Genomic DNA, 62004 nt, shown 5'->3' with positions numbered 1-62004 from the left:
GCATTGCATTTTCGACTTCCACTTTTCTTTGGATGTTTACATAAGGATGTGCATTTCTGGCTATAGCTTTTAGTTCTGAAAGTTGAATCTCTTATGACAACATTCTGCCTGCTCATAGCTCAGTGTCATTTCCAAGTTTCCTCTTTCTGTCTACTTGAATAAAGAAAGGAGTAAGACCATCCTTGAAAGAGAATTTTGCCTCCACTGTTATGAAACTTTGCCTTTTGATCATAAATCTTTGTTTATGGTTTATCAGCCAGGTTATAGCCCTTGTGACTGCAGCTGCAGCCAAGCTGATTAGCGTTAGATTTAGAGAATGGCTTTTATAAGGCACTGAATCAAAAGCTTAACTGAAGTAAAATACAATATATCTACCACTTCCCCATCTCCTACAACTCTGATTGAATCAGGGAGATGTGTCAGATTTGTCTGGGCGGATCTGTCTTCTGGAAAGCCATTTTGCTTATCTTTGATGCTTTTGAAATCTCCTAGATGTTAGGTGATTTTTCTTCCTCAGTATTTGAGAAGAGGAGATTACATGCTTCTGATATTTTGTAAAAGCAAGTTTTTCCCCCCTCACTTTCATTCTTGTTGTTAAAACGATGTGCTTTTCTCTATTTTTCTAATATAACTTGCTCATATCCCACCTCAAATCTTTCTCCCAGTTCTTTCTGACAAACTTGTTATTTTGATGGTGGCTCTGTTTCCCTCCAGCAAGCAGGAGTTGAACATTTTTAAAAATTATTATGTCATGCTAATTTGTTCAAATAAAAGTTCGTATCAATTTGCTAAATTACCCACCTGGATCAGATGTACATCAGGCTTTTAAAGCCATGCATTAGGAATGACACAACTACTGTCAAGGGAGAAAACCAGTTCATGTGATAAAGACATGGGCCAGGGCAGGGTTGGCTTGCTGCCACATCCCAGCTTTAGGTATTTTCAATGCCTACTTTATAAGTATTTAGCCCAACTTGTGTTCTTAGTGGGTCATGCTCCTATCATGGCTAGTTAGACCAGGGCTGGGAAGCCTGCCACCTTCCAGATGTCATACTACATCTCCCATCTTTCCCAATTACTGTTGATGTTGGCTGGGGCTGATAGACATTGCAGTACAACAACATAGGAAGCTGCCTTATACTGAGGGTGTTCAGATGATCATGGTGGTGAAAGAAGCCATGCCCCTATGTGCGGCTGCCAAATACATAATTACCTGCAATGCAGTGCAGGTTGCTGTGTTGTCCAAACCTAGCCTGTGGCATGGCAGGGGTGGCTTCATACCCACTCTACACTCCCTATTCTCACTGTACTGCAGGCAGGGTTTGGATCGTGGGTTATTATGCAAACAGCTGCTGCAGGGGCAAGGAGAGAAGCCATCATGGCATCTTTTACCTCTGTGATCAGCCAAAGCTGACCACTGAGTGAGACCATTGGTCCATCTAGCCCAGTGTTGTCAAACCCTGACTGTCCAGGGTTTCAGGGTGGATTCTTCATGACCCTACTTGGAAATGCTGGGGATTGAACCTGGGACGTTCTGCATGCGAGGCAGGTGCTCTGCCACTGAGCCGCAGTCCCTCCCATAACATATGAAGGGCCACAATTTGCCTACCCTGTGAGACTGTGACACTACTGCTATACTTGCTAATACTGGTCAGAAGGGAGAAACAGTACAAGGCTATTTCTTCCTCTAAAAATGTAATGTCCCACCATTCACCGTTTACTTTGCTCTCTCACTCCCCCACCCACCCACCCACCCCAGCACACTGTAGGGATGAAATTGTGTGGGCCAGGAGCTCCATGTAACCCATCTTAGTCAATTTCATCATTCCTTTGACTTGTTCTGATATTGAGGAAATGGGGTGGCTCTATCTCAGTTGGCCATCACATTTATATAGTTGTTAAGCTACCCATGCAAGTTCAGGGCTAATGCCACTGTAATATGCAAAGGAGCAGGGAGCCCACAGAAAAACTCTGCTGCGGACACTACTCAGCCTGGTAGGTGTTGAGCGTGCATGAAGGAAATTATTGTATGAATAATGCTTTGTGTCTTTGGCATCATGTTACTGAGAGAAATTGTGCCATAGCAGCACAGTCCAAAGTCAAAGGCTGTGCTCTCATTAGACTGTGCTGTCTCAGAAGCAGGGTGTTATGAAAATGGGAAAAGTTATATTCCTCCAAAATGTTGATTTCAGAAAATGACCCTGGGGCACTTCTTCCCTGGACCCTATACTCCTGATGAACAATGATTAAGAATCATTTTAAAACTCAGTTTCCAGACTGTTTCCTGAGAGCCTTCAGAATAGAACTAGGAACTAGAAATGGCTGGTTAAAGAACTGTTTTGCAAGAGCAGCAAAAGTCAGAAAGCTAGCCAAGTTTCCATTTTTTCACATGGATTGACCTGGACAAGTAGTGGTAATATCCTTAAGTGGGTAGTTAGCAAAGATTAACAAATGAACCAAGAACAGCTCTCATAGGTTTTTATCTCTTAGTGCTTTTCTGCCTCTACTAAAGTGTTTTCTGAGAAGTAGAAGAGTTGGCCACTTGGAGAAATTCAGAACTTTACATAAGCTGTCAAGTTGTTAGCAACATTGACTAGTCTGTTCCAGGTTGCAAGATCTGTGTCTGCTTCAAGGGACAGGAAAATTTGAGAAAAAATTAAATTGAAGTTTCAGTGTCCTAATGTGTACGCCTTAAAAAAGAAGGAAAAAAAGAAATGTTTATTTTTGTTTGGAATTTTTTATTCCCAACATTTTTTTCTTTTTAATTAGAAAAGAGGATAGAGTTTGACATGGGGGTAGGGCAGAAGACACTTTAAAACATTCCTCTCTCCCTTGAATATTCCCTGAAGATAAACACTGCAAACTTGAGGCTGCAGCTCATGCTCAGCAAGGACTACCCCAGGACTTCCTCTTCCTCTTCACCATTGCAACATGCATGTTCACCTGCCTCTCGCTCTGGCCCAGGCAATGCTGGTGTCGAGAAGGATCAGCAGTAAATACCACTCCCTACTTACTCTAGGGTGACCATATGGAAAGAAGAAGAGGCCTCCTGTCTCTTTAACAGTTGTATAGAAAAGGGAATTCCAGCAGGTGTCATTTGTATGCATGCAGCACCTGGTGAAATTCCCTCTTCCATCACAACGGTTAAAGCTGCAGTGGCCATTAACATTCTCCAAAGTCGGTGGTAGGTCATTCAGAAAGAGATTAAAAAGTAAAGGAGCCAAAACACAGCCCTGCTTAACCCCTCTATTAATAGAGCATTTTTGAGATAGTACCCCGATGCAGGACAGCGTACCCTACATGATGTATTAGAGTAAAGAGATTTTATCAGTAGAAGTCTCCTGTCAATTCCTTGTCGGGTAAGTTTATACCACAACAGTTCTCTATTAACTGAATCAAAAGCCCCTTTTAAATCAATGAAGGCAATGTACAGTCTAGCCTTGGCTATCATCACCTATTTATGAATGAGACAGGAGAGGATCAGGCAGTTTTCAATTGTAGATTTCCCTTTCCGGAAACCCATCTGTTCAGGACCAAGAATGAATTGAGAATTTGTCCAGGTCTCCAACTTATCATTTAGATATCTTGCATAGATTTTGCCAATAACTGACAGTAAACTAATGAGGCGATAGTTAACTGGAAGATCAGGATCACCCTTTTTAAATATAGGCACAATTATTGCAGAAATCCAATCTTTAGGGAGATAGCCAGAGTTATTAACCTTTGTGAAGAGAGGTGCCAGATGCTCAGCCCACCAGTCCTGATTACACTTAAGAAAACTTTGAATTATTTCTTCCTCAACAACTCAGGGTTCTGGGTTTGCATATTAGGAGAACAACCAAGGAAGCACATCCCTGTGTTGCTTAGTACAGCAGAAGTGGGCAAGCGGTCGTGAGTTAGCATTTCCAAACAAGTCACATTTTTTAAACTGTGGATTGTTCATTGTGTGCGAACTGGGTCATACTGTACAACATCAGAAACACATTTGCTTCCCAAACCTTTTCTGATTTCAGCTGTACAATTGGATGTGGTTTTCAATTATTCTGATTCTTTGAAACCCATGTTACAACCCAAGTTTCTCTAAAAAAATAATAATACATTGCCTTATCTTTCTGTTTGTTTTCTCTCTGTGTGGCAAAATGCAGAAATTACATGCGACTCATGAGCTGGAACATTTATTTAGTACTGTAACCCTATCATGAGTCATAAGCAGGAAGAAGGCAGCCAATTCTGCTTTTTTATTTGATTTTAACAAAGTGGACCTAGTTCCTGCATAGCAGTTTCATGTCTCACTTGTTACAGTAGTGCCATTTGGACATGAGCCAGTTTTCCTAAGCGCACATAATTGAAAATCAGAGCTGAAATGAGTATAAATGGGTAGGATGCAACAGGCTGTAAAAGTGACAGTTCATGGTATATTTTAAAAGGATTATTGTTTAAATGGTTTCTCATATTGCCCTCTTTATTTCATCAGTGAAAACGTTTTCATAAAAAGTGTACGTGCTGCCTAAAAGAAAGTTTTGTTCTAGGTCTGCTTCATATTGGGATTCCATTTTACATTCGCGCAGCAAAGTTTGTCTTTCTAGTTCAGTTGGAGCCCATTGCTTCCGCATTACGTAGTGTGCCAGAGTGCACACCCACGAGCTCAGTGTTTTTTCCAGCATATGAGATTTGCACATTCTATCTTGGTTTGTTCTTAATAAGATAAAGATCCTATCTGTCATATTTATAAAGAAAATTGATGATGTAGTTTATCCAAAAAAAGCTCAGGAAGCAGATAGCCCAAATGTATTATTTTATAATTCTCAGTTTTTCTAAGCCAACTCATGACCTGAGAAACTGATTCATTGATTTTGAACTTTGATAGCAATACTAGAACTCCTCCCCAACCCGAAGAGTAACTCACCTTGTTTCTGCAAGAAAGAAAACTATCATTGTCTATATTTTTGTTGTAATTAGTATGCTCTGGATTTTGTAATCTTATTTACTAAAGTTAGCACCACGCATTCCTCAAAAGTAAAACTCAGTGCATAAAGGGTTCCACCCACCCCCACCTTTCGGTAGACCATCAAATATTTGCCCTTTGATGCAGAGATACCCAAAACAAACCTTGTTGGCTTGAATAATATAACACATAAGGTACAATGGCATCTTAGCTGTACATTTTGAAAAGACCTTTCCCTTATGAGCTTAGGGCTTTAAAATATATATATATCCGCCAAATGCGTTTGTACTCTGAGAAGAGCAAATATAAAAAATTCAACAGCAGCAGCATTTTTGTTCTTTGCTCTCAACACACAGTCTTTAAATGGCTTCTCGGAGTGGGCGAGTGCCCTGAAAGCTCATCCTAATGAAGTCTCCAGAGGAGATGGGCGTTCTTTGCTAATCTGCTATTAGGATTTATTTAAGGCTGCCTGAAAGATGGATTGTGTCTATTACTGATCTGGCCACACTTATATAAACAGGTGGAAAGCTCTTCCCTGTTTTAAAGTTGTAGGATGCAGCTAGGTGTTTTTCAAAATGTATTTGCAGGAACATGTGTTCTCTGAGATGTATAGTTTTTAAAATCCACATTTAAGAAGCAGGTTATTTTCCCATCCATAGCTATTTGCCTTGGAGGAGTTTAAAAGCTTAAAAGGATTCATAGAGTGCGAATGTATCTTGAATAAATTGTGATTTTCTCTGCCTTGCTTTGGTGAAATGTTGTGAATGACTTATATCAATTCTCCCTACGAAACCTAGAACATTTCTGATGTACACATTTCATTTTGTGTGTTGGTTTAGGGTTATTAATCCAAACAAAGCAGCCAAAAAGGTTGCTGATGGATATTTGCCACAGAATATACTGTGGCTGTGAATAGGATGTCTTCAGTGAGAAACAGGTGGCTTCTCTCTTCTTTATTTGTTTTCTTTTGAAGCTCCATTCATATCTAATCCTTCATGAAATAAAAGACTGATTCAGATTCCATTTTCGATATAAATTAATGGCTTATAAATCAATCACACTGACTATGATGTATTTAAACGATAGCGACGGAGGGGGGTTGTTAAGGGAACCAATGTTTGGCCACCTTGAGGCCCAGTATTGGGCAAAAGATGGGATACAAATAAATATAACAACAACAACAACTATGGCATATCTGTCCACTTTATTTTATTTATTATTTATTTATTTATTACATTTCTATACCGCCCAATAGCCGGAGCTCTCTGGGCGGTTCACAAAAATTAAAACCATTCATAATATAAAACAACAGTATAAAACCATAATATAAAATACAATAAAAATCTCAACCAGATAAAAACAGCAGCAATGCAAAATTACAAATTTAAAACACCATGTTTAAATGTATTTATAGATTGTTAAAATGTTGGGAGAATAAAAAGATCTTCACCTGGCGTCTTAAAAGCATATAATGTAGGTGCCAAGCGAACCTCCTTAGGGAGCTCATTCCACAGCTGGGGTGCCACAGCAGAGAAGGCCCTTTATGTTTTATGGTGATGTTATTTGTATTTTATTTTGCAATAAAGAAGAACACTTTGAATAAAGTTGTAAAAAGCGTCTCTAGGATTTTTACAAAGTAGCAGAGAAATTCACCTCACCCAAGCTTCCCCTAGCTTGCTGTCTTTGCATATTCCAAGGAGCTGTGAAACCTTTTGGCCAGAAGGCCAGGTGCATGGTGTAGTAGTTAAGAGTTAAGGTGGAGAAATGTCTCCCACCCCAATCACATTTAGCTATATTATTACCCACATGTAGTAGAGATTCTATTTTGGGAAAAAATATATATTTGGGAATTGGAACAGTCTTCCCTCCTCACCCCCGGCTCCAGGAAACACCTGCCGAAGGAAGGTAGTGCACGTGAGCTTTCCTCAAGTGGCGGATGAGTCCTGCTAGTCAAGGGTAGTTTGCAGGTGCTTTTAGCTACAGGGAATTGTGTGGCCTAAGATGAGCAAGCGGCCTGTAAGAAAATGCCAACCCTATAATTCAGTTCAAGAGTCCAGTCCCAAACTCAGCTGCTAGGACTTTAGTTAGTTGTTCAGGGGGAGCACACCTATCCATATTTATTGATTTAAATTGGTATCCTGCTTGAGGAGCCGAGGGCAGCTAACAACCCATATAAAAACAATACAATACATGAGCACTGTTAAAGAAGGGTGTGCACTCTGCCCCAGAATTATCTGGTAACGGTGAACATCTGTGGAGCATTCGATCTTCCAGAGCAGAGATTGGTTGCTTCTAAACCCATCAAATACTCTCAGAGCAGAGATGTGCCCAATCGGTGATTCTAATGTCTCCGTAATTATTTGACCATTGTGTGTGTTGTGTCTAATTGAAAAACTCCCAATAAGGAACATGAGGTGATGGGGTGGGGCCGTTTTGATAATTGATATATTATTGACATCTGTGACTATGTAATTAGGAATTGCCACAGCGCTGTCCATGACTGTGTTCTGTTCTTCCCCAATTGCAGTGTTCCGGGGAGGGAATTTTCTCAAGGTCCTTGATTCCATGCGCTCATTGCTGTTCTTGGTCTTGTGGCACCCATTAGGGTCAGAGAGAGAGATTCTTTAATCTTTGCACACACAGTGCAGATGGGGGTGTTTGTTTGCAAAGAGAGATGGGGGTGTTTGTTTGCAAAGTGAGAGGTGCCTGATTTGTGGGATGCTGCTTCCGAAGAACTGTCTTATAATGCTGTGTATAAAGTATATTAAGTTAGAGATTTCGTTATAGTCATAAAATCTACCGATTGTGTTCTTCTTCTACCCATTGAGTCTAAACAATGAAACCATCTTGGGTCCTTGTTGTTGACTCAGGCTGTCAACTTATCACAGTGGCTCTTGGGTCAGAACCATTAAAAAGGAATGGAAACAAAGTAGCTAAGAGATGTTCGGGTCTTTCATCTCTCTTGAGTCTAAGAGCTTCTCTATAAGAGTGATTTCAGAAAAGATTTTCTATCTCCTGTCTGACACTGACTCTAGGGTAACGCACAAAGTATCTCTTTTTGCCCTGGCAGCAATGAAAATTCAGGCAAGATTTATTACTGAGATTGCAGTTGACTGTGCTGGAGATGCTCTTATTTAACTACAAATTTTATATTCAAATTATGCTTTTAATTGTACTGAATTTTATTCTTTTATTATGTATGATCTGTTTGTGATTATATGTAGTATTTTTATATTGTTGTTTCTTCATAGTGTATCTATTCTGTACGCGAATGGCCTATGGCCTAAGCATTAATAAATTACTATAAGAGTGATTTATTGCATGCTCGTGGTTGGTCACTCAGGGAAGTTTGTGGGTCCTTTTCATAATTTCATCAACCTACAATGCATCTTTTGCCATTTTCAAGTGGGAATCTGCCATTTTATAAAATCCTGAAAATGCTATAATAAATTGAAATCACGCAATAAAGCAGTGCTTTCTGCTGGTGGTATAAATTTATATTTATTTATTTATTATTTATTTCATTTCTATACCACCCAATAGCCAAAGCTCTCTGGGCGGTTCACAAAAATTAAAACCATGAAGAGCATATTAAAAAACCAACAATGTAAAAACACAAATACAATATACAATATAAAAAGCACAACTAGGATAAAACCACACAGCAAAAATTGATATAGGTTAAAATATGAAATTAAAACAGCAGAGTTTAAATTTAAGTTAAATTAGGTGTTAAAATACTGAGAAAATAAAAAGGTCTCCAGATGGCGATGAAAGGAAAACAATGTAGGCGCCAAGCGAACCTTTCTGGGGAGCTCGTTCCACAGCTGGGGTGCCACAGCAGAGAAAGCCCTCCTCCTAGTAGCCACCTGCATCACTTCCTTCGGCAGGAGCTCACGGAGAGGGACCGTGAAGACTCTGGAAAATAAAGCCCAGATAAAGCTGCAGGATTTTTTGCTAAATGTGAAAAGGCCTTATAGACTGGACACAAGAATTCACACTTACATCCTGTTAATTTGAATGTGAGAGATAAGTAGGTGCTTAACTCGCTCTATTAAAATGGATGGGACAGGCTGGATTCTATTGTATGTAATTTGCTGCACAATTTCCATATCTTCCAATTTACCTCATTGCTTATACTGCCATCTAAAACTATAAGATGTCAGAGTCTTCTTTGTAAGTTTTCCTCTGCCCCACAACCTCTGCTCTCGTTTTCTTTTCATCATAGTTGTCTTTAGTTGATGGGCTCATATAGCCTGTTACAGTCAGGAATCAAGATAGAGCACAGTTGAAGTGGTAAGCTAGTTGCAGGTCAGTTGATAAATCTGTCTGTTGTGTATTTAGCTGGGGGTTGATTGATTTGTGAAGCATTTATCCTTAAGAATATTAGTAGCGAATGCTGAAAGAATAATACTCAACAGAGAACTTATGCAGTGAAAGAGTAGGGAAATAATCTTTTAGCTGCAGCCATGAGTGACTCTTCTCCATGTATGGCATTTTTCTTTCACTGAGTGAATAAAAGTCAAGCATCCATGTGGCTGCAAACTCAGAGCCCTCTTTAGATGGGACATAAGAAACACTTGAACAAAAATGTCTCCCACAAAGAGGAAGCTGGATCTCAGGTTTTTCAGGAGCCTTTGTGGTAACTGAAGAGTGTTAACACAACAATAGGAAGGGGAAAAGAGGTTTATGAATTCTCTGTTGTTGTTGTTTTTAAAAAGTCCTATCTTCCCATTGTATCTCAAAGTCTGTGGTTTCACATTCCCCTTCACTTTTGTGAGTTGTTGGCTAGATTGTAAATGGTTGGCAGAGACTTGTATTTAAGGGCATAAGAAGAGCCTTTGCTGAATCAGACCAAAGGCCTTAAATCTAGTCCAACATCCTGTTTCCCACACTTACCAAACTCAGAATATAAAAGAGGCTGGGGCAGGTGGAGGGTGAAGGGTGGGGGTGGAGGACCCTGCAAATTTTATTTAAAAAAAAACTTTTTTAAAAAAGCACAATAATAAAATGGAATATATATATATATATATATATATATATATATATATATACATACATACATACATATATATACACATACACACACACACACACCACCACCAACAACAACAACAACAAAATGCAACCAAGGCCGTTTCTACACCAGCCCGAAAAAGCGGGCTGGTCATGGCCAAGTCCCTGTGTGTCCAAATGACACACAGGGACTCCCGGAGGCAGGGGGGACTAGCACGCATTCCCGATTCCTGATTCTGCCGTGGTCTTGGGATCATCTCGAAACCGTGGGAGGTGTGTGGCTGCCCGTCCTGGCTTCTTGCCTCCTTCCCATGACTAGCAGAGATCAGTAGAGGGAAGGAGCCTGGCTGGGAGGAATTGGGGGTGGGTGGGGAAGCATGTTTTTTCCCCCACTTACGTTTTGCTGGAGCGTGAGTGCACTCTAGCTACTGTAACTTTTTAAAAAATGGCTGCCTCCACTCGCGTGATATCCCGGACGTCATGCTCGCCATTTGGACATGGGGGACGTTCCTGGAAGGAGATACGTCTGGGATTGCCCCCCCTCCCTCTACACCTGTATGGTGTTAAACATAGCAATAGAACTACTTTTGGACTGAGGGGTCAGGAAAACATTCCTCTCGGTTTGACTCGGGTCCCACAGTGGCCAGCCGGATGCCTATGGGGACCCCACAAGGAGGACTCTCCCGCTGTTGTTCACCACCAACTGGTGTTCAGAGGGATTAAAAAAAAATGTATATAACATTAGGTGCTTTGTCCAAATGCATACTGTGGTTTCATAAATAAGCAGATTGGCACTCAGTCAGCTGAAATAGAAGTGTATTTGCAGCCTTGATTGTATTTGCAATCAAGGAAGTATTTTTGAAGCCTATTCTAACAAAGAGATACTGCTGTGGATGAGCAAAGACAGGATTCACTGAGCAGTCATTACTCCACTGAAAGATTTGTCATGACATCAGGGATGTAACCCTGTCACAGTGAACTTCCTGAGAGAAGCCAAAAGCAAGTGGCTTGCTTACTAGTGCTGACTCAGCCTTTCAGGGGCAAGGGCGGTGAATGGAAGTGGATCATGTGAACACCAGACAAGGTTTAATCTCTCTCGTTTGTAAAATGAACTTTGTTAATTGATATAAAATATAACTTTCAAGTAGAGGGACCTTAGAAAAGTTCTTTAAAAAAGCTTATGGAAACAGAGTTTGCTTCATTCTGGCTACCAAGATAAAGTATGGGTAAATGCTGTATTGCATATATTTGGAGGGGGAGTAGCTTTAATTTCCTGGCCTAAGCAAGACAGAAATTGGGGAAAACTGAGGTAGCAGCTGGTGACACATTCACTGGCTCCTTGTTTGTCGCTGAACTACATTTAGAGAATGATTGGAGTGCCGCAGAGTTCTTGGCTAGTCAACAGAGACTTTCATCAAGATGGTTTTACAGTGGTTCTCTTTTAGCTTTACCTTGCTACAGCAATCCCCATGGGTCTTTTACTGGTATTGGGAACAAACATTGCTAAGAAAATATTATGAGAGAACTGTGGGACAGATTTAACTTTTCTTTTCTTTTTTACAGTTTACTGCCGAATATGAAGTGAGAGGTTTCACTTAAAGTCCTAAAAGCTACCAATGTTGGTGTGGTACCCACTGAATGTACACAATGCAACTCTTTGGGGACCTTGTTCAGGGTGCATTCTTGTTGACAGGTTCTCCACTTTTCACAGGGACTCTTGAGTCAAACCAGATACCTTCCTTATACCCATTCCCAACCTGCAGATCGCACACTGTTCATAAACTCCATTCCCCTGCATTGTTCATATGTATGTGCAGGTGGAAGGCAGTGGAAGGCAGCCATGTGATTTAGATGAATCAAGCACTCACACCATTTAACCGTTGCTACTGGGATAAGTGCAGCTTTCTTAATTACATGCCAAGTAGAAGGCTGTCACTTAGCAGGCAACCACACTTACAAAAAGACGTTCAAAAGCTAGAACTTTAAACAAAAGACATTATAATGCATTAAGGTGTGGAGAGTAAGAAAGTAGTCTTCAAAAGGATGTGTCAATTGTGAGCAAAGTCATGAAGTTAAGTGGTAATGGAGACTGGTATTTAAATATCTATCATTTGGAAGCAGGTTAATTAAATGGAATGCCTTGTATGGTTTTTTAAAGGCTTTTAAAATAAGAATGAATGTTAAATAAATAATTGCCATATTTATTTATTTGCTTTCAGAGAAAAATAGAGAGGGGGACCAATTGCACTGTAAAGTATGTACAGGTGGCTTAAGAGGGCTTGTAAGAAAAACAAGATGCTGCTTTCCTGTAGGTTACATTTCCTTCTGTGCCTTTGCAATATGTACATTTGTAGTGACATCTCTAGCCCTATTCAAGCACTAGGGCAAATATGAATAGGGCAAACATGCAAGGATAGAGAGAATACATCCTCTCTCATGGAGAATAACTGTCTGAAGAGGAGAGCCTCTTCCATCCATGAAAGCTTGCCACATGAGCCAGAACACTGGGAAATCAATAAACATGCCAAAGTGGTGTTATCCTCTTTAAGGTGCATTCCTATGCATGTTTAGACAGAAGAATCACCTCCAACTCCCAGCATGCCCCAGGGATGCATCTTTAATCTTGTTTTTGAGTGTAGATTTTTTGGGAATTGCCTTCTTAGCTATAGATGCTCTATTTGCCCATGGTAAGAGGTCTCTTTTAACAAATGTGTATCTCGTGACAACATGCACAGTTTTGTTCATGCACCTCGACAGCAGCATATTCAGGAACACATAGTAATAATAGTGTTAACCTCTCAAGTAACAGTAGTAGACAACAATTAGGACTCTCAGGACTCAAGGCTAATTTATTTATTTATTTATTTATTTATTTATTTATTACATTTCTATATCGCCCAATAGCCGGAGCTCTCTGGGAGGTTCACAAAAATTAAAAACATTCAAAGTATAAAACAACAGTATAAAACCATACTATAAAATACAATATAAAAGCTCAACGAGATAAAAACAGCAGCAATGCAAAATTACAAATTTAAAACACCAAGTTAAAATTTATTTATAGACTGTTAAAATGCTGGGAGAATAAAAAGATCTTCACCTGGCGTCTAAAAGCATATAATGTAGGTGCCAAGCAAACCTCCTTAGGGAACTCATTCCACAGCCGGGGTGCCACAGCAGAGAAGGCCCTCCTCCTGGTAGCCACGTGCCTCACTTCCTTTGGCAGGGGCTCGCGGAGAAGGACCCCTGAGGATGACCTTAGGTACATACGGGAGGAGGCGTTCCTTCAGATAACCTGGCCCCAAGCCGTTTAGGGCTTTAAATGTTAATACCAGCACTTTGAATCGGGCCCAGACCTGGACTGGCAGCCAATGAAGCTGGAAAAGGACTGGCGTGATGTGGTCTCGTCGGCCAGTCCCTGTTAGTAAGCGTGCTGCCCCGTTTTGTACCAGTTGAAGTTTCCGGACCATTTTCAAAGGCAGCCCCACGTATAATGCATTGCAGTAATCCAAACAAGAGGTTATCAGAGCATGGATAACTGTAGCTAGGCTATTTCTGTCCAGATAAGGGCATTATTATTATTATTATTATTATTATTATTATTATTATTATTATTATTATTATTATTCCTATTTCTATTCTGCCCTGTAGCTGAAGTTCTCTGGGCACTTGACAAAGATTAAAAACCATTTAAAATATATTATACAAAGTATAAAACCATAAACATAAAAATATATAAGCAGACAGCACACACAGACAACATATATCTAAAAAAAATTAAATAACCATAAGACAAATCCAGGACCTGATTAAAACTCATCATATGCTGCTGAATGCCTGAGTGAAGAGAAAGGTCTTAACCTGGTGCCGAAAAGATAACAATTTAGGAGCAAGGCGGGCCTTGTCAGGGAGATCATTCCATAATTAGGGGGCTACCACTGAGAAGGTCCTCTCCCTTGTTGCTGCCTTCCGAGCCTCCGTTGGAGGAGGCACTTGGAGGAGGGCCTTAACTAATTAATGTAGTGTACAGGAGACAAGCTCATGTCAGCAGGGGCACTCCATCAAGTATTGTGGTCTCAAGCCATGGAAGGCTTTATAGGTTAAAACTAGCACCATAGCATGAATCTGGAGCTAATTTTAGCTCCCAGTGCTCCATACGCATAATTTAAAAGATTATGTATTTCTATCTCAGCTGTTTTACATCCTAATCTTGTAAGATGTGATGGAGCCCTGAATCTCCTTGAGCCAAGGAGAGGAAAAACACCTCTAGTATTGTGCCGCTATCAAGCCCACCTCTAATTCTCAAAGCTTTGGCTGTGTATATCTGTTTCTGAATATACTGTGATCCCTGTACAGAATTTTTCCTTGCATTCCTTGAGCCTTGTGTGTAGTTCTGTGGCGACAGTACATATGCACTTCATCCTGTGTGCATTATGACGCATTGGTTTGCAGTATTGATGAATGTATGTAAACACAGGAGTGACTCACAGGAGCGATTTGATGTCTGCCGAGTGTGATGTATGAATAAGCATGCTTGTTAGTGCCATAATGTATTCACAGTGCCAGGCTTTACAAAAATCAAAGCCCTCTCCAAGACTCATTTCCCTCTTTCCCACATTTCTTTAATGAGGCTGAAGAACACATTCTGCATGATTCTTCACGTTTTATTCCCTCACCCCAGGTCATTTCAGATTTAATTTCCCTGTTTAGTGAAATCATGTTCTTCAGTAACAATGGACTGGTTATGTATGTTTGTGGGCGTATTTACAGATAAGTAGATCCTTATTGAATAATCTGGGAACTAGTACCATCATTATCAGTTAGTCAATTTAAGTGTTAGGTTGACATCGTTTGTACTAATGTTTGCAGAGTTCATCTGCAACTGTGGCAGAGCTCCTGCATGTCTTGTTTGCTCTGAGCAAACAGCAATCTGGGTTCAATAAAGTAGCAGCTATGTTTTCATCATTTATATGAATTAGCCATATGGCAGAATGTGCACCTTACAGTCTGGACACACTAATTCTTGTCAAAGAGGAGCATTCAATCATGTGATCTTTTTAACTGCATTTTGAAGTGCTCCCATTCCAAATGGATGGTATTATGTGCCTTCTCCGAATGTGATGATTTGCTCTCTGTTGAATGGAGTTCAGTAATTTAGGGCATTATCCTATACATGGGAGCTGGAGTTGTAGGACTTTTTTCCCTGTCTAAACATGCAAAGGATTGCATTTTACTGAGTTATCCCCAGGTCAGTATTTTCATGCTGCTGACAGAAGACTTCTTTTAGGAAATGCTTCATATAACAATGTATATTATTATTATTATTATTATTATTATTATTATTATTATAATATCCCACCTTTTGTCCAATGCTGGGCCTCAAGGCGGTATTACAAAATTTAAAACATATACATGTAAAACATATAAATAGAAATATACAAAGTTAAAATATATTAAATATATTCCAATATTTAACCGTTTAAACATTTAAAACAACAGTTTTAAAAGTCCTTGGCACAGACAGAGGTCCCAATTATTCGCCAAAGGCCTGCCAGAACAAAAAAGTATTTGCCTGCCTCCTTAAGCACATCAAGGAGGGAGCCAGTCCAGCTTCCCTGGGAAGAGAGTTCCAGAGCACTGGAGCAGCCACCGAGAAGGCCCTCCGTTCCCACCAGGCGCGCCTCTGATGCTGGTGGGACTGAGAGAAGGGCTTCCCCTGAAGATCTTAAAGCATAGGCAGTCTTGTAACGGAGAATATGATCTTTCGGATAAGCTGGACCCAAACCATATAGGGCTTTATAGGTCGTAATCAGCACTTTGAATTGTACCTGGAAACAAACTGGAAGGCAGTGGAGCTGTTTTAACAGGGGAGTTGTATGCTCCCTGTAACAAGCCCTGCTCAACACTCTGGCTGCAGCTCTTTGAACCAGCTGAAGTTTCAGAACACTCTTTAAAGGCAGCCCCACATAGAGTGCATTACAGTAATCCAATCAGGATGTAACTAAGGCATGTGTCACCGTGGCCAGGTCCGACATCTCTAGGAACGGGCGCAGCTGCCACACTAATTTTAACTGTGCAAATCCGCTCCTGGCCACTGCTGAAACCTGGGCATCCAGGCTCAGGGCTGAATCCAGGAGTACACCCAAGCTGCGGACCTGTGTAATCCCATCCAACACAAGCTGAATTCTTATTCCCTGATTTGCCTTTCAACCAGGAGCACCTCTGTCTTGTCTGGATTAAGCTTCATTTGCCCTCATCCAGTCCATTATTGCGGACAGACACCAGTTTAGCACAGAAACAGCTTCCTTGGAATTGGATGGAAAGGTGTAGTAGAGTTGGGTGTCATCAGTGTACTGTTGTTGTTATCAGTTATAACAGAGACACAAGTGGCTCTGTCTCGGTGATACTATATATCTCCTCCCCCACACCACCAGCCTGGAAATGTGGGGGTGGGGGAAGTGAGAGACAAAACTGACCTTTTTTTGTTTTGTTTCTGAAGAAGAATGGATCAGTCATAGTGCCAAATTGCACAAACGCCGTCATATTAGATTGTAAGCCTATGCGGCAGGGTCTTGCTATTTACTGTGTAATCTGTACAGCACCATGTACATTGATGGTGCTATATAAATAAATAATAAAAAAATAATAATTTCTGAAACCGCTTGTAAGAGATGAAGAAGGTTGCTTTTAAAGGCTCTGAGATGCAAACGTACCTGAAGGAGTGAAGTGCCCTAAATTCATTTGCACCAGATTTGTGTTGCTAAATATATTGCAGTACCTGGGAGTTTTTGGAGTGCATTAATAATATATTATCTAGAAAGCAAAATACTGCCATGCAGTGCCTGTTTTTCCTTACTTGATGTATGGCAAAATATTGTCATCTGTCTTGATGTATTTCATCCTTCCTAATGAGGGAACTAACATTGAAGGCTCATAAACATACCTCTCCCAAGCAGGCAACTCTTTTTATGGTGTGAAACCCCGGGAAATCAATACCTTCTTGTTTACTACCTAGGTATACTTTTTGTTAGCTTTCTTTCTTCTTTATATAATAACAAGTAGTCTTCCAATTCTAAACCTTTGCCAGAATAGTTCATTCTCACCTGGCTAAAGTAGTCTCGTCTGCAGTAACTCAATGGTTGGGATAGGAATGCTATACTGACCATTTTTAATTGCTCAGATTCTATATAACACCTTTTCTCTACACACTTGAAGACATTTGATAGGATCCAACGGTGACCTACTGCCAGTTCCCAGCATGTGTGTGACTCCTATCTCCAGTGGGAGTGAGGTAGCACTTCTAGGGGCAAGCCCCCAAACAACCAAAAAGCACGGGTTTCTGGAAGGCGCAACCTACCCATTTCTGGTCATTTGGGGGCTTGGCCCCAGAAGCCCTATATTGCCACCACTAGTCATAGGGGCCACTGCTGAGGTCAGCCATTCACACACTGGGAACCAGGAGTGTTCACCACCAGCAGTAGGTCACCATTGGACCCAACCTGTGTATCCTATATTTTACCAAATATGCAAAAGGCCTGTTTAATTTGATCAGTTGCAATAATAGTTGGTTGTTACCATGGCAAGAGTATCACTTGTTGATTTTGCTTCTATTAGTAGGCAGCATGTTTAGACAATAATACCATTTTTGCCTGTGATCGCTGTTTTTGAAAACCATGTTATTTTATAACAGTTGCAATTATCAAATGATAGAAGGTGTCTCCCCCATAATTTTATTTATATTTTTTGTCACTATGGCCCATTTCACTATAATTATATTTAGAACATGGACTACCGAAAATATAAAAATGTTATGAAAAGCATGCATATATTAATTATCGTACAAAATTCAACAATGCATGTCTGAATATGAAACATGCTATTAATTGCAAATTACCCTCTCTATGCATCATACAATAAGAATTCAATCTTATGCATTCCTTCTCAGAAGTAAGCCCCATTGAGCTCACTGATACATCCATGGAGGTGTGTATAGGGTTGCAATCTACTCTAATTTCAATGAATCAGTCATCAACCAGGACTTTTAACCATTGCTGAACAATAAATCTTCTAACTTTCATTAATCTTGCTGCTTTCACTAGATGAAAATGGACTTACCTCCACTCTTTCATCCAGCTTCTTTCAAATGAGCCCACATTTCAGTTTACGTACCCACATACCATGACTGCATGGATTCTTACAATTGACCTATAGTAGGAATTCAAAAGATGTAGGTTGTCTGAAGTGTCTTGGTGTGCAATGAACTTTGCTGCCACTTTACTTTCTGCAAACTAGATGTTTTAGTTACTGCATTTTTATCCAGCTTTCTAGACAATGACTGTCTCCCAAAGCAGCACACATCAATAAAAGACAGAGAGAGAGGCCCTGCCATCAGGCTTCCAAACCAAAAATGATGGAACACACAAGGGAAGGGGAGTGGAGGGCAAAGAAAGAGGCAGGAGATCAGTTTTCCAATGCCAGAACAAGGTGGGGAGCTATAAGCAGCCATTTCAATGCATTTCCAGCCAGGCTGATCTTCCCTTATTGGTCTTCTTGCATGAATGAGGCTTGAAGGGTATTCTTTCCCCTTGCTTCTGCAGTCCTAGGGCAACTTGTCAGTTTGAACAGAGTGTTCTGACAGGAGGGGGCAAGTGAGCCCTCTGCAACTGCACCTCCTCTGACCGATAGATGGGCTAGGTTGGCCCACCATTGTTTTTACGTTATTCTTTGGAAGCAGCAGATGCAGCCTCCCAGTAGCCACCTGGCTGATAGCAGTTTGTTTCAACAAGATAGCCACAAAGGCCACCATTTCTTGGACAACTTGGACAACTATTTCTGTTAGTTTTTGATTCCATAATTACTTCAAGAGTTACCATTTACCCAGGTTCCCTTGTCCCAAAGATACACATTAATAGTTTCCCTCAACTTTACAAGTGAGGCATGAATGAAAAAGGGGAACATTTAGGACAAAAATAACCACATGCTGTCCTTTGGATAAAGTGGAAGCATCTAAGGAGCAGAGGAAGAAAGTCACCATGAACCTTGTGACAACATGCAGAAAGGGAGACTGTTAATCAGGGATAATAAGGATTAACTGTTACTGAAGAAGCAAGATTGTGAGGAGGCAAATGACTAAGCTCATCATATCAGATCTCCCAGTTATACTTGATAACAGGTTGCTTTATAAAGTAGGACTAAACAGGTACCCCAATCCTCTGGAGCAGACGTAGTGTGGGGCAGGGGGTGAGAAAATTGCCGAAAATTGCCTCCCTGCCAGTTCCACTGTTGAAATGCGTTCTAGCTGTTGGGTAACCACCACTGGCTACAACAGAACACATTTTTATGCCACACTTCTCCATAGAGAAGTGGAGTGACCTCCATCCAATGGCGGACACTACACAGCTGGCATCCTTAGTTCCACAGCCCCATTTTATCCTCACATCAACCCTATGATGCATGTTAGGCTCAAGGAGGGGAAGGCTATCAATGACTACTAATCATGATGGCTGTATGTTCAGTATTGAAGGCAATATGCCTATGTACACCAGTTGCTGTGGAACATGAACAGGTGGATGCTTTCACATTCATGTCATGCTGTGGGGTTCCCATTGGGGATGTGGTTGGCTAATGTGGAACACAATGCTGGACCAGATAGGCCTTTGGTCTTCTCCAGCATGGCTCATCTTACGTTCTTAAGTCCTGGTGCTACTTGCACAGGATCCCAGTGGGCCCCATACGTGCTTACCAAATATTCAGATGGACACCAGACACCTTGCTTCATGTGTCCCCACCCATCCACCTACTGTACTATCATCTAAGATAAGACAGCTGGGTTCATAAGACAAGGTATTTTCATTGTGGCTGTGACATGCTTTTCTTAGAGAGGCCCATAGCTGTTTCAGAAGGAAAAACTTGGCTATTCTATAATTCAAGAGGGTTTTTTTAGTGCTGTTTTGTCAATGTAATTTGTTTTCTTTTGGCTGGGCTTTAAAAATGATATTACAACATTTTATAATTGTATTATTTTTGTTGTCATCGTCATCATCCACCTTGGGAGGAGGGGTTCAAATGGAAACGTATAAATATTTTTTAATAACCAATGGAGCAGAACAAAACTGATTTGTGTGGAAAGTTTGAGAAACTATCATTTTCTAGCACTGAAAAAAAAACTTGTGAAGGAGAACCTTAATTAGGTTTCCTGACATTTATATTTGCCAAGCATGGATAATAAAAGCACGTATTCAGTTTAGTATTGACAAATATATACTTTCTCTTTGATCCAAGATGTCGTGGGATGCTCTTTTTGCCTATTTGTCTCAATTTGATTTCTTTAGTGGATAATAAAAGATAACTCTTGTCAATTACATTCAGTAGAACTGTGGCAAATTATATTGTTAGGAATTTATGATTTTGGAAGTTTTGGATTGTAATAAGGATGTTGTGCAATTGGTGTTTCTCCAAGAATGGAGGTGAGAGAAGGGAAGTAGTGTATAAACAAACGGTAGAAAAAGTAAGCAACCAAGATAACTCCATTCCTTATAGAATATTAGCTGTGCAAATATCGCCTGCAGATAGGTTTATTTGCATTATGTTAATTTTAACATAGGAATTATAGGTTTGGAGACAACAGATTAAATGACAGGCTACAACACATATCAGTAGCATTTTAGGGTGAGCCAGTTAGTTGCTTTTTATGAGAGCCAGCATTGTGCAGTGCCTACTTTGGCTATTTAACCAAAGAGAGATGGGTTTCAAAATTACCCTACTCATTATGTGTCTCTTGGCCATACAAGAGTCCCTAAAGCCTTCTTGAGGCATTCTCCTGAACATATCAGGGCTCATAGTGTGTAGGGAGAGAGGACTGTGCATGCCAGCCCCTGGGTCTACCAGCCCCTAATCTACTACTCAGGGAGGTGTGTCAGGGTAAAGAAGAAACCTGTGCTACTCTTTGCTTCTTGGAGAATGATATATAAATAACTCAGCAAAGCTTCCAATAAAAACATACATGGTTACAAGCTAATGGAGGTTCTAGTCATGCTTTCAAATGAAAGGATGAATTCTACAGTTGCCATATCCACATATTACAGGGCCACTCCTGCACCCTTACGTTAAAGGGAAGGTATACCATCCGACTATTATAAGTAGAAACTAGGGCAGTTGGTTCTGTGGAATATACTCAGAGAATGGCTGATAGGATTGAAACCTGACAATGTAGGAGAGGTTGAGGGTGGTCTGTGCCGATTTTGAAGTAGAAATTGTAAGAATATAGGAGATTAAAGTTTGATGAGTGACTTCCAGCAGTTTGACAGGTCTTTTCCTCATTTCCTGCGTCCAGTCATGGGGAAGGTCTTGAATAGGCACCGACAGTTGTCATTTCCCAGTATTTTTGAGCATGGAAAGCCCTTAATACAACATGTGAAACCAAATCACGGTGGATACAAAAGGTAGGTTGCCATTTCATCAGTCTTTGGTGATGTTGGCACCTGGCTGTGCAGTTTCTGTAGAATTGATCTTGTGTATTTCTATTCTATAATAAATTGAAATGCTGATGTAAAGCAGGTGGTGTTTATATCCAGGATGAGTTTGATACAAGGATTCATAAGTTTAATTATACCAGCACTGGAATAACACAGCAGACTGGGTGTTGGGAGTGGAAATGATTTATTACCTATCAATTCACAGGGGGCTAGGAATGCTTAATGTGGTGGTTCACAAACAGAATGAAATGCTGAGCGAGGAAGTGTGCAGGTGTGGTTATTTGCAAAAGTCTTCATTTCTGAGACAGAGGGAAACATATTTGTAGGGTTTGAGCTTCTAAAGGAGATAGAATTCCCAATTGCTAGCAAATTCGCTGACACATTATTTGGTTGTGTCAGAACGTGCTGCACAATGAACACCCTGAAGTCACAGCCCTGACGTGGCTCGAAAGGAGGAGAAGAAGGAGAGCAAGCCAAGGGCGGGGATAAGGGACCTCTAATTCATCTCTGAAATGAAGACATGTTGGTAATCTAATCGAACAGCAGTTTTGATAAAGTATTTACCTACAGGCCATAAATAGGTAAGCGCTACAGTATGTTGAAAAAATAGCTTGGTAGCAAAGAAATGAGTTCCTTCTCTTTCTAATGCAAGTCTTATTTCATCTGAAAACTGTACTTGTGCATTTAAGCATTTGAAAACACAATATGTCTGTGTGAACTCAACAGAGCATCGGACTTCTGCATGCAATCTGGAAGGCAGTTTAAGACTGCTGCTTTAGGTTACTAAACCATTTTACTATTGATAATAAAGAGACAAATTTAGTGTATTGATTTGATTTAATTTGATTTGTATCCCCCCTTTCGAGTCTTCAAAGCAACTCAGTTCATTCATAAAATATAACAGTTCTAGTTAAACACACACAAACAGGAACAGCTGCATGATGGTTTCTTTGCTTGCCCCACTTCCTTAGGTGGCCACTGTGGTAGAGACATTCACCTACTCCAGGAGCAGGATGTAGTAGTGTCTTTGCCTGGCTCACCCCCTCTCCTCTGCATGATTGTAAAATTGTATGGTAAAATAAGAATGCTGCATGATTGTAAGATAACATTTTTGAAGTACTTTCTCTGGAAAGCAATCCTACTTTCTGACATAAAAGCTATGAGGAAAGGCCATTGTTTAATTATTTTGTAAGGCAAAGCTACAACTAAAAATATTCAGAATAGTCAAATGTTTTCTGTGTCTTTTATCTCTTACAAACTCATTGATATGTGCAAACTGCAAGAAATAAGAGCACAACTAGGACAGCCTTTCCCAATATGCCCTCCAGATGTGTTGGGACTACAGCCCCCATCATCCATGAACATTCTGACCTGTGATACTGGGTGTTGTCATTCAAAGCATCTGGAGGGCACCAGGTTGGGGAAGCCCGCACTAGAACGAGACGAGACATGATGGTATCAGAGGAAGACTGTATCCAGAAGCTGGACCTAGTTGTAAGGGTATTTGGCTGGGGTGCAGGTTTAGGAATTTAGCCTGATGTAAAATAAGTCCTTAGAGGCTTGTACAGCAACAGTGTCTCTTGAGTCCTAAAGAATTGTCACTAAGCAAACTTTTGAAAACTCCAATGTAAATATTAGTAATTTTGTGTACAAAATATCCCTTTAATAAATTACCCGTTTAATAGTTCATGTCTAAGCCTCTTATGCCAACTACTAGGAGATGCTAAAGAATTCTAATAGAATTGGTGACAGTGGAAACAGGCATGCTGGCAGAAGTCTGAGTTATAGTGGAAAAGAGTTCCTTAGACCCTGAAAAATAACCACTTGCTATGCTCGGGAAAGTGGAAGGCAAAAGGAAGAGGGGCCGACCAAGGGCAAGATGGATGGATGATTTTCTGGAGGTGACAGACTTGACCTTGGGGGAGCTAGGGGTGGCAACGGCCGACAGAAAGCTCTGGCGTGGGCTGGTCCATGAAGTCACGAAGAGTCGGAAATGACTGAACGAATAAACAACAACAAATATATAAGAAACCTTATAGGTGGGATTGCCCAGTGAAGGAGCAGTTCCCCCATAGATGGCAGCAGTGCTGGAGAGAGGAAATCCCCCGTACCCCACATCCAACAGTCAGCCAGTATTCCATGGGCACTGAGCATGCTCAGTCCTCATTGAGTCTGTCGTCCCCCACTTAGGGTTTTCCCCAAGCCTGCTGACACCTCTTAAGTCTGTTTTGGCTGTATAAGGTCCACATTCCAAAAATGAGTTCACTATTAGCATGTAGGATAGCAGCAGCCTCACGACAGAAGGGAGCCTTAGACTGGAGAAATAGAGGTATACTTTGCAGTCCATTTTAACACCATATACACTACAGTTAATCCTGATTCTTCCGTTCATATTTCTTCTGTTCACAAGATTTGACTGTAGAAGGCCTCAGCAGAAAGAAGGAAAGGGGAGGGGAGAAGGGGGCAGGGGACAAAATGAAGGAAAGCGAGAAAGAAAAGTAAGAGCTTTTCCACACAAGGATTTTAATCTGTTGTTAATCTGCTGCATCTACTATTGGTTTTGCTGCAGAATTGAGTTCCTAGCACCAGGGCTGTGGAGTCGGCACATAAAACCTCTGACTCCTTTATTCACCTAAAACAACTTAACAAATGACCATTTTAAAAGAAATGAACTCAGTCAGGTACATAAGTAACATAAACCTTTTTTGAGTTTAAAGTATCATTTGAATATAAAATTCAAGTGAATATACATATCACAACTCTATATACAATTTTAATTTATTAGGAGTCGGAGTCGGTACATTTTACTCCAGTAACCCAAAAATTGCTTCCGACTCCACAGCCCTGCCTAGCACTATACAAGGAGTGTTTCCTTTCCTGCTTTCCCACTACATAACCTCTAGGTGGGACTGTGGTATAGCAGAATAACACAAATAGGAAATCATGCTTTTTTTTGCTTTCACAATTAAATGCCATATTTTCCCTGTTCTAAAAGAAGAACTTGCCAAAATTGCTGGTTAAACACAGATGCAAAACTGGAGGATCACAATGTCATCTAAAGAACCTGCAAATGACTGTGAATAGATAATGACAAAGTGCCTCATGTAGAAAAGCCCCAAACAAAAGGGGGAATAAAGAAACTGATTTTACCCAAGTCTTGCCTATGCTGTCCTTACCAAGAAGATACAAAATAAGGATTTTTTTTTTAAAAAAATCTATTTTTCTTGCAGCTTACACAAGAACTCACTGGATGCCATGAATGTATGTGTGTTCACACAGTTCCATTCCCCCCCACCCCTGCCCCATGTTTTTTTAAAGTATCAGGTTTTCATTGCAAGGTGATTTAAGAGTTGCTATGGTAACATCTCTCCTAAATAAGATGACAAAAGTATATTTGTACAAGAAAAGCATCAAAACCCAGTATAATAACCAGCAAGAAAACAAGTTCTTAATATTCCCCATCTTACCACTTTTAAAGTAAATACACTTCTTATATTCCATTTATGACTTCAGTCACTGAAAAAGGTTGGACAGGGAAAGAAAGTTCTCTTCTGCCTTTTTTTCTTTTCTTTTTTTGGGATGAATAGGTTCCCTTTTGACCCTTGATACCAGTTTAACTGAGGGCAGAAACCAGCCCAGCATTATTAAATACTCAAAACACCCTGTCCTGATCTTAGCTTTAGTGTAAGATGTCTTATAAAAACAGCCTCCTGAAGGCCCAGTAGTGAGATTATTGCCTTCTTTTATTAGTAAACCCAAGAGGAAGGCTGTAGCTAAAAGGAACACAGGAAACTGCCTTATATTGAATCAGGCTATTGGTTCATCAAACTCAGTGACCCTGTTTAGGTGACACACTAAGCCATTGCGGTGAAGCATTTTGAGCTACACATTATGTCCTAGTGTGTCATGGGAACCATTCTTAACCATGGTGGCTGCGTATTCACAGTTTAAACATGTTCACTAACCATTTGCTGCAAAAGGGTTAATAGACTAGCCATGGCTTAGTGTGTTGTCTGGACAGGCCCAGTATTGGCTACACTGACTGGCAGTGGCTCACCAGGGTTTCTGACAGGGGTCTTTCCCAAACCTAGTGATTGAATCTGGAAGCTGCTGCGAGCAAAACATGCTCTCTACTACTTAGAGTAAGCCTTTCCCATTGATGTTCTTGTTTTTTTTCCTTATTCCCTCGTAGGATAACAACTTCATTAGGCCAATTAAGATGTCACATAACCCTACTGTTACTTTTGGATTTGTTCTTATGAATTAAGATGTCTACCTTTTTTTTATTTATATTTTCCAGTGACTTGCTAAAGAGGATTGATAACTTTTGCTCAACTATTATCCTACTTGTCACTGTTTCGCGCTGTCTTGGATCCTAAATTTCATTCCATAGATAGAAGAGAGTTCACAGAACAAGGCTTTCCCACTTCCCCTATGCTCTGCACACCTCCCCCGAAAATCTGTTTCTGGGATCTGGGGGGATTCCTGAGAATGGCGCACAGGCTGCAGATGGGGGAGAAGATTGTAGAAATTGGCCCACCTTATGTGAACAGAGCAACAACTTCGGATCCAGCCTTCTGCATCTAATTATGCATGTCTGAACGTACAGTACCTAGAAACCAAGCAATAATGAAAATAGGTGAAGACATGCAGCTACATTAGCTCCAAGAGGGACCAGCAGAAGTGAAGCAGAAGGCAAAGATTGCAATTAATAGCGGCAGAATGTGTAGGAATCTGGAATTTTCTACCCATCTTCCAACACCCCAAAACTAAACTCTGGTAACAAATCCAATGGATGTTGGTTGCCGTGATAAGTCTTTAGAGCAACTGTGATTGCTGAGAAGTACTACCTTCTCAATAAAAGCCACTTTATTGATTTATCACTCTTCCTACTTTATCTAAGACCTGAGGTGGTAGTAGACAAGGCTTTTTATGGCGCTATTATCCTGCCTCATTCGCATAATTTTATAGGGGTTCCAGATGATGTTGTCTTCCTCTCGTAGCTCTCCCAAGTTTCCCCATTACTTCCATCTTTTTTTCTAACTGGAAAAACTCTGTTAAGTAAGAAAAATGAGATGGAATATCTGCATAATACCTCCTAGCTGTTAATGCTAGGACCTCTCTGCTTTGAATCACCCCTAGTTAAAGACATTGCTACTAGGTGTCTGTGGGCAGGAGATAGTGCAGAAATGAAAGTTGGATGGATTGTTGCTATAATGTCCGAGAAGTGTCAATTGCACTGGAAACAGTAAATTAGTCAAAGACACAAGATATATTTGTTGCTTAGTAAGACTGACAAGTAAATAAAAAGTATTGATCCCCCGAAAGTGTGAAGGAATAATTAAAGCAACTGCTATATCCTTACATGCTATTGTTGCTCTTATTTATTATTAACTTTTAATATTAATTATTAAGTATTGATGATTAATAATAATAATACTTTTTTTGCAGTTGTTTGCCTGTTTTGTTAGCTTAAAATTGTCCCTTACCTTTATCACATAGAATCACTGAGGTGACACATCTCACTTGGAATAAGCCCAAGTACATTTTCATTACCTTGCTGGAGAATTTGTGAAGTTACTGTTTGGGGCAGGTGATATGGGAAAGGCAGTGGTTTCTATGCAGAAGGTCCCAGGTCTGATCCTCAGCACCTCCAGGTAGGGCAGGGAAATCTCTTGCTTGAAACCCTGGAGAGTCATTGCTACCAGTCAGTGTCAACAATACTGGGCTAGATAGACTCAGTATGTTCCTATGCTGCTTCCAATCTGTTCCTAATTGCAACATATGCTGGCAAACCACACAGAGGGTTTTTACACTAAAAGGGAGTCTAAAAACAGATTGTATCATTACTTGCTTAAAATACATAGTGATGTGTTCAAAATATAGGTATAATGCTTTTAGCTCTCCCATTTTAGCTGCACATCTGCTCCTGGCATGGTGTAGTGTAGCGAGTCTTGTATAGTTGCTCAAAAAGTATTTTTTCCCCTTATCCCAAACATAGCAAATCAGCTCTGCCTTTGGCTTGGGAGAGGATTAAGAGGCTGTTTAATTCTCTCTGCCTTGGCGTGTAGGGCCATGTCTAGACCTCCCGGCATTCCGGGAGGGAGGGGGGAGGATCTCATGATATTATGATAATGAGATCCTCCCCCTCAGTCCACACGTGGTGCACAACGTCCCAGGAGGAAGGGGACATCACGCCCGCCATTTTGGGTTTATTTATTTTTATCGAAAAAGAGCGCATGAGTGCTCCAGTGCTCCAGGTAGGTTTGTTTTTTTAAAAAAATATCCCGCTCCTCCCTCCCACCCCCGATGGGCATGGAGCTCCTCAAGAGCTCTGTGCCCAGTTCCCGGCTCCTCACATTTACTCACGAGGAGCTGGGAAGAAACTGGGATGGCTGCCCACATGTCCCACGGTCTCGGGACAAGTCGGGATTAAAGCTGTCCCGGTTATCATCCCTCCCTGCCCCCAGGATCCCCTGTGCATCATGTGGACACCCAGGGATGATCCCGGGGCGATCCCCAGGATAATCCGTCATGTAGACATGCCCTTAGTCCAGTTCTGAGGAATATGCTTAATAAGTGTAAGAATTGGAAAAACTGTTTTTAAGGAGAAAAGGAACGTTATTTGGCAGAACAGCTGACACCACCCTCAGAATTGTACCTTGGAATCGATTTTGGATTCTTGTATCCATTTAGTTCACTGCATTGTGATGAAACTGACTCCTAGACCAGTTTTTCTGTCTGTGGCACAGGCATACAAGATAAATTATTAAATGTAGTGTTCTCCTCAGTGAGTAATAATTTTAGAAGCTGTTGTAACAGGTGAAGAAATCTTTCCTTCAGCAAAATGTTAATGGAAACCATATGAGGGCAAGACTTTTGCATAATGTATTTGAGAGCAAGCAAGTTCCAAGGGTGCCCTAAAACATCAGAGCTGAGATGATAATGCAATTTTGGATTTTCTCTTTGATCATAAAACAGATCAGTCTACTTGTTTTTGTACTGTGTTTGTGATGGTGAAACCTTTGACGCTGGTGCTGAGCTGGTGTGAACCATTCATGCAGACATTACAAACCATCTAGAAAACAACTGCTGTCATGGTTTTCACACTGGCAAGAACAGTTAATGGTTACAACATTTACAAGTCAGAAGGAACTGTATGCTATAGGAGTGAGGAAAAACAAGAGTTCAGGGGGTTCTGGCTGAGAGGAAGGCTTCACGGCTCAGGACCAGCTGGGGTCCAGTCCCAGCACAGGCAGATCACCATCTAAAGGGCCAGAGGCACATAATATGGTGAAAGATGGGCCAGTGGTCAGGATCCAGACCAAGGAAAGATAAGTCTGTTCAGTTGGTAGTCATCTAGACTGAGGGGCTGAGTTAGAAGTCAGGGCTTTATATTGCCTGGTTGGTCTGGTTTGGTTTGCTGGGGTCAGTTGACAGAATTCAGGCTGGTACTGAAACCTTGACCCATAGAGCTTAGTCTGTCAGATTTGCTGAAGAACCAGAACCCCAGGGGCACAGTTGCTAAGGTGCCACAGACTGCCTGTGGGTGTCCCTGGTTCAAGACACAAACACCCATTCCCGGTACTTTGCACTGGCCAAGAAGAAAGTTGGCTTCAGAAAGTGAGGCAAAACAGACACTGGGCTGAAGAAGAGACTTGCAAGGAAATCAAGGGTGGTGGAGAGATCAGCTTGTGGTAAGGAGGAGCCAGGGGAAAAGTAGGACTGCGGCAAAACTTCACAGAGAGACTAGGAACAAGAGGGGCTCTGCACTCTTGGGAGGGAGGAAATGAGCATGAAAGAGAGGGTTGGGAACTGTGGGAGTGAAGGGTTTCTTGTGTCTACTACCTAGACTGGCAGGACTGCTGTTCCTTTAAGACAGCCTGAGGACCGAATTCCATTTTGGAGAAACTCTCAGGGGCTGCGTTCTAGTGGTGGGCGAGGCCAAAAACCAAAGGGGGTGGGGCTAACGGCAAAATGGCAGGGCCAGAATATAAAATAAATAAATAAAATACCAGCATATTGTATCTTAAAGTGATAAGACAGGAAGTTAAACCTTTTAGAATGGGGGAAGAAATTGCACAAAGAGAATTTCAGCCGGTGTCATTTGTATGCATGCAGCAGCTGGTGAAATTCCCTCTTCATCACAACAGTTAAAGCTGCAGGAGCCCTGTCTAGCATGACCAGATACAAAAGAGGGATTGTTTCAATGTGGACTCTTTTGAGAGTGATAGTGCTCCAAGCAGTATATAGGTATGAGAAATAAATAATTGTATTCTTCCAAGGAGCTATGGATAACAAACCACCCTATTAGTTAGATTCATCTAAGAGCAAATTACTGGTCCAACATCACCCATTGGGCTTCATGGCTGAGCAAGGATATGAACCCAGGTTTTCCTGGTCAAAGGTCAACAGGAATGCAGTTAGGTGATTTTAGATTCTGAACTGAATCTCTTCCTGTGGTGGGTAGACTACAAGATTGCAGGATCTACTTCAATTTTAGAACTCCCAAAACCCACCTGAAACAAAAAGTTTTAAAGAATGCTAAGACTAGGAATTTGTTTTTTATAAAAGAACTGAAGAGAGATCACAGTCCTTCCACACAAAATTCTGGTTACCCCAAGCTTTCTTCATTTCAGCAATATAATTTGGGGTAGTGCTGGGGGAGGCAGCTGCCATTTGGTTACTGTTAATAGTTAAACAGTTCAGAGCCAGAACTCCTTGCTAATCTATTGCGAATTGCTCAGAGATTTATTGGTAGATCCAGATTTACATTTTGCCCACTCTTGTTACTTCACATACGTCCTAATGTGCAGCCCTGCTACATTTGGGTGTTCTCCTCATTCTGCCCAGTGAGCCCCCCGACTGTGGAATGCTCTCCCTTTGGTGGCCCGACTGGTACCAACTCTGATTTCATTTTGACACCAAGTAAAAACATGGCTTTTTAACAAATTCACTGGCACATTGTTTTAACTGTTTTAACTGCTTTTAAATTATATATTGTTTTAACTTGGATCATGGTTTAATCTGTTTGTAACTGTGCATATTTATTGTTTTATACTGTATGTTTTTATCTGTACACTGCTCTGAGATCTTAATGATATAGGGTGGAATTAAAAAAAATATTAAAAAATACCATAAAACTGTAGCATGGTGAGAAGAGGAGGTACTCCTGTTGAACTGCTTCTATTTACACCTAGGAGTTCTGTTGTGTACTGGACATTTGACCATATCCAGAGTTTTATTCTGCTACCAGGACCGTCCCTGTGCAGAGTTCAGCTCAAAATACTCCCACAGGCAGGAAAGGGATTTTTGGTGATATTGCTATTCTCTCTGCAGCTGCTAGTAGTACTGCCTACACTGTTCTGCTACTCACCAGGGCAATTGAGGGGTGGGGAGAGAGAGAGATGGGACTGCAGGGGAAAAGGGGGATTGGCAAAGATTGCTGCCTCCTCCTCCTCTGTTCAGCCAGAAGAAAAAGCTCTGCTGGATCAAAAACTTTCTGTTAATGGAAAAAAGCTTTCTCTCACCAGGAGGCTTATGTGGGATCCAACCCATTGTAACCCTGCCTGGCATTTGGTGGGAATATTTGGGCTTTTTTGTTTAGTCCATAATAAAATTGACTGATAGAACAAAGTTTCACTTTAGTGCATGATAACTAGTACTACCTAGTTGTTTAAAGGCTTCTTTTCCCAGCCAATGAGTCCGTAGACCTTTCCTATTAGTTTTACCTTTTGTCTGGTCTTTCCCATCTTTTTCTTCAAAAGGGGATGAGGGCATCCCAGTGAGACCTGGCTTTATGCAAAGTCATAACTCAGTTGTGGGCTGCAACTCATAAGTTTAAGACCACTGGTCAAAAGGTGCAATTAGGACAGTGCACTCCATAATCTGCCTTGGAGGCAATTATGATCCTATAAGAAGGAATTGGAGTTTTGTCCTTCATTTTAATGGTGCAGGATTGAAGTAGTTCTCCGCCCCAATAGAGAATCCAAGTGCAGGGAACAAAGGAAAATAATTTTGGTGTCTGGGATGTTGTTTTTGTAGGTAGTGGTTTTTAAAATGAGGTTTCAGTGCGAAAAGGAACTATAAAACCTACATCTCTTTCCTAAGTCAGATAATATTTTGTGGGGTGCATAAAAAATTGGGGAAAAACAGAACAGCATAGAAACTGTAGCAGCTATTCTGTGTTTTTGTTCCCAAATCTAAACCCAACTTCTTCTACAAGGTCTTACTTGTGGTTCAGTATCTAATCTACCGAGACAGGTTCAAAGTATTATTACTGATATATAAAGCCCTAAACAACTTAGACCTTACCTTATATACCTATTACATCACTATGAACTTCAGGAGAGGTCTTGTTGTTTGTGCCCCATTCTGCAGAAGTTATTAACCCATGTTTTGTTTTGTTTTCTTTTTAAAAAAAGTTTGTCTCTTCACGCATACCTATATTAGTAACTTTTGGCACACTGGCAAACTGGGGTTGGGAGGTGGAGAAGGATCAACTCTTTCAATTTTTAAAAGCTTCCTAGCCTGGTGGCTTGGTGATTATTCTTATCTGTCACAGGTGAACAGGTAAGTGGCTATTTCCTAGCCATCATTAATAACCATCTCTATATACGCAAAGCTAGAATTATAGCTCTATCCCTTCTTAATGTTATTATTTTTAAGGTAAAAACTTTTCAAGAAGTTCATGGTAAAGAATTTCAGGTTATTTTCTCAGAAGATGTCCTTCAAACTATGCACTGCACAGATCCAGTCTGTATCAAGCAGAAGTGTTGGGTTACAGAAGGATTTACTGATTATGCAGATCACTCTGCTCACTTTTCCTTCCTGTATGTATTTAATAAAATAAAATGCAGTGCAATGAAAACTAACCCATCTCACCAGAGCTGCCTGTTAGTAATATGAGAAATCAATTTGCAGCTCTATGAAATGAACCCTACAGAAAAAGGAGAAGGCTCTCAATGGCTACTCACCCTGACAGCTATGGGTTACCTCCAGTAGTAGAGGCAGTTAGCCTATATACTACAGTTGCTGAGGAACTTGGGTGGGAGGTTGCTGCTGCACTCATGTCCTGTTTGTGGATTCCTGGTCAACAGCTGCTTGGCCACTGTGTGAACAGAATGCTGGAGTAGATGGACTTTTGGTCTGATCCAAAATGGCTCTTCTTATGTTCTTATTAAAAGTCATAGGTAAAGTAGATAGAAAAAGCAACGATTTAATATCCAAGCACTGAGCTGTTATTATGCCATCTGCTGGCATAGGCACATTTGACTGGTTATGTAATATTTTAGTTGGAGCACAGGGATGTGGAAGGACAATAACAGCAGAGATTGATGAACAGTCAGTCTTAGTAAATATAAACATTATTTATCACAGTTATATATACAGGTAAAGTAAGATAGATGACTAACAACAAATATAGCAAATATTAAACAATGCAAGCACTCAGGTTCCAAGCCATCATTAATTGCTTGGATGATCATGAACAAGCTGTGGAATTACTGTATGTAATGCCTTCTCACTTTGCCTGTCATGTATGGCTTCCCTCCCTGTTTAGCATTACCTCTGAATTAGCAAACGATGGTCAGCACTTGCCTTTCAAACTAGAGTCAAACTTTATGGGGCTATTTGGTGGTTGAGGGTGGATTTTTTGAACTGTGAGTTGTTTGTTGAACCGTGTTGTCTGAACACAATACGTTTTCCGCGGGGAGGGTAACAAGTCACACCATGCAGTGTGACTTGTTAACCCTCAACAACCCAGCAACAAAATATGGGTTCTCAAGATGGCTTGTTCAAGAAAATACACTGCTTGGTTAACAAGCCACCCTGGCTGTGTTCAGATAACACGATAACCCACAGTTCAACAAACATCCCATCGTACAAAACAACTCACACTCAACCACTGAGTGTGGGTTAGTGTGTTGTATGAACAACCCCTATGTTCTGATGTGGTTTTCTGATTCCAGCTTGGAGGGCAAGCAATAATTTGCTGGGACATCCAAATTGGCAAACTATGGTTAGTTCTCAACAGAAAATGGAGAGGTAAATTGCATCTGGGAAGAAGGGAACATATAAGCCTGCAACTAATTTCCAGTTCTCTAAACCATTTTTTCAGGTTCTTCTCAACTGAGTCTATGGGCATGTCTAGATGGGGCGATATCCCGGGGTTTGGCCCGGAATCATCCCTGTGCATCCACAAGAAAATGTAATGCTGATTGTACCAGTCTCATGGAAACCCCAAGTAGCATGTTGAGATAACTTGTACACATTTTTATTTAGTATGAAACCATCATGTACAATTTACACTTCATTTAAAAATGTCATTTATGTCTTAACATGGCATTTTCTAAATTTCATCATTTCTTTCTTCACATATGGCATGGTTGCTCATCAGATATAATATGAATTCTTCTGATACACACCTTCAGCTTCATCACCATAATGTTGTTCTGCTTTGATGATTTAAATGAAATTATAAACAGAAAAATCTGTCTCATGCAAGGGTGACTCAGTATAAAATTTAATTTGAAATGCAACTCTTATTCAAAGCAAGCTCAATCCTTACTGTATCTACCCAGGGTCTGGGAACTGGAGTTATACATATCGAGATAGCTTCTAGTTCCCAATATATTTTATGTACCGTGCTTTGTAATAAAGTGCTATATAAATTATTGTTATTATTATTATTATTACATTTATTTTTTGCATCTGAATAGTTTTTTTGCCAAACTTTCTGCAGTGCAGTGCTTAAGAAATACAGGGCAAATCTGGACAACTCAGCCCTGCTTACCTCTAAAAGCAGTGTATAACTGGTGCAACGGCTGTGTATAATAATAATAATAATAATAATAATAATAATAATAATAATAATAATAATAATGCTAGACCATGGGATGGGGGTACAAGGGGCCAACTGCATTTCTGTCTACTTCCTATTCCAAAAAAGGCTGTAGTAGCAAAGTGCCCCTGTGTGTAAAGCATAAGGGTTTCCCCTATGCTAAATTACTAATTCTGCTATACAATATGGAATCTCTTCATACCGGTCATTACGGACGGACCTGTTTCAAATGTATCACATAGCTCCGGTGGCAGTAGAGTCTGTCTCTGAAGGTGTTTCCAGATGAGGATTATATCACCCCCTCTCTCCCTTTGAATTTAACTTGTAAAGAGGATTTAACAGAGCAGGAGCAAAACTGTACAGTTGTCATGGAGATGTGAGGGAAAATGGACTTCCTGTGGTCACACATCCCCAACTTGGCCATATCCTGTCGGAATCAGTGTTATTTCCAGTCTCCTCACCTCTACCAGCAGCCCCTGAGAACACTGAGTGGGGTATGTGAAGACCCACAACTCAATGGTCCTGATCTAGAGATGTGAAGTCCTTGGGAGGGAGGGACAGGAAAATTTGGGGGGAAACTGTTTTTTTCCATAGCCTTTTTTGGGGGGTTTTCTGAAAAATTGAAAAAAATAAAGAAAAAAATGGATTATGTGATATTTTATTTTATCATGAGGAATAAAATGTTTAAGACAAGGTGTTCAGATAGTTACTTCTCCAAATGATTTCTAAAAACTACGTACAGTATCAGATTCTTACAATTTCTGTTCACCGAGGACAAGCAAGTCCTAGGTTGCAAACTGAGACTGCAACTCTCAAATGCAAGAGCAAGATGCATTTCAGCCTCTAGGGGGCACTGCCACTGAAGCAGAGACTGAAACTGATAGTGATAGCTATAGCTCAGAAAATGAGCCTGACTAAATTTCTTGCATATTCATTGAATCTTGGTCCCCCCTTTTTCTCAGTTCTTTTTATGCGAGTGGGTGCTTTATGCCCACTTGACACTGTGGAAGGCTAGCAGAGATATAAATAATTTTCTTTGTTACAAATATTGGTTTCCTCTGTTGTTGTTTTTATTTTATTTTTTGCCTGCTCCTCATAAACTGGCAAAACCAAAGAGGTTCCTTACAGTTCAGGTGTTCCTAACAGTTCAGGAGCTTGTAACCCCATTTGTTACCAAAAAGTTAAAAAAAGAAAGAAAAGTAAATTCAGTTTGTAATAATTGTTTGAATACAGTGTGCTTTTAATATACCAAATATAATAATTTTATGCCAAACCAACTTGGACATAATTACATTTTATGTTCCTAAAGTAACAAATGTGAATTGCATTCACACAATTTACCTCATGTCTAGTCTTGTCCTTCACAAGTAAACTATTGACACGCCCATGGTAATTTTTTTACTCAGTTTTCAATTTTGAAGCAGGGCTCAGAAGGACGGCTGCTGCTACCATAATGGTCCTTCACTCTGCATTAAGAGAGCCTTTTCCTTCTTGCTCTCCCTAGGAAAAGGATGCCTTGGAGTTGGTTGTGGGTTTTTCTGTATTCTTTTCCATCCTTTGCAGCTTTTTCACAGCACATCTCCTGCCTGTGCTGGTGAAGCAATTGAGGAAGAGCTGGTGGAAGAGCTGGTGAACACACAGGTGCATGCGCTCAAAGATATATAGAAAAATTCTTTGTAGTATTTTAATTTGTAGCAGTAGTTTCATTTGTATAGCTGTATTATAAAGATCTGCTGCTGCATTGGACCCTTGGTCTGATCCAGTATCCTTCTCTTATAGTCTTATGTTAATTCATTGAGCATTACTACACTTTCCTCTGTGTTGTGGATTGAACTCACCTAACGCAGTAACACAAACATGTTATTCTCTGCTATTCTCCCCCTTTTTAGAGGTTGGTCCCTATAACTCCCAGCATGCCTCAGCCAGCTATTTTAGTCCAACACATCTGAAAGGTACCAAGTTGGAGATGGTTGCCTTAACTTATTCTCTTTCACACCCACCGCAAGGTCTCTCTTCTCCAGTATTTTCTTATCTCTCTGTAACTCCTATCAAACATTCCCTCTTTCCTCCTGCACAAACATATTAATTTCTCTTGTTTTTCCTCCAGGCAAATCCAAGCCCCACCCCCTCTCTCTTGCATCTTCCCTTAAAAGTCCAATCTCATATTTACTTTTTTGGGTGTGCTTGCTGAGCTATTTATTACAGACAGTTGGCATATGATTTTATACTCAATTATTTCAATTATAATGTCTTTCTTCTCTTCCTGTCATTAAAGTAATTTCACCTTCCAGTTTTGTCTATTAGTCTTCTTTTGACTTTGTAATTATGTTTCTTCTCTTCCCTCCAGCTTAATTTATAGTTCTGACTTCCACCTCATCTTATCTTTTATTGCATCCTTGGGCCCTCTTCAGACCAGATCCTCTACTTTGCAGTAACTTGTAACTCAGTTTTACTGTGAATTGCACCTCCATTGCTACATATGTGCGGTCCCTATAATTCTTCCAAATACACTTGTCAATGTTGTTTGCCTTTCCCTGTAACTTCATTTTCTATAATGCAGGTAAGAGCCCTCTTAATTATCCTTATATGTCTCTTTGCCCGTCTATATGTCTTCCTCTCCAGAAAATGCCTGTTGTATGAATACAGCAAGCTAATCTGATCACAGAACCAAACCAAACAAACAGCGCTGCTGGAAAAAGATAAAAGGAAGGGCATACATTAAACACATATACAAAGTATCTATAGAAGTAAAAATCCTTTGAAATTTTATTTTTTTAGCATCAATAAAAATGGGCATAGAAATTTGTGTTTCCTTTTTTCATTTACATAGATATGGTATGTCTACACCATACAGTGTAGTGGGAGGGAGGTGGGACGATCTCGGACTTACCTGCTTCTGAAATTTTCCCAGGGTGTCTACATGCAACATGTGATTCCTGGGAGGAAGAGGATGTCATGCCAGCCATTTTGTTTTTTTTTGTTTTTAATTGAAAAAGCCTGCAGGAGCACTCCACCCTTGCATGAGACAGATGTTTCTGTTTATAATTTCATTTAAATCATCAAAGCAGAACAACATTATGGTGATGAAGCTGAAGGTGTGTATCAGAAGAAGTCATGAAAGACTTGAGATTATATCTGATGAGCAACCATGCCATATGTGAAGAAAGAAATGATGAAATTTAGAAAATGCCATGTTAAGACATAAATGACATTTTTTAAATGAAGTGTAAATGTACATGATGGATTCATACTAAATAAAAATTTATCTCAACACGCTACTTGGGGTTTCCATGAGACTGGTACAACCAGCATTACATTTTCTTAATTTAGCTACATAAATGTTAGGGAGCTTTCCTAACATTTCACACTTATTTTCTTCATATTATCATATAGTTGGGAACAAGGTTATGTGGAGAAATCTTGGTGTTAAGCACAGTGCAATCCTATATACATGTACTCAGAAGTAAGTCCTGTTGCATTCAGTGGAACTTATTCCCAGGATCGAAGCCCTAGGCACTTACACAGAGGCTTCCACATCCATTTCCTTGACCGCAGATATCCTTTCAACTCATGGCGATCTGAGAAATCACTGTAGCTGTGCCCTTATAAGGAGTCTGTTCACACTGAAATTCTCCATGTGGTAATGCAACCCAAGAACATGATGGGGTATGGTGTGTGTGTGAAGTGCTACATTTATTTGGAATCAGTCCTTTATAATTTACTTCTGTATACACATGCTTAAAATCATAATATTACTGCCTGCAAACATGTGACTCATGTCCCATTTCCTTGTCTTTGTCACACACAAACTCTGGGCCATCTTATGGTTTTGTAAAGCTCTTTACACAGTGCAATTTGTAGATTTGAAAATAAAACCAGATCTAATTATAAGGTAATTTCTTGTGCTGTACTTTTAGGTATACACTTAAAGCATTTCAGCTAAGCACTTAAACATCTTATGTGTTTGACAGAGATACATTTTCTGAGAGTTGATTGCCTGCAACTCATTGTTTAGCATCACAGCATAGCAACCTTCAGGTAATGTGTGAAATTTCCTGGAAACTAAATAGGACTTGGGTGTGGGTGTGGGTGGGTGTTTTATCTCCAGAGAGTTTTGTTGCACACCTACAAATACGTTGTCTTTATAGAAACACAAAATCTCTTATTCTTAGCAAGTATCTTGGTTGGTCAAATCACTTAAGGTGCTAAAACTACTGGCACCTTGAGTATTTTTGACATCTTGTGTCCTGATGAGAAACTACAGTTCTGATCAGAAGTTTCACTCAAATGTATAAAGTCCTGATCAGAAATGCAACATGATTTCTTCTGTCATTTTATCTTAGCCAACTTTTGTAATCTTTTTTTTTTAAGGTACAATTAAGTGAAATCTTCACGATCACTTCAGCAAGAATGCTTTGCATAAACCCAACAAACATTACAGTGACTAAAATATCTAAAAAAGCGCAACCCTTTCAGTTTGACCCGAGAAGTTCTAATAATCAATTGCAGCAGAGAGGAGTTAGACTCAACACCTTACAACTGGAAACAGAAGAATTGGTGGTGGGCTTTAGTTGGTACATCTTTTTCAGTGTAATAGTTTACTATGGAAATAGACATGAGTCAAGTTGCATTAATAAGAAATGATGAGCCAATGGATGAACAGCATTAGAAAGATAAAAATGTGGTGGCATTCGTTCCTGAATGGAATCACAAAGGGTTCTGAGCTTTCTTTTTTTGGACCATCTGTATCACCAAGATAGAATAACCTTTCAACTGAAAAGGCTTCTTCTCCAGGCAAAAATTTGTATCCGGATCCTATTTAGAGCTGGCATGGGGACAGGTATTGTTGGGAACCTGCAGGAACTCACACTCTTGCAGGGCAGCCACTGTCTATCACCAAAACATCTTGTCCCTGCTCCCCCTCTTTGTTGTCACTGGCTCCTCTTTGCCTTCCAAGCAGCGACAAGTGTGAGGAGAAAGTACAGCATCCTTCACTTGCCTTGTGCTCTCCCTTGGGGCAACTGATGAGCCCAGAGGGACAGAGCAAGGGAAAGGCCAGCCATTCAGCAGCCACTCCGGTGCATGTGATTTTGAGTGCAATTTTGAGCATGAAATGTTGTTTTCAGGCTACGGCTTTGACTAAGAAATGTAACAATCTACAAATGAGTCATGTGTTCCCGTGAGTCACACTGCCCATTGAAGTTTAGGAATCATTGAGGCATTGTGATGAAAAAAATATTGTGCAATTATCTTTGCACAAGAGGTTTCAGATGTTCCTGAATATTGACATGGCAAAGCTTCCTTAAAATAGGCTTATTGCAAATGAAGCACGGGGATCCAGCTCTTGGCCCCACTAGGACTGCTGTGGGAGGAGGAGGAGGAGGAACTTGCTCTTTTTTGCTGCCACATGAAAACGAGGCCCCCATCTTTACGGTGCCACTTTGGCGCTGTGAGGCGCCTTGCACCCGCGCTTGTGCTCCTTCCTGGCGTCTGCACGGGAAGGGAGGCAAGTGTGAATTTTCCTGCTCCGCACCTGTGGAAAAGTTTTTTAAAAATGGGGGGAGGGAAGGAGAGGAACGGGGCCATTCCTCCCCCTTTTTAATTTTATACAAATAATAAAACTCCGCAGATACAAATAATAAAAACAAAAACGAGGGGAAGGAATGAGGTAGCCAGAGGAGGACGCGAGAGGGACTGGGCGGGCCACGTCTCCTCCCTCTGGCTGCCTGTTCCCACCCACCCCCATTTCTTTTTCTTTTTATGATCTGTATCTGCAGAGCTCCGCAGACATAGATAATACTTTTCCAGAGTCGTGGGGATGCCCATGGCGACCAATCAGGGAGTGCCATGGGCTCCGCTGCCAAAAAAAGTCAGGTTAAGTGCCTGACTTTTTTAGAGCGGAGTTTTCAGGGTTTGCCCCTGGATGGCTTCGCAATGGCAGCTGCGTCATGTAGATGACGAGGCAAACCTGGGGCAAACCCTTTGTGTAGATCTGCCCATGAGGCACTAGGGTCAGGAATTCTGCTCTGTAATCTCAACATTTACTGTAGTTCACTATGCATGAATATTACCAGCTTGTCCCAGAAGAATGGCTAATTTACAGACAGAGCCAGAGACTAGGCTGAGACACAAGTAGGCATTGATTTATCTCTTGAGGTGATGTGACTCTTTTTGGTGTTCAGTGCCATGAAAAATCACCCTTAAACCATGGTAAAAATCCATGAGATGGCTGTAATGCTTAAGAGTTTTTATCCTGTGTGTTGATCTCTACATATGTAGTGGCTGCATACATCACCCAGGGGGGGAAAAGTTCTAAACATTACAGCAGAATCCTGCCTCTGTTTTTTGGGTGATGCTGCAGGCAGGTGGCATCATATTATAAGAGCTGCCATTTAGGGTAAATGAACCTATTTGTACTAGGCCTGCATGTCAAAAGGCATAAATCCTTTTGCTTAAGATAAAAAGTAGGGGGAGGTGACTGTTTACGGATTACATTCCTATATTATTCTGAACTGTTAAAACCAATAACATGTGTACTTAAAGTACATTGTTCTTTTGAATATCTGCAAGATGCTTAGAATTTTGCCCCACCCCCAATGAAATCTTACCATGTTGCCTAAATCCTGCCCTGCGCATATGTAAACACCAATTTCTCTTTGAGGGGTCAGGAAGAGTGCATCATCTTTAAAACTGAAGGAAAACATTTAAAAAAGGAACAGAACAATCTAAAAGCAACAAGTACTGATGCTTTTCCTTTCAGCATCCTGTGTAGAGTGGGAGCCATTGAGCTGTATGACATTTCCCAAGGAATTGTTTACTTTCCCAGGTGCATTTTTATCAATTTCTCCTTACCTGCAGCTGTACTTGGAGGTACGAGACTTTAGTTTGGAGGAGAGCATGAATAGCAACAGAAGGAGAGGGTAGGATGGGAAATGCACGTCAAACTTCATCAAGATGGAGGGGGACAGGTGGCACACTGACATTAAAATCTCTGTTAGAGAACCCTCTACTCCCATCCTCTAGGATCCTGAGACTTTGGGTACTTCCAGATGGCTCCTGGTGTTACCAATCAAGAGGCAATGTATAGCTATTTCCAACTTAATGGATTTTCAATGGGGAGTGGGTGCGGGGAGACAGAAGAGGCAGTGGAAAAACACAGGATAGTTACAAGTGGTAGACAGTGTTGTCTGGACCCCCTGTAAAATTTTGTGAATGAGACAGGGAAATTGCACAATAAGAGCCATATCTGGTTTGGTTCTTTTATTATTTGCTTAAAGTGAACTCTACTCAGTGCCTATGACTTGAATTCCCCAATAAGGCTGGCACTGAGGATATGTTGCTCATGGAAAGTCATTTCCAATTCTGTCCCAGCACTAGTACTATTTAATTGTGCTAGTATAAACCAATGCTTGCACAGCATAACTAGCAGTGAAGGCTGGTGGCTTTGATGTCAGTGAGTTTGTGAATCGGCTCTGGGTTTCAGTCAGAACTCTAATGGAGCTATCCAAGGTGCTGAACTCCACTGATAACTAGCATGACAAGAAAATCAGCCAAATTTCAGGGCAAGATTGCTGGGTTTTTTCCTATTGTGCTAGTAACATTGTGCAAGCATTCATTTATGATACTGCAATGCTGGTGCTACCACTGGATTGGATCTTACTTAGATAGTCTACAGAAAAGAAGCAGGGGTTCCATTTTCCTTATTGTATTTCTCCCATAATTTAGCCTACGTTTTTGAGCCACACCTGGGTCAAAATGAAATGGTGACTGGAACATGCATTTGTCATAATAATGCCACATATCACTAACTAGTCTGATACAAGTATTAGCAGCAGCCGTGTTCTTGTGTCAAGTATTTAAAAGTTTATCATATTTTAGAAACTTATTTTAAATCTTACAATAGGATGTAAACACTCTTACCCCAAATAGGTAATTTGTATTCATTTAAAGTATATACACTGGCCCTGATACTCTGTTTTAGTGTTTTAGTGACAATCAAAGCCTCCATGAAAGATTGAGAACTCTCACAACTGACAGTGAATTATTGAACGTTTATCTTTATGACTCACAACTTGACAGGGAAAATCTTAGGAACATCTTTTTTAAAAAATTAAACTATCTCTGAAAAACCTTATTGTGATTTCTGTGAATACAAAAGCCTTAAACTTCCAAAAACAAATACAAAACTTGTATTTACATTGGTGACTGGATTAACACATGATTTTAAGGATTTATTAGTGCTTCAACTGACAGGATTTAAAAAAATAGTCTGATTGTGTCCAAGAAAATCTTTACCATGATTGTGTGAAACTAAAATCATCTGTAAAAATGGCAGTGAACACCGATAACATTGTCTGAACCAAATAAAACTTAGTTTCCCAACAAAAGTAGCAAGAATGAAACAAGAACTCCCCCATTACAGTCAAACAGACCATGACCACAAGCTGACCAAGAAAAGAAAAACATGCTACTGTGAAACCAGCTAACAAATGTTAACAACTTTATAGGAAAGAAAGATCCTGAGTGGAGTTATGCTACTTCCTGATCCTATTTACAGCCTCTCTGTTCTTTTCTCCCACGAGAATGAGTGCTTGGAAGAGTAATGCAATGTTTACCAGTTAAACCTTTATTTTGACCTGATTTGATTTGACTTCAGCTCCTACAGCACCACTGTCCCATAGGACTATTGACTCTTTTTAAACATTTCTTCATTACTTGGTAATCTTGCTTTTAACATAGTGGGGCTGTTCAGACAACACACTAAGCCACAGTTAGGCTGCTAACCCTTTTACAGTAAATGGTTAGTGAGAGTGTTTAAACCATGATTTTGTAGCCACCATAGGTAAGAACGGTTAACATGACATGCTAAGCCATAATGTTTAGCTCAAAGAGCTTAACCACCATGGCTTAGCATGTTGTTTGAAGAGGGTCGTTGATTGATTAAACCAGTTAAAGTTTCCAGTAATCATAATCCACATCTTGATTGCCTTTGCTGGAAATAGGTTTCAGGTGCTGACTACTTGTTGGATTAGGTTGGTTACCATCCACTTTGCACCAATCACCTGTTGGGAGGTGAGTGAATTGAATAGAGGGGCTCCCTTTCAATCTAATGTACCTTCTCCACTTTCATCCATACAGTTCTGCTAGTGCTACTTGCAAGAATCAATCAGTATCCTTTTTTTCTAACCAAATTATATTTAATTAAGATTCAGTATTGTGTTCATGAATAGAGCATGCAAATAATGGCTTGGATCCCAGCTTTCCTTCACAGAGTTCACGTTCACACATTAGGACTTTCCCACCCCCACCTAACCCCCTGAAAATCTGCTTTGGGGGCTTGGGGGCTTGGGGGACCCTTGGGAACACTGTGTGGGGAAGAGGCTTCAGATAATAGCAGGGAGTTAGCGAATTTCCCCCACTCCTTGTCCCTCCTGTAAATGGACAATCAACTCAGGAGCTAAGCCAATGTATTGTGGAGGAAGCCTTTATTCCTTCTAATAGTGAATTCACATGATAAGTGCCTTCAGGACTGTAGCCAAATGGGGCCACAGAGAAACAAGAGGGAAATATCAATGTCCTTAGGGGAACATTGTTTTTATACTATTTTTATGTTTTTTTAATTTTTGTATACTTTTAATGTTTACTATTTTTAATTGTTGTAAACCGCCCAGGGAGCTTTGGCTGTGGGGCGGTATATAAATGTAATTAAATAAATAAATAAATAAACAAACAAAAACATTTTAAACCAAAAACCTAAGGGGGCAAAAAAATAAACACCAAGCTAATGAAGATTAAACACAACCAGTAGCCATGGAAAAGTGAAACAGGCTGGGGGAAGAGAGTGGAATTCCTTCCTTGTGGGGAATGGCTGGCTGGAACCCTGAATGGGGCTACCCCTGTTGGGAAGGAGGATACAGTGCAACATTTTGTTGTAGCTCTTAACACACATCCTAAACCTGTTGTTCAAGTGATGGACATGGATTGTTATAAGCAATGCCATATATATCATTATGGGTTTCTTACTGGGCCTATAACAGTCCTGTGAAGCCTCGCCATACAACCAGATGTTGTGTGAAGGCATCACTTCTCTGAACATAGAGAGGCAGAGAGCAAGCCATAAAGAAATGGGGGCATGGAGAGCATCAGGTTGAGAGAAGCTGATTTAAAATGTTGTTGAGACAATATGTGTTGTTGTTATTTGTATCCCACCTTTTCCCCCAATACTGGGACTCAAGGCGACTTTACAAAATTAAAACATATACAATTAAAACATATAAATGGAAATGCACAAAAGTTAAAAATATAATTAAACCTGGAGCAGCCACTGTGAAGGCCCTCTCCTGCATTCCCACCAGGCATGCCTGTGATGGTGGTGGGGCTGAGAGAAGGGCCTCCCTTGAAGATCTCAGGGCACAAGCAGGCTCATAAGGGAGAATACAGTCTTTCAGATAACCTGGACCCGAGCCATATAGGGCTTTATAGATCATAACTGCAGTAATTCAAACAAGATGTAAGCTACAGCATTTGTTACCATGACCAGGTGAGACATCTCTATTCCAATGCTGATGTTTTTTAAAAAGCCTTTCATAGGGTGTGACACCAGTTCTCACTACTATAACCATACTATGAATCCCTCATTCATATAACATCGAATCTATTGTATCTATTTTCTTATGTCAAGTGCCTGCAGCTAACTAGCTAGCTACTTGATCTCTGTGACATACATTTGAAACAAATCGTTCCTTATTGCATCTCTTGCAATTGTGGGAAGGTTTTGTTTCTGCCTAAAAGCAGTGCATGAAATGCTCCTCTGAGAGAGGACGGTAAGGTTGGATTGTCGGCATTCTTCCTATTGACTGGTAAAAACATCACACAAAACCCACAGAAACAAACTGTTCATTCAGAGATGTCGATTCTCAGGAAGTCTCTGGGTGCTTCTTCTTCTACTACTGTTTATTAATGCTGAAAGTTTTCTGTTATGCATGGTCAGTATTTGTGGTTGCAATATCAATGGAAAGTGAAGGCCAAAGGAAAAAAGGCGAAACAGATTCTTGTGATAAAGTTTCAGTATTGGTACATTGAAACCTCTGACATTTACTAGGGAACAACTGGTTCAGTGCTTCCCTTAGCCAACTGACATTTGGGCTTTCAAAAGACTAACTGGCTTTCTCTGTTAAATAGCAGGATTGCTTCGTGTTCTGACACTGGACTATAGAAGCTGAGAATTTTCCTTCTACTCTATGTGCTTTTCAGTAGATGTTGCTATGAGGAAAGAACTCAGAGATGACTGATGTGGAGCCCGTGGTCACAGATTTTGCTGCGTCGGGAAGAGCCGGCCGCCGAAATGCCTTACCAGACATTCTGGGTTCTTCTTCTGCGGCTGGAACATCGGACCTGCCGCACAAATTAGCTGAGCTCTCTATGTCAGAAGGTAATACCTACAAATTACTGAGAACCAGGTATTATGTATCCTTGATTGCTAAGGGTTTAGCCACTTTGAGAGATTTTATTTGAAAAGCGATAAACAAATGATTTCCTAGTGTCTCTTCCAACTTTATGTGATGCCAGATGGCCTCAATACCTTTCCAAATTCTATCTTTGCAACAACTACCTTTGATGGATTACATAATATATACATGGGGGGGAGGGGGGCGTTGCACATGCTTTTTTTTCTGAGAGGTTCTATAGTAAGCTTTGCATAATAGGAGTGGTACCATTATCCAAAGCTTACTATAGAACCTCTCTAATTCTCAGAATTCTGCCTAAGATTCATATAATTACACATTAACTCAAAATTCTTTTTATCCAAACTCCTAACGATCTGAATGTTTTTGGAAACTTCAGTTAGTTCAAAATATGGCAGCCAGGTTGGCCACTGATGCATCTAGGGGTGACCATATTACACCAACTTTAAAATCACTCCACTGGCTGCCAATTAGTTTCTGGGGGAAGTAAAAAGTGTTGGTCATTACCTTTAAAGCCCTACATGGTTTGGGTCCAGGTTACCTGTGGGATTGCCTTCTCCCATACAATATGCCCTGCACACTCGGGTCCCCTGGGGAGAACTTACTTCAGTCAGCCAAAACTAAGCTGATCACTGTTACCCAGAGGACCTTTTCTTCTGTTGCCCCCAGACTGTGGAATGGCCTGCCAGAGGAGATTCATCAACTTAACACTCTCTCTGAGTTTAAGATAGCCATAAAGACTAATCTCTTCCAGCAAGCCTACCCAGATGAATTTTAAACCTAAACATTTTAAGATGCCTGATTGTTATTTTAATATTGTATTGGTTTTATATGCTCTTTTAATTAATTTTATGTATTTAATTTATATTGTATTGTTGTACTAATGTTGTTCCCCACCTCAATCCAAAGGGAGAGGTGGGTATGAAATAAATATGATGATGATGTTTCTCATGTACACATCTCTTTAGATGAAGGAGCTGAAGGTGGAGGGACATCATCTTCTGATACCACAATGGAAAATCAAGAAACAGAAGGAAAGAGTATGGATTCCTAATATTAATGAAACGTTTGCTTTATGGTGATCACCAACAGATTTCATTCCCAGTGTGTACAGGACTCTGAATTATACAAAACTTGTAGCTGGGTGATGTGCATAAGGGGCTATATAATGTTTTTAATTATGTTACCTAGTCCATCAGATAACAGGTTATTTGTGTACAAACCTCAGACCATCTCTGCAGAATGCATGTAAAGTTTTAGGCTTGTTTTCAGTCCTGTAACAAAATCACCCCACCATATCCTTTTGGATAGTGTAAATAATCAAATTCACTGCAGTTTGGTTAATCTCTTGGAGCCTTTACAGATAACAAATATAAATCCTCTGTCCTTCTTTTACACAAAAAATACTAGCCCTGATCTAGAGGCAGTGGCACAATATACCAGTGAAACATATGTAGGATTTGCCTTGCTGCATACCAGCTTGGTCAAGGTGCGCATGATGCCCTGGAAGAACGGTATATTTCTAAAAGGACAAAAGGTTACATAGGGGTAGGACATTGATGCAGCGTTGGAGTTGAAGAGAGCCCTGCTGGTATTCGCCACTTTTTGTGTTGAGAGTAGGGCCGGCCCTACCATTAGGCAGAGTAACGTTGTTGCCTGAAGCGGCAGGTAATGGGTGTGGAGGGGGGGCAGCAGCAGCAGCAGATCCCTAGATCTGTTTCTTTTGTTGGAGGACAGGAGCTGTATGTTCCACATAACCTATCCTGCACCTCCTAAGCTAGCCTGTTCCCCTGGGGTGACATGGAGGATGCTGCCCCATCGCCTGTATTGAAGTTAGATTTACCTGTCAGTCTGGTCAGCTTCTCAGGTAGCAAAATGTCTTGTTTCCGTGAGAACTTCCCCACACCACTTCAGCAGTATAGTCAGCAGGAGCCCTTCCTCTCTAAAAATGCAACAAATACACAACCGCAGATAGCTGCCTAAACAACCATAGATAGGCCAGACTATTGATCCATGTAGCTCGCTAATGACCACTCTGACTAGTAAAGGTACTCCAGGGTTTTAGGCAGAGACCTTTAATGCAAAACTCCCACAACATCTTCAAAAAATGTTTCAGGCATGGGGGCATTGGAAGGGGGGGCACAATCTGGTAGGTGTCCATGATTCGCATGCAACCACGTTCTACACAGCAATCACAATGGCAACAGGCTGGTAGAAGTTGCACATTTTTATAGCAAGGAAATATTGAAGACTAGGTTTGGGGAATATGGCTGTCCCAGAAACAGAGGAAAGACCTCTGGATCCCCATAACAACTTCACATGTATTGTGCTATTGTCTGCAAAGACCCCACTATCAATTTGAAAGTAATAATTTTTTTCTTCCTCCTCCGCCCCCCCCCCCGAACATCAAAGTTTAATTTCCCCAGTATCCAAGATTATATAAGGCCGACTGTCTGTTTGATCTTTAAAGGGAAGGGAATGTCCTTTGTCTATAACCCCACAACGCCCTTTTGAAGTCTGGTCTCTACCTAGAGTTGTGCGGAGAAAAATGAAAAATGCTCTTTCCTCACGCCTTCAAAATGTCAAGATGCATTGAGATCACATAGGATTTTGAAATCCTTTCGTGTGCATCCTGTGCTCCCCCTTTCTCAGATCTGACTTCTTCAGTGATAGCGACACTCTTGTGTGTCCTTACATTTGAGGAAAACGTGTGGCAATTGTAACTGATTTAAAAATCCATTTTATGTTCAGCATGAAAAATGAAATTGGTTGTCATCTTTTTTGGTCAATGGCAGCCTTCCCCAGCCTAGTGCACTCCAGATGTGTCGGACTAAAGCTCCCATGATGGGAGACCCAATAAATGTGGAGGGCACCAGGTGGGGGAAGGCTGACTATAGTGTCTTTCACCAGTCATGTCTTTAGCAGATGCAGGACACAAGTGTTTTGTTTGAGTCGGGGTGTAGGTTTATCAGCTCATAATTGTTCCTGTTAAAAGCATCGTTGTTAAAGCATTTTTTTCCCTGAAATATTTTGCCTGTACCAAAGGATTGATCCATGTTTTATAATAAAGATTGTATTTAAAATAATCTGTATATATTGTTTGTACAACAATTCCATGGCCCAGTTCTGTAAGTTCTTGCACCAAAATTGGTGGGTTGAATCCAGACTAGAGCAGACCTATAGACTGAAATCTATAGGAATGAAGTTAGTCAACAGTGATTTCAAAGGTCTACTCTGAGTATTACTAAGCTTAGATCTAGCCTAATGTTTTTTGGGATGGCTGCAATGACAACTTTGGACTTTTCTACATGAGGATTTTAACCCACACCATTACTTGAAACTTCTGCTTCCAGATACTTTGCAGGATTAAGATTAGCTCCTTTACACATGTCCCTCCCCCACGGGTGGGGTTTCCCCCCTTCCTTTTGAGATGTTCTACTACGCAACCACTAGGTGGCACTGTGGTATAGCAGAATTTCACAAATACATGAGGGTTTATAACACCATTCAGAAAACAACCCAGATTCCCAGAAAAGAATCCCACGATAACCATTGTAAAGCACAGGAGAGGCTCTGGAGAAGGATATCATGAATAGAGAAGAATATCATGAATAGAAGGATATCATGAAAGCACCATGAGTGAGGAATCACAAGTACATAATAAAAGCCTCATGTAGAAAGGCTCTTTATCTTGCTGGTGTGCTTGGCATCAAAGACTTTACAGTTGCAAAACGTGATGGGTTGGAAAAATTGTGCCAGAAATCACGATCTCTGCTACATGTAGTGCATTGCATCATGCAGCTCCCAGGGACTGGCTGCATTCAGACAACATAATAGTCAATAGTGGGGTAATAATCAGTTCAACAGTTGTCAATCTTGGGGGTGCTCCCCACACAATAATCAACCGTGGTGTGGATTAGGATAGCATTGAGTTGACTATTAGTTGACCCTGAGTTGACTCAATCATCCCCCTTCACCGCTCAGTCCTCCTGCTAGTATCCCATCAGCCATTGCTACCAAAAATTTATTGTGCCAGCTGAACTAGAGCGGCAGCCATCACTTTGACTACTCTTGCCATGCAACTCTGGCTGATGAAATAATCAATGGTGGCTGAAGAAATAACCAATGGTGCCCTACACACAACATGATAACCAATGGTGGTTCTAATAGCCAACTCTGCACAGTGTTGGTTATTTTGGCCAAATAACTAACCGTTGGTTTAAAAAACTCCCTCCATACAACACGATAACCCATGGTGGGTTAAATAACCAAAACTGAACCATTGGTAATTATGTTGTCTGAACCCAGTCACTGTCTGGTTTTGGTACCAAACAGTGTCCTGTGACTTAGGCAGGGGTTCCTCCTCTTCTTTCAGCACACAGGTGATGCATTCAGCCCTCTGCAGATACCACCATGAGTCTGACAGTTTGTACCATATGATTAATACAGCTAAGACCTTCTTCTATGTCCACCATATGTGTGAGAGAAGAAGAGATAAATTGTGTGTCTTTTGCTATTCTGATAATATTTTTCTAAAATTCACTCACAAAGGTCACATTTCCTCCAAAGAACTTAAAATGAATCCAACATAATTCAATCTGATGATCTGGATGTCAGTTATTGCTTCTACATATTTTCCCAGGCAAAATGTTATGAACTGGAGTGTATAAATATAGTGTGTTCATACTGCCATATATGAAGTCATAATGTGCAGGGGTATTTGGCATGGAATAATAACCCTGTTGTTTCCTGGTTTCCATAGTCCATTAATGCGTTACTGATTCATTATATGGTGAAGTACTGCAGAGAACAGCTGGTTTTTATATTTTCACAAATGGGACACTCCTACGTGCAGCCTGAAACTATCTCAGCACCTGGTGGTGCCTCATTTGAATGTCTTACAGCCTCTTCGCACATTCCATCTTTAGACTGCATTTAGTTAGAATCCATAGCTTGAACATCAGCCCCAACTCACATTTTAGTTTTGTTTACCATCTTACCATCTGAAGAACTCAAAAGCCTGCACACTATTTTGCAAGCTTGAGTTGGCCTAATAAAGGTATCACCTTAATACTGATGATGGAATTTGCCTTTAGCCAACCTTTGCTTTTAGAAAATGGAGAGTGCAAGTTGGTATTGCTCACTGCAGCCAGAAGATGGCGGGCTACATCCATTTGATAAGAGCCAGCAGCCGGTATGTCTGACAGAGAGCCTTCAGAGGAAATTAACAGAGCTTGCATTAGCTGAGGTTTTTGAGGAACAGAAACTATGTTGGACAGGGATCTGTCAAGATGCCATAGCTGCTAAAGTGCTAGCTCATACACATAGTACATTACCACAGGGTAATACACATGTAGAGTAACACGCTTCAGTCATTCTTGAATTGTGGGGAACACTACACAGGGAGGAGCTATCCGTGTGTGTGTGTGTGTGTGTGTGTGTGTGTGTGTGTGTGTGTGTGTAGCTGCTCTCAGTTGCTTTTTACATCTAAACAAATAACGTACACGAGCAACTGGTTGTGAATGGGAATTCTTAGCATTTGGCAAAAATGAAATGACCTGGAAACGGACCTTTAGGCTGGTCTGCTAAAATATACAGAGAAATATAAATAATCTGAAATTAAAAACAAATCCAGAAATCAATAAAAGTTGATCCATTTTAAATCTGGTTTGGGATGTCTGGAGATTAAACCACCCAGAGAGCTTCGGCTATGGGGCAGTATATAAATGTAATAAATAAATAAATAAATAAATAAATAAATAAATAAATAAATAAAACAATATCACATAGTTTCCAGACAACAGAACTGAGACAGTTTTCGGGAAGAAAGACTGAGGAAGTGAGGCAAATGGTGGCGACAAAAGATAAAGTTGTCAACCTTATTGACAAATTGAAAGTAAATAAATCACTGGGCTCAGACAGTATTCATCCTAAAAATTGCTATTTTCTAACAAAAATATGCAACATGTTCCTAAGATCAGCCTTTGTACCAGAGGAATGGAAAATAGCTAATGTAACACTTTTTTTTTAAAGGGACCCAGGGCGGGGGGATCTGGGAAATTACAGACTGGTTAGTCTAACATCTGTTCTGGTTGAAAGCACTATTAAAGGTAAAATTAGTAAGCATGTAGAAGGACAAGCCCTCTTGAAATGGAATCAACATAGCTTTTGCAAAGGTAATTCCTGTTTCACTAAACTTTTAGAGATCTTTGTGAGTGCCAATGGAAACAGTGGCGTCCCACGGGGATCTTTATTGGAGGGTTAGACAAATTCCTGGAGGACAAAGCTATCAATGCTACTAGTCCTGATGGCTATATGCTACCTTCAGTATCAGAGGCAGTATACCTATGTACACTAGTTGCTGGGGAACTTGGTTGGGAGAGTGCGGTTACACTCATGTCCTGCTTGTGGATTTCCCATGGGCAGCTGGTTGGTCACTGTGTGAACCAAATGCTGGACTAGATGGACCCTTGGTCTGATACAACATGGTTCTAATGTTCTTATCCCCACAAACCCTGTTTCCCTGCAGAATCAGGCTCCTACTAGCCCACTAAACAGCTGATTGAAAGTTTATCAGGAGGCCTATTTTGCAGGGAAAACAGGGATGTCAGATGAGTTTTTCCCCCATGCCCTGCGGTGGCAGCAACAGTGGGGGAATTGGTGGGACTGGGGTCCTGCAGTGGGCCACACAGGCAGTCTCCAAGGGGCATGTATGGCCCATGGGTTGCCTATCCCTGGTCTCATCCAACATTCTGTTTGCAGAATGGCCATCTTAGGAAGCCCACTAGCAATAAGCTCATAAGCAGGACATGAACACAATTTAGAATCATAGAATAGTAGAGTTGGAAGGGGCCTATAAGGCTATTGAGTCCAACCCCCTGCTCAATGCAGGAATTTAGTACCCTCCTGCTCATGTTCGCCAGCAAATGCTATTCAGAGGCATACTTCCTCTGATATTGGAAGTAGCGTATGATTCACTGTATGACATTTGCCTTTTCAGAGCAGCCACATACTGGGTCAATGTTTTCATTGAGCTGTTCATCATGATCCCAAGATCTCTTTCTTGATCTGTCATCACCTGCTCAGACTCCATTAGCATATATGTGAAGTTAGGATTTTTTGCTCCAATGTATGAATCACAGTTCCTTTCTTCTCTGTTCTACCCCAGCTTAAATTGTGATCCACTTTGTAGAAGCATTGCAAATTTAACCTGATACACCTTAATTCCAGATCTGGTATGTCTGGTTAAAAAGAAATCTCAAATCGCAGAGCTAGAATTCTGGAAAGATCACTGCCTGTGATCCTAGAAAGCCACTGTTGGCCAATGCAAATAATACTGTGCTAGATAGATCATTGATCAGAATCAAAATAAGGCAGCTCTTTATATTCAGCCTCTGCTTTCCATGTTAAAAAGTTCAACCTATGATGTAGACAGCGCTTGCCAACAGAACTTCCATGGGTTCCTCCATGGAGCAGGGATTGGCCTCTAAAAGTTTACGCAAACACAAGTAGCTTTACCAGTGAGAGTGCGAGGCACTTGTGAAATTAAACTGAACATAATTAAGGGCACAATCCAATGCATGCTTAGAAAGAAAAATAGTCCTACAACTCCAAGCATAACTCAGTGAGCTATGTTGGGCGGGGAATGCTGGGAGTTGTAGGACTTTTTTCTGTCTAAACATGCATAGAACTTTAACCTCCCTTAATGATGTTGCTTTCTCTATTGAAATTTAGGCTGGTTGAAAGCAGCCCATCTATAAACTAAATCTCCCTCAAGGTTTTCTGTGACTCACCTTTAGTAGCTTATCATTATAGGCAGGATGAACTAACCGCTTAGACAATGGAAGGCCTACAATCATTTTAGTCAAGGACATGTTTCCATATGGCTCTCAGAAGATTCCCAGTGCTTTTCCAAGCATAAAATTTTGAGAAGAGTCATATAAAAGTATTATGGTCCCCAAATACAATTCTTCCCTGTAATAGTTATTGAGTTGTGGATCTCATTCTCCTTGTGCTAAACTACACTCAAGGCACAGAATCCAGTTCTTCCCACATGTCAGTGGAACCCACCACCAATCCAACAGGAAGCTAGCTTTTCCAGAAGCATCTGGAAAGAGTGGAAATGTTCTGCTGACTTGTCCCATTCTAGAAGGGAGCTCTGCTGACTTGTCCCATTCCAGAAACAAGTACCTCCTCCTCTCATTTCCAAAAGAAGTATTGCTTCCTGTTCTGCTAGCAGTAGGTTCCGTAGGCATAACAGAACTAGGATAGGTGCAGTCGCATTAGTGGATATTGCCTAAGATCATAGGTTCATATCTTCTGCCCTGCAAGAGAAGAGAGAAAACCGCAGTGCAAAACTGTGTGACTGGAGCAAAACTACCGTACATATATTACTGGTTTCTGGATATGCCCTCCTGCCCTAGTCTGGGTTTTGCTCACTTAGTTGAGACAATATGCATGTGGAAATCTTTTCCCACATATCAATTGCATTCTGTGAATCAGAGTAAAAGTCTGTGTGTCTATGTGTAAACTACAATGCTAATTTGAGCAAGGATATTTCCTTCCCGCTTCCAGTATTCAGGGGCAACAGAGCCACTGATATTAAGATCTCATCTTCTTGCCTGTTTTGTCCATGGAATTTCACCAGCTCCATGGAATTTCACCATGTCAGATACTTAAGCAAACAGGATTTGGAGTAGGCCTTTTCTAAACAGGTTTGGGGAGCTTATCAGAGTGGCAAGATTAAGAAAGAATTCTACAGCTATTTCTCTCTTTTAAGAAATGGATCATTTTTAGATAACAGCAGACACTGGCAATCAGCCAAATGAACACTGGGGGAGGCTTGGCTGGATGGGCTGAAAGGGGCTGGGCAAACAAACAAATAAATAAATAAATAAATAAATAAATAAATACTATCGTAGAGGAGGTATGCATAGGATGGCCACTTATACATTGCCAAAAGAGGAAATGCATTACCCAAAAAAGAGGACAAAAGCAGTGTGCATAACATATCCTTATTTAAATGTATATGTTTAGAGACAAATTTAGAAACAATTACTACGATTTAAACAGAAATAGAATGCATCCCACCATCATGGGGGAAGGCTGTGACTAAGTGACCTCATTCTGCTGCCCAGGTGCTAACTGTTGATGGGCAACACCCAGGTTCTTTCCCTCCTTTCTTATGCATCACGAACCATAAGAGAGAACCCTTCCAATAGAACACTGAGCTGGTGACCTGTGTGCCAGCTCAGCGTGCTGTCTAGGTGCTGTTGATGGGGTTCTTTAAACCAGACTTGGACTGGATGGCCCTTTAAATAGAGGACTGCCTGCTGGCAGTCCTCTATTTAAATCCTTCAAGCAAAGGATTTCCCTCTTTAAAGTTAGGACATCTGGTCAACCTAACTGTCATTCATAGTGACTTTTCATTTATTTGACTGGTATTGAGTTTAAGATTTGGAGGAAGACTTCAGTCTTTTGATTTTGGAACTGGACAATGAAAACCAAAACAAAGAAAAGCATGCAAATGCCAGTAAAGCCATCATTCATAATATTTAAAGTAAGCAATGACACAGAGTGCACCATTAGATCAACTAACTTAAAATGCAGCGTGTATTTTTAGGGGCAGCTGCTACTGCTGGTTCTCTTGATTTTCTTGGGCTATTTGAAGAAGCAGCTACTAGATTTAGTATCATAGAATACCATGTCAGCAGCTAAAGAATATATTGGGGTGGATGGAAGACACCAACTAACATATACTGCCACAGTGGCTGCCTATCATGAATTGAAGAAGTCAATTTTAACAAGCCACAAGCCTTTGGGCCTGTTGCTGTTTACAGCCACAAGATGAAACGTATTGTGCGCACCCCATTAAGTCGCATTGTTATAATTATGGTGATGCATTTTATTAAATAAAATATCTTGCTTTCTTCTTAAATACCCTCCATTTTCCTTACATGGTGTCTCCATAAGCAAAATTCAGTATGTAAGACTCTAAATGTTGATATCTTTCACTGCCTTTTTTGGAGTGGGGGATATTTATGAATGCTATGGGTTTTTTCTTTTCTTTTATAATCTCCTGTTTTAAGGAGATAAGGGGTTAACATTTGGATTTGGATTTTTTTTACAAGGAGAATAATGGTCTAGTGTCTTTTTAAAATTGTCACCAGCATACAGTTTCCGCGGAAATGAATCTGAATGTCTCATTGTGTGGATCTCCTTTTGAGGCTGCCATGTCCCTTGCCAAGTCTTCAAACAGAGCTTTAAAGACCCTCACACATTTTTACATTCCCCTCACTCACTGAAAAGCCTGTTCTTCTCCCTCCTCTAAATTTCCCGGGCTGAATAGGGTGGCTAGTCCAACCAGCTCTGTTGACACAGTGGCCTGATCCAATCATCAGACAGAAAATCTTCCTCCCCACGCCCTGTGCCTCAAAGGAGCAATGGGAAGTCCTGGGAGGAGTCTGTAATTTAAGTTATTTTGGGGGCTGCATGCCTCTCTTCTCAGTAAAGAAGGGGTGAGCTGGAGTGAACAGGGCGGATTTTAATACAGCACTAGGACTATATCAGCTGCTCTTGCACCAGTTTCGATTCAGCTGTCTGTCTCATCCAACAGTTAAGATGGTTGATGCATTTTGTGCTACCTGGAAGTTGATTGACAGCCAGAACTTTGATGAGTATATGAAGGGACTAGGTATGTAGAAAAAGCTGCTTTAAAAAGTAATCTTGTCAGTGCAGAATTTTTGACAATTTTTCTTTGGCACAGTTCTAACGGTCAGGAAGTCTGGGATTTTGAAAGGATGAATTCATTTGAGTTTGATCAGTCTAGTGATATTGGCTAAAAAAAGAAAGAACAATTGTAATAGTTTAAGAAGATCAAACATGTGCTGTAATTTAGACCTATATGAGGTAATCCACAACCTAGTTAAACTAAACTGCTTGCATATAAGTAGATGCAGATTGGGAGCCTATATATGCTTGTGAGGAGGTAAGTTTGATTAAAAATTGTGTGATTTAGAACTAAAAGCTCAATCCAAATCATGCTTGCTTGGAATTGAAGTTTATTTAAACTAAGGAGACTTGTTTAGAAGTAAGTATATTTAGGATTGGGATATAAATGTACTTCGAATTTGATTGTGTTCTTTAAATGGTTGTTTCATCTAAATACATTTTCTTAGGAATTATAGCCTAATAATATGATCTTAAATGCACTTAACTTAAAGGTCCATTGAAAATAAATGGACTGAAATACCCTCAGTTTAAATATCTGATCGTAACTGAATTGAAGAGCCAATTCTCTACCAATATGGGAGAAATGGTTTGCATGGGGACTGCTTTCTGTGAGTTTTGTGGCCAAGGAGCATTGAGAAAGTGCATGGCTCTTGTTTGAACAGCTTTATTATTTATGGGAAATGAATTACATCCACTGCAGTTGCAAAGGCTGGTATTAATCTGGGCTAAATGAGAGTAAAGTATTATCTGTGTTAGCAAAAATGCAGCTGTCAGTCAGTAGACAAGGTAATACACAGCACTGATGCTTTATGTCCTCATTATTACAATTTGGTGAATTATTTAGAGTGTAATTGTTTGCATGTTTAGATGGCGGGGGGGGGGAGTCGTACAAGTCCCAATGTCCCCCCAGCCAACCATGTTTATTGGGGCATGCTGGTAATCGTAGGACTTTTTTGGGGGTGTGTGTCTAAATATGCATGCAATTGCATCTTTAAGCAGTATTGGAAGAGGGGGAATCTCTGTGTAAATAGAAAAATAAACAATCCATTGAAATGTGGACACTTAATCTGGTCTAATCCTTTGAATGTTTATTTGAAATTAAGTCCCATTAATTTTACTCATTTTTCCCTCCTGTGTAAAATTCTTATTGTTCTTATAATCATTGTATCATGATTTGGGGCTGGATCCAGATTTATGATGGATCAGTTGAACTGGTGGAAATGAGCCTCCCCACTCCCTCCTTCTCATGGCAGCCTATCCACCCCCTGGAAATGCTACATGGGGTCAGAAGACCCTGCTGAATGGAGTGAGCTGTGGTGTGGATGGGTAGGTCGGTGGGGGAGGATGGGGTGATCCCCCAAAATCAGGTGGAGATCCCTTCCTCTTGTGGAAGTCAGATCCTGGATCCAACCCCTGGTGTTAGTACCTTGTGCAGTGCTGATTTTGTTAGCTCTTGAACATACCAAGGGAATATCCCCACCCACCACAAAGTGGGATGTAAGTACAATAAATAAGCAGAAGAAAGCAATGTTTCTTAGGTGAAATGTTATTTGACTATGCAAGATTTTCTCCATACGTTTAAACTTCAGAATCCAATATACAAAGTAATCCAGTTGCATTCCTTTAACTAAAAACAAATCATAGGTGTTGGCTTTGCTACTCGCCAAGTGGGAAATGTTACCAAACCAACTGTGATCATCTGCCAGGAGGGAGACAAAGTGGTGATCAAGACTCAAAGCACCTTCAAGAACACAGAAATCAGCTTCAAACTGGGAGAGGAATTTGATGAAACTACTGCAGATGATAGGAACTGCAAAGTAAGCAAGAAAAAGCTCAAGTGCTTATTATTTTATTTTAAGCTGATCTTTTCAGAGTTGACAGGAAGGAAAAAGAATCTGAAATGCACACTATGTTGTTTTAAACAAAAGAAATAACTTTTGGCTTCAACTTATCCTGCAAAGAAGGAAGGCAGAGGATTTAATTAATTTGGTTTGCAATTGACTTTATGACATTAAGCGTATCTCCCTGGAAGATCTATTCAGACCAATGGGACTTAGTTCTAAATAAAGGCATTTAGGATAGAGATGTTAACCTGTGATCATACGCTTGTCTCATCTTTTCCAAGGTCTCTGGAAGTAGCCACATCATGCCCTTTCTGTGTTAGAGGTCTTTAGCCATAGGAGGTGGCAAAAGTGTGCCAGAAGGACATCCTTGGACTAATTACATCCTGTTCCAATTACATCCTGGTCCATTGCTGTTTCTGGAATGGTCCAAAATTTGGATAATATTGGGTCCTACATCTTCTTCCCTGACCATAGCCCATATTTCTGGTCTGGATCCTGCTAGAGGCATAACTCCACCTTAGTATTTATTTATTTATTTATTTATTTATTTATTTATTACATTTCTATACCGCCCAATAGCCGGAGCTCTCTGGGCGGTTCACAACATGACTTAGACTGAAGGATTTCTATTAAACATGGAATCCAATTCATCAAAACATGTAAAGGGTCCCTTTACCAGGTCAGATATGAAATCTTGAACATACACGTTGAATAAAATTAAATAAAATACATTTTATGAACTATACAGTACAAATACATATTGAGCTGTACCAAATGTTACCATAGCTTAAGTCCCATTCATTTCAATGGGACCTCTAACATTGGCTCCAACCCATTTGTACAAGATAAAATGTATTTTATTTTATCCAACTACACATGTAAGAATCAATTTAGGTTTTATATTAGCTTTTATAATTGAGGTCTTTGAAACATAGTTTGTTTGAAACTAGTCTAAACTGCTACTGATAATCAATGGATTTTGAAAGTGTTGTATTATGCTTAGAATTATTTGTGTAATTATCATGATACATCATGCCATTTATAATGTAATCATTTTTTGGGGGGGTGTTTTATGTCCACAGTCAGTGGTGACCATGGATGGAGATAAATTAGTTCACGTACAGAAATGGGATGGCAAAGAAACAAACTTTGTTAGAGAAATTAAAGATGGTAAAATGGTCATGGTAAGTAAAGTTTCTTGAAGTTATACATGCTCATGTTGGATTTATTATGTCCCAAACATATTGACAGGTTTGTTCATTTTTTTTGCACTAATTATAATTTTTATAGAATATGTTTAGCAATAGAAACTTCTCTGGTTCCACTGTTCATGATAAAGTGTAGCAATAATTATTTTAATGGGTTAAAATATAATCTCTTATGTACAGCCAATTTAGCTGGGAATATTTGAATGCAACTACATTAATGCAGCCTTGGCTGAGAATGTTCTTATGCAACTTGATGCCTCTTCCAGCAATCCCATATTGGAAGAAAATCTTGTATTGACAGAAAAAATGTCTTCTTTGGACAGCAAATGAATAAAATTTCTCAAAAAAAAACACCAAAAACTTTAGTTTCCCTTGAAACTTGAATTTTGTTCCCTGTCTTCTATCAAAGCTGAAACTCTTATTGGTTCATAAAAGTTTTGAATTGTTTCTTAGCCCTTGGTAAATGTTTCTATATTAGAACATCTTCATGCAATTTACTAATGAAATGTGTTGATGAAATAAGTCATAATGTAGTGTGCAATACACTGATGATACATTTTTATAAGGTAAAGGATAACCATATATTGAAAAATGTTCATATGCCACTTTAAAAATATTTCTAAAACACGAGAGGGGAATGGTTGGCAGTTGAACCAGAATTTAAACTGCTTGGATGATTGCATACAAACAGTGGCTGTTGACTCTGACGTCAGTGGGGCAAGTGAATCCGCTCCAGGTTTCAATCAAAAGCAGTCAGAACTCTAAAGGAGCTATGCAAAGTCACTACTGACATCTGAGCCACCAGCCTCCACTGCATACAAAGCAACTTGTAAAATCGGAAACACACTGCAGGTGGTGAATCTCTTGCAACTATTGTTAAAATGTTGCATCTGTCTTTACCCTTATGGCAAATTAGGTTTGTCATATTAGACATGAAAATTCCAGTTTGTTCTGGGCAATGAATGCTGAAGACTGTACAGTAAGCTATAGCACAGTTGATATTGAGGACTCTTTCAGCTGATGTTTGCTATGTTAGCCACTTACTTATTGCAAAAATTTGGTGGCCAATCCCAATTTTTTCAACGAAGTCTAAATTCTGCAACAATCGCTTGTTGAAAATCACAAAATTCATAAGTGTATTATGTCCAAGGGCACGTACACATCCTAATTCATACATTTCTCATTCACTTTGCAGACCCTCACTTTTGGTGATATTGTTGCTGTTCGCCAGTATGAAAAAGCATAGAATTTGTCAGTCTCTTGTCTAAGTTTTTTTAATACTTCTGGATGAAATGAAGAACTGACCTCAGTTGACCATCTCCAAAATGAACATTGCTGAAAATGAAGATAAACCAAGTGCTGTTTTTTTAAACAGTATGCCATCAAATTGGCAAACTCTCGCTCTGTAAATTGCCACAAATAAAACTTTGCAATAAAACTCTGAAACTCTTGCTCTTCTTCTTATTTATTTATATAGCACCATCAATGTACAAAGTACTATTGTCATAGTAAAACAATAAAATAGCAACACCCTGCCACATGGGCTTACATTCTAATAACATAGGCTTACATTCTTAGAAGTTTGTCAATAATATTGTACATTTTATAACATTCTAACCAAACTGGAATCAATGTATTCTTATGAATTCATACTAATGGTGCAGTGGTTTGGTGAAAGGAATCTTAGAATAGTCAGTTAATCCAATATTTAATCACAATAAGAGACAAACTACATGATATGCATTCTTCCTCACCCCCCTCCCATATGTACACATTCTCCCCCATAGACACCAACATGTTTTCTTTTTCACCCTCACACATTTTTTATATTTTACGCACATACCAGTCTCTTTACCTTAGTCCTCCTCACCCTCATCTCCATTCCTACCCTTACTCCCACCTCTGAGTGAAATTGCTTCCTCCCTGCAACACTCTGCCCCTTTCTACACGTTAGTGGCAACAGGCATGGTGAGGGCAACAGCAGTGGTGGTATCTATGGTTTCTCAAAAGTCTTTCTGCTTGATGTCTCCAATGGGACATCAGTTGGAAAGACTTGGGAAGGCCATGGTGCACTGCTTGAGCTTTTCAGAAATAAGGAGAGCTTTTCCAGAGTCCTCCTGTCTGACAGCAGTGGAAGAATAGACATGGGCAGGCCAGAGGCAAGTTATTCTTAACAGATGGTCACTGAACCAGTCCCAGCCCTGATGAGAATAACTGAGTCCTGTCTATCTTTGCTGAGATAAAGCTTCCCTCATCTAAGACAATGCCCCTCCTCTTAGCAGGCACAGAACAAACAATATCTGCTGTTGCTCAGGATGTTCCTCAAAGCATGAGGGAAAAGTGGATGTGCAGCCCTTATTCATAGTAATTTTGGAAAGCTCAAGGGGCTGTTTCACCCCTTGCTAATTTTTGCATGAGTAAGGAGGCTCTACCACTGGTAGAAGCTCTTTCCTAGCCAGACCAATCCCTCATTTTTCCTA

At 40.3% G+C, this 62004-nt stretch overlaps 2 protein-coding genes across 2 annotated transcripts; both read left to right on the top strand.

Annotated features, from left to right (window-relative positions):
• The first annotated feature begins 45537 nt into the window (after positions 1 to 45537).
• Positions 45538 to 48792, top strand: PKIB (cAMP-dependent protein kinase inhibitor beta). The gene is made up of 2 exons (XM_063125730.1): positions 45538 to 45707; positions 46710 to 48792. The coding sequence occupies exons 1-2, from the start codon at positions 45560 to 45562 to the stop codon at positions 46793 to 46795; spliced, it is 234 nt and encodes a 77-aa protein (XP_062981800.1). The 5' UTR covers positions 45538 to 45559; the 3' UTR covers positions 46796 to 48792.
• A 7448-nt stretch (positions 48793 to 56240) lies between these two features.
• On the top strand, positions 56241 to 60964 carry FABP7 (fatty acid binding protein 7). The gene is made up of 4 exons (XM_063125729.1): positions 56241 to 56434; positions 58117 to 58289; positions 59399 to 59500; positions 60720 to 60964. Exons 1-4 carry the CDS (start codon positions 56362 to 56364, stop codon positions 60768 to 60770), a joined length of 399 nt encoding a protein of 132 aa, XP_062981799.1. The 5' UTR covers positions 56241 to 56361; the 3' UTR covers positions 60771 to 60964.
• Positions 60965 to 62004: the final 1040 nt, after the last annotated feature.

Source organism: Elgaria multicarinata, chromosome 4 (assembly GCF_023053635.1).
Source record: "Elgaria multicarinata webbii isolate HBS135686 ecotype San Diego chromosome 4, rElgMul1.1.pri, whole genome shotgun sequence".
Lineage (NCBI taxonomy): Eukaryota > Metazoa > Chordata > Lepidosauria > Squamata > Anguidae > Elgaria > Elgaria multicarinata.
The sequence above is the reverse complement of the archived record's forward strand: the minus strand, read 5'-3'. Positions and strand labels throughout refer to the sequence as shown.

Excerpts from the sequence above, each read along its gene's own strand:
- PKIB (XM_063125730.1), top strand. The coding sequence starts at position 45,560 with ATGACTGATGTGGAGCCCGTGGTCACAGATTTTGCTGCGTCGGGAAGA. Across the intron at positions 45,708-46,709 it reads TGAGCTCTCTATGTCAGAAG|ATGAAGGAGCTGAAGGTGGA; the intron begins GTAATACCTACA and ends ACATCTCTTTAG.
- FABP7 (XM_063125729.1), top strand. The coding sequence starts at position 56,362 with ATGGTTGATGCATTTTGTGCTACCTGGAAGTTGATTGACAGCCAGAAC. Across the intron at positions 56,435-58,116 it reads TGAGTATATGAAGGGACTAG|GTGTTGGCTTTGCTACTCGC; the intron begins GTATGTAGAAAA and ends AACAAATCATAG. Across the intron at positions 58,290-59,398 it reads CAGATGATAGGAACTGCAAA|TCAGTGGTGACCATGGATGG; the intron begins GTAAGCAAGAAA and ends TTATGTCCACAG.